Source organism: Acomys minous, assembly GCF_964271855.1.
Source record: "Acomys minous genome assembly, chromosome: 16".
Classification (NCBI taxonomy): Eukaryota; Metazoa; Chordata; class Mammalia; order Rodentia; family Muridae; genus Acomys; species Acomys minous.
In genome coordinates, this window is record NC_140498.1 from 12,339,820 (window position 1) to 12,409,284 (window position 69,465).

General features: G+C 48.5%; 3 protein-coding genes across 8 annotated transcripts; 2 read left to right on the forward strand and 1 right to left on the reverse strand.

Annotated features, from left to right (window-relative positions):
- Positions 1 to 305: 305 nt before the first annotated feature.
- On the forward strand, positions 306 to 10,881 carry LOC311586716 (uncharacterized protein). Of its 3 annotated transcripts, none has more exons than XM_084762841.1 (4): positions 306 to 1,455; positions 6,547 to 6,631; positions 6,927 to 6,987; positions 8,575 to 10,881. In XM_084762841.1, the coding sequence occupies exons 1-4, from the start codon at positions 1,453 to 1,455 to the stop codon at positions 9,773 to 9,775; spliced, it is 1,350 nt and encodes a 449-aa protein (XP_084618967.1). In that variant the 5' UTR covers positions 306 to 1,452; the 3' UTR covers positions 9,776 to 10,881. The 3 variants fall into 3 exon arrangements, with proteins under 3 accessions (XP_084618967.1, XP_084618968.1, XP_084618966.1); XM_084762842.1 differs by having other exon boundaries at positions 307 to 1,455; positions 6,442 to 6,631; XM_084762840.1 differs by having other exon boundaries at positions 307 to 1,455; positions 6,505 to 6,631.
- A 7,822-nt stretch (positions 10,882 to 18,703) lies between these two features.
- On the reverse strand, positions 18,704 to 23,567 carry LOC311586717 (2-oxoglutarate and iron-dependent oxygenase JMJD4-like). 3 transcript variants are annotated; one of them, XM_084762844.1, is made up of 6 exons: positions 23,135 to 23,563; positions 22,807 to 22,972; positions 20,935 to 21,069; positions 20,501 to 20,732; positions 19,632 to 19,778; positions 18,704 to 19,410 (listed from the first exon to the last, which is right to left on the reverse strand). In XM_084762844.1, the coding sequence occupies exons 1-6, from the start codon at positions 23,397 to 23,399 to the stop codon at positions 19,111 to 19,113; spliced, it is 1,245 nt and encodes a 414-aa protein (XP_084618970.1). In that variant the 5' UTR covers positions 23,400 to 23,563; the 3' UTR covers positions 18,704 to 19,110. The 3 variants fall into 3 exon arrangements, with proteins under 3 accessions (XP_084618970.1, XP_084618969.1, XP_084618971.1); XM_084762843.1 differs by having other exon boundaries at positions 20,501 to 20,768; XM_084762845.1 differs by lacking the exon at positions 19,632 to 19,778 and having other exon boundaries at positions 20,501 to 20,768; positions 23,135 to 23,567.
- Positions 23,568 to 23,623: 56 nt separating this feature from the next.
- LOC311586720 (synaptosomal-associated protein 47) lies at positions 23,624 to 60,528 on the forward strand. Of its 2 annotated transcripts, none has more exons than XM_084762851.1 (5): positions 23,624 to 23,725; positions 34,207 to 34,744; positions 39,332 to 39,822; positions 47,339 to 47,463; positions 60,005 to 60,528. In XM_084762851.1, exons 2-5 carry the CDS (start codon positions 34,248 to 34,250, stop codon positions 60,149 to 60,151), a joined length of 1,260 nt encoding a protein of 419 aa, XP_084618977.1. In that variant the 5' UTR covers positions 23,624 to 23,725; positions 34,207 to 34,247; the 3' UTR covers positions 60,152 to 60,528. The 2 variants fall into 2 exon arrangements, with proteins under 2 accessions (XP_084618977.1, XP_084618978.1); XM_084762852.1 differs by lacking the exon at positions 23,624 to 23,725 and adding an exon at positions 30,147 to 30,261.
- The last annotated feature ends 8,937 nt before the right edge of the window (positions 60,529 to 69,465 follow it).

Sequence of the window (69,465 nt, forward strand, 5' to 3'; positions counted from 1 at the left end):
CACCCAGGCAGGGTTGGGTGGTTTGGGGGAGTGTGGTGGGAAGGAACAGAGAGAGGGTGACACCCCCCAACCCTGAGGGTGAAAGTGAGGCCCTGAGGGGCGAGGGGCACTTGTGAAAGTGGGAAACAGGGTGTGCAGGGGAGGGGTGGGTAGAGTAGAGGCTTTGGCTCCTAGAAACAGAGAAAACCTGGGTAGGGGTGGGGAGATAAGAGCCCCCTGTGAGGAGGTAATCAGAGGGAGTGTGGGGGTGATTAGAGGTGATCCGGGCAGGGGTGAGGGGCAGGGTGGGGAGACCCAGGGAACAGGGCATCAAAGGGAAGGATGGTGGGAAGATGGGGCCCTGAGTACCAACAGACAAGGTAGGAAAAGTCCTATCTCAAAAAACCAAACGAATCAAACAAACAAACAAAAAAAAAAACCCAAACGAAAAAAGATTATGGTGGTGGTTCTTTTCATTCATTTCCTTCCTTCCTCCCTCCCTTTTTTCCTCTTTCCTTACTTCCTCCCTCCCTCCCTCCCTCCCTCCCTCCCTCCTTCCCTTCCTCCCTTCCTTTAGTGGTGTTTTGAAGACTTGAGAGTTCTGAGAGATGCCCTTGCCATGTGGCTGCCCAGGGAAGGAGGGGTTTACAACGCCTGGAATGTGTCTGGTACTGAGGAATTCAGAAATATTAAAATGCAGAGTAAATTTCAAAGAAATTAGCAACAAATAAGTAGATACTGTCTTAATCAGGGTTTCATTTGTGAAGAGACGTGACCAAGGCAGCTCTTATAAAGAAAAACATTTAACCGGGGCCGGCCTACACTTTCAGAGGTCTATCCACTATGGTCTTCTCAACCAAGGAAGATTATGATATCTAAAATTTAAAAATAAGGGCTGTGGCTCAGTTGGCAGAGTCCTCACCTAGCATGTAGGAAGGTCTTAGCTGGATCCCTAGTGCTGCATAACCTGCAAAGTGGCACAAGTGTCCTGGCATTCAAAAGGTGGAGGAAGGGCAGATCAGGGCTTCAAGGTTGGCCTGAACTGTATTTAAGGCAAGCTACATGAATCCCTGTCTCAAAGTATTCAAAATGAAACTTTTAAAATAATTATCATATTAGGAATTTTCAGTTGTGAATATATATATAAAACCCATGGATATGTCTTCTACAGGATAAATGCAAGTACTTCCTGGCAGGGCTATTGCTGGAGTGCAGACAAAACTTGTCCCTTAGGTCTCTCTCATTCAGTGATTGAATTACTTATCACTCAAGGGTGTGGGGGCGTGACTTAGCGCCTGTCTATCATAGTGAAATTGTCCAATCGGGCTGCAGCTGGAGCTGCTTTACTCTCGCGGTGTTTGGTTCTTTTCAGTGTTCTGTTCCATTGCTTCAGTTCACAGTTGATTATGGTGGCTCCGCTGTAGTTAGTGTCCCTGTGAGGTGCTGACGACGCAGGACAACAGAAATTCGGAAATGGTGAGCGTTCTGGCCGATGCTGGCCACATCCAACCAAGACCAGGCACGGGGAAGGCCTCCGTAGCTGGCGTCTGCAGCCCGATCCCAATGCTGTCCCTCTGTCCTGTGTGGCCTGCACGGCGGGTCCCCGCAGCGCCCTGTCGGCCCCCGCGGTGTCCTGGCCGACCCACCTCAGACTTGGGGCGCTGGCTGGCTTCTCGTTGTGTGTTCCCGCCGGTCAGCCCGGCTGAGCTTTCCTGAGGCATGCGAAGCGGGGTCTCAATCCAGTTTCTCTCAATCTGGCTGCACCCAGGGTTCACAGTGAATTCCCCAAATTCCAGGCTTTTCTAGAGTCTTTAGGGCAAACTCCCAGCTCCTCTGTGGCCACCCGTCTCAGTGTGCCAGTTAGAGAGATGAGATGGGTAGAGGGGGAAAGCCGAGTGGAGGTTTCGTCAATGTGGGCACAGTGGAAGAGGGACAGATAAAGAGTCCAGTGACACCTCCGACCATTGTTCATCTTAGGACAGACGTGTTAGGCTTAAATAGAGAGGCGGGACCAGAAACAAGCTTAAACAGCAGCCTCCTGCAAAGAGGGGCCCCGCCCATCATTGTGTCAGCTCTTTAAGACCTGGAGGGGACTAGGTGGCTCACTAGGTAACTTCTGCTTCTGTGAATGTCTGTTTTTCTGACTCCCGGGTGCCTGCAGGTTACAGACCATAACTCACGCCTGTGCCTTCAGGCTTGAAGACACTACTTGAATGATTACGCCATTTAGATGCGTGTCTGCGTTGTATGCACACGTGGAGGTGTCCGTGGAGGTCAGAAGAGGGTGTCGTATTCCCCGGAGCTAAAGGGATAGAGGCAGTTACGAGCCACCCCAAAGTGGCTACTGGAAACTGAACTCCAGTTCTCTCCAAGAGCAGCAAATTCTCTTACCCAGAGAGCACCCCACTCCCACACAAAGCCACTTCTCAGTGCCAGCTTCATTCCCAGGATTTTCAAATGCCAGTTTCTCGTCTGAAAGGTTTAAAAACTCAAACTCGTCGGTTTATTTTCCTTGCTAAATAAGGAGAAATGAACACAATATTTTTCATCTCCTCTGAGTATGGTCCCAGGTTTCAGAACTGCCAGGTGCTGACAAGTTTCTTATAGCAGTCGTATGCCCTAACACACGTTAACTTGTGGCTGCTGCTTAGACACCAGTGTGAGGTCTTGGGGGAAAGCTCTCCGGGGAGCAGCAGGAGGCCCTGGGATGGTGGAATCTGCTGCAACAGTCCCCTTCCCAAGAGTTAAATCCTAGGGCCATTATATCCCCCCAGCTTAGCTCCTGGGAATCTTGTTTAGTGAGATGCTGAGGGAGGGACTGAGGGGGAGGGGCTTCCTGCCCGCCTGAGTCTCTCGGTTGTTAGGGAGAAAACCAACACTCCACTACAGCACAGTGGGCCAGAAACCTGACAGGAAAAGTCGTGAGCTGGAGTCACAGCCCAGTGTCTCCTGAGGTGGTGATTGTTGAGTCTTTCAGCAGCACTAGGCTGAGAGAATAGCTTTGTTTGACTTGATCCCGACAGGTCAGTATTCTCTTCAGAACTGCCCCTTTCTATATTCATCACCTTGAAATGTTTGTTCATTTATTTGAACCTCAGCTTTTCATTAAGTATGAAATGTGCTCTGAGCTGAATAAAGTAAAATGTTCTTTTAAGACAGGGTTTCTGTGTAGCCCTGGCTGTCTTGGAACTCTCTTTGTAGATCAGGCTGGCCTCGAACTCAGAGATCAATCTGCCTCTGTCTCCAGAGTGCAGAGATTAAAAGCATGTGCCACCATTGCCTAGCAATGTAAAATATTCTTGAAGATAGAAAGAAATAGGTTTCAACAAAAAAGTAGAGTTTCATTTCCACTGATTGATTTTTTTTTAATTCTTTGCTTCCCTGAAGCATATATAAAAAAATTTGAGATGTCATCTTTTCTTTTTAGTGATTTCAAACGGGCCTAGACCCAAATGTTAAGAAAACCTTAGTTTTCCATTACTGCTATAGAAAATGAATACACTTCTACAAAGTATGATAGATGACCATGTGAATTAATGGATTAGCTTTGTTGTTGTTGAGACAGGGTCTTGCTTTGTAGCGTTGGCAGGCCTGGAATGCACTATGTAGACCAGGTTGGCCTCCAACTCAGAACCACCTATCTCTGCCTTGAGGATGCTGGGATTAGAAGCATTTGCCACGAGGTCCAGCTGAAACTAGAATTTCTGAAAACACAAGTTCCTCTCCTTTACAGAGCAGTTTGTGAGATGGATGCTACTTCTGTTTTGTTTCCTGTTAGCTACAGCTCTGTCGTCTGAAAAGGTCTGCTACCCATCTCTTCATAAGAATACTAATCCTGCTGGGTGCGGTGGTGCAAACCTATAATCCCAGCACTCTGGGAGGCAGAGGCAGGCAGAGCTCTGTGAGTTCAAGGCCAGCCTGGTCTAAAACCATGAGTCCAGGACAACCAAGGGTACACAGAGAAATCCTATCTCAAAAAACAAAAAAACTAGTCACATAATAATAGAAATAAATGGGTTGGATGGAGGAATGCTGGAGAGATGTCTCAGCAACAAAGAGCACTTGCAGCTCTTCCAAAGGATCTGAGTTTGATTACCAGCACCCACAATAGATATCTCACAACTGTGTACACACACACACACACACACACACACACACACACACACACACACAGAGTCCTATCCATAATTAAAAAATAATAATAAAAGAAAAAGGTCTAAAGAAGTGGCCCACTGGCTAGGATGGCTTGCTCATCTTACACATCCATATGTGACTTCAGTCCCAGAAGGCCTTCTTCTGACCTTCAAGGGCATTAGGCTTATATAGGTGACCATTGTACAATGGGCGAAACACATGCATAAAATATTATCTTTAGACAAGATCTTACTATGTAGCCCTGGCTGGCTTGGCACTCTTTGTGTAAAACAGTGCTGGCCTCAAATTCAGAGATCCTCCTCCTTCTGCCCACCCAAGCACTGGGATTAAAGATGTGTGTCACCACACCCAGCCCTAAAATTTTAGAAATAGTAATAATAGCAATATTGTTGTTGTTGTTATTGTTATAGAAACGAAATACTAACCGCAGGCCTGAGGGCAGCACAGCTGGTAGGTGGAGCCCTGGGTGGATTATCATCAGCACATGGAGTGGGTGCAGTGGCAGGTGCCTGCTGTCCCAGCAGGTGGCAGGATGAGGAAGGGGTTGAGCCTACACAGGACGTGTGAGAACCTAGTCAGAGTCCCTAGACCCCGTGGGAGACTTTGACTCTCCTCTGATCTCCACACACGTCTGCTTTCACATAATGTACACACACATAGACAAAAGTAAATAGTAGACAAAGTTCAAGGTCATCCTTGTCCACACAGGGGTTTTGGGTCTGACCTGGGCTGTGTGAAATCCTGCGCGCACAACAAAAAGAAGGAATCCTGTTCGTGAACATTCACTCATGATCTCAGCTAATTCCATTTGGTTCTCAGAGATTCCACCCCTTCATCCTGTGCCATTGGGATTTGGCATTTTAGCATGTGAATTGGGGGGCAATGCCTTTTGTATATGATGTCGCCTAACTTCTTTCTGTACAGCATGTTGCTGTTTTAAAACACTTGTCTACTATTTCCTCTTTTAGGAAAAAGTAGCCTTTTCTTCTTCTTCTTCTTCTTCTTCTTCTTCTTCTTCTTCTTCTAGTTTTTATTTTTCTTTTTTTTTAATTTTTAAATTTTTTTTTAGCTTTAAAGGCTAGGAGTATATGTAGGTTTGGTGGTAGAATGCATGTCTCTAGCATGTTATCCCTCCAGCCCCTCATTTGATTGACTGTGAATTCATTGTTGCTGCCTTAGTTTCCCTGAGCCAATACAGTGCTACCTTGCTCTTCATGAAGTTCCTGGAAGTAAATTTGATGCTTTAACCTTCCCCTATGTACTGCTTGTACTATATTCCACAAACTTCCATATGATGAACTTAAGTTTCTTTCTTTCTTTCTTTTTTCTTTTTTTTTTTTTTCCGAGACAAGGGTCCAGCCGTGGTTGGTCTGGACTCTCTTTGTAGACCAGGCTGGCCTCGAACTCATGAAGATCCTTTACCTCTGCCTCCTGAGTGCTGGGATTAAAGGCGTGTGCCACCACACCCCGCCGAACTTAAGTTTCTTTCCTTTGATTATTTAAGTTCCTTCAGATGACTGTCTTTGATCCACAAGTGGTTTTGCATGTTGTGATTTAATTTCCAGGTGTTTGGAGGTTTTCTAACTACATGTCTGTTCTGATTTGTACGTCATGCTTACATGGTTGTGGAGTGTACTTTGCAGACTTAATTGTTGTGGTCACTCAGAACATGGCTGTTGATTGAAGCGTTCTGGGAATATCACTGAAGTCTTCTGGTTGCCGTTGCTGATAACACTATTAGCATTACTGCATTTCTGGCTACTGGATCTGTCAGTTACTCATGAGGAGTATTTCAGTATTTCTAACTGTAATTATGAATTTCTCCATTTTTCATTTCTAGAAGTTTTTTCCTATGTAATTTGACCTTCTGTTTTATGTTACACATATTAAAGACAGTTGATCATTTAAAAAGACCTATTTAGTGCGTAGTCACTTCCAACAACATGAACAACAGTACAGGATTAACGTCATCTGTAGAGCAGACAGTAGGATCTGGCTGATGACATGGGCTGGAGATGTAACGCCATCTGTAGAGCAGACAGTAGGATCTGGTTAGTGACATGGGCTGGAGATGTACTCTGCAATGATGAATTACAGGTAACCAGGAAGGACATCTTACTCCCTGGATTTACTAGTGAGAAGGGTGTTTTTACTCTGCTCTTAGCTTTCTTGAGTGCCTCAGTTCAATTATTGTTAATACACTGCATGTGACAACAAACTGAATACATAAGAAAATAAACTCCTAGATGACCAAATCCTGGAATGAATATTTGGAAATCACTAAATCATGTGAACATCTACATGCAGAGTAGAGGTTCCTAGTGATGTAAGTCTTTCCCAGCCGCCAATACACATTGTGGGATATTTTAGAACTCAGTGGCCTTTGACGATGTGGCTATAAACTTCACCCAGGAAGAGTGGGCTTTGCTGGATCCTTCCCAGAAGAATCTCTACATGGATGTGATGCAGGAAGTCTTTAGGAACCTGACTTCTATAGGTAAGAATGATTACATTTTATTTACTTAATTAAAACAAAACAAAAACACCCTAGGTTGTTTTGTTTGTTTTTTGTCAATTTGAAATGTGGAAAGGGACTACTTTTATGAGTATATGGGTGGGGCTGGGGATTTAGCTCAGTGGTAGAGGCCCCGGGTTCGGTCCTCAGCTCTGGGGGAAAAAAAAATGACAAAATGAATGAATGGGCATGATTTTTAGTATACAGTGAATCTCAAAGCTGCTATTAAATTTTGAAGTTCATAATTAATAGTGCTTTTCCTTGATCTATATTTTAGAGAGCACGTGGGAAGACCAGAACACTGAGGATGAGGACAATACTCCTGAGACAAATCCAAGGTAATTTGTATTCATAAAAGGTATGATATGCCTTGAGGGAAGCCTAGCATGTCATGTGAACTTTGGCAAACAAACCAAACAGATAAGCACAACTTTAAACATTTGTTACTAATTTATTTGCTCTCTAATCTTTCTCTCTCTCTCTCTTGCCACAGTAACAGACTTTTGTGTTTTTAAGGTACCAGTAGTTGACTTCTACTAAGAAACTCTGAACATCACTGTTTTGATAATAGATTTGGGAAAGCCATGTTTCACAGAGATCATTCCATTTACTTTCTAATAATTAAGACATGCTAATGCCAGGCGTGGCGGCACATGCCTTTAATCCCAGTACTTGGGAGGCAGTGGCTGGTGGATCTTTGTGAGTTCCACGCTAGCCTGGTGTACAAAATGAATCTAAGACAGCCGAGGCTACACAGAGAAACCCTGTCTCAAACAACCTCCCACCCCCCCAAAAAGACATGCCAAGACACTTGGACTTCCTCTGATATTGGTGATAATGTAAGTCCAAGACATTAGAAAAGAAAATAAGCAATAAACCAACTGTTGGCCTTTCTGATTGGGTAGGAAGGTGTCTAGCAAACCGGTAACTCCAAGGCAGGAGGGAAGGTATCCCAGCTCTGAGGTAGGACAGTGTTCTGAGGGGAGCCCAGGAACCACACAGCTCTGAGAGGAGGTGGGAGGAGGCATCCTCAGTGGAGAAGTTGCAGCTCCCAGGGGAGCCTATTAACTCATGCCCTAAGGGGTTTACACATGCTTGACCTCTAAACTAAAGAAAACAACTTTCCTTAAGTAAACTAGGAACTTAGGGTAAGGGGTCAGACTTTTAGTTCTGGTCCCTGGCTGGCAGTGCCAGACCACATAAAGCTCCCTGCCTTGGAAGAATGTCTAGTGTATACATTGTTGCCACAGAGCTGGCAGGAGCTTACAGACTAGCTCCAGTTGAACACACCTCCCTCCCTCCAAGTTCCCTGTCAGCAGCAGCCATAACTGAGGCCTCAAGTGCCGCTGCTTTCTCTGTGGTGTCAGCATCTCAGTATCTCCAGGCTTCTGATCTCAGGTTCAGGGCTGTGGAGATGTAGCCTCAGCCGCTCTGGAGCCCTGAGGTGTTGCTGCCCAGAGGTGTAGAGAGGCCAGCAGCTCAGCCTGAAGATCCAAGCACCCTTTTGAGGGACCACAGGGGGTTGCACCCAGGGGAGCTGAAGGGGTGGGGTAACCAGGGAAAGATGTAGGGGGAGCCCAGAGGCGAAACGTGAAGCACCCAGCCTGGAGGCTGGAGCTCCTCGGCCTGGACGCTTGCTTCCCTGCAAAGTATACAAAGATTACAAAGTTTGCAAAGTAAACACAGGGAGTCTGGCAGGGAAGGCTTTCCCTGTGAACAGCCAACACTAACCATCCGGAATGTGCTTGCCTTTTTGTACAGAAGCCATGAGGTAGATTCTGTAGATGTAAAGATTATCAAGTCAATGGGGGCAAGCTTTCAGTGAGATTCCAGATCTTAACTTGAAAAAAAAAAGTTCTTAGTTGAGTAAAGCCATGTGAGTGTGACTTGCCTTGGAAAGTCTTCATCTGTTGTTCATTCCTTAGTAGGCACATCATAACCAGCTCTGGATACAACCTATACGAAAGTGAAGAATATTCTGAGAAGCCACAGAAACAATATGGGAACTCCTTCATCTCTCTTATGAGCATTCAAAGACACATGATAATGGAAACCGGAAGTAAACCTTATAAGTGTATGCTATGTGGGAAAGCCTTTCACTTCCCCAGTGAATTTAGAATACATTTAAGAACTCATACCGGAGAGAAGCCTTATGAGTGTAAAGAGTGTGGGAAAGCGTTCAGTCATTCCAGCTCCTTCCGCAAACATGAGAGGACTCATACCGGAGAGAGGCCCTATGTGTGTAAACAGTGCGGGAAGGCCTTTAACTGCTCTGGTTCCATCCGAAAACATGAAAGAACTCACACTGGAGAGAAGCCCTATGAATGTAAACAGTGTGGGAAGGCCTTCAATTGTCCCAGTTATGTTCAAATTCATGAAAGAAGTCACACTGGGGAGAAGCCCTATGAGTGTAAACAGTGTGATAAAACGTTCAGCTGTTCCAGCTCCCTTCGAAAGCATGAGAGAACTCACACCGGGGAGAAGCCCTATGAGTGTAAACAGTGCGGGAAGGCCTTTAGCTGTTCCAGTTCATTTCGAAAACATGAACGAACTCACACCGGGGAGAAGCCCTATGAGTGTAAACAGTGCGGGAAGGCCTTCTTTTCTCTCACAAGTGTTCGAACACACATGATAAAGCACACTGGAAAGGGGCCTTTTAAATGCAATGTGTGTGAGGAAGTGTTTGCTTTCTCCAGTGTGTTTAGAAGACATCAAACCTCGCACGCTGGCGAGAAGCCCTATGGGTGTAAACAGTGCAGCAAATGGTTTACTTCTCCCACTTCACTGCAAATACACGAAAGAACTCATAACGGGGAACCGCCCTACACATGTGCACAATGTGGGAAAGCATTCCGTTGTCTCAGTCACATTCGGAAACATGAACGAACTCACACCGGGGAGAACTCCTATCCATGTAAACAGTGTGGGAAGTGGTTCAGTGCTTCCAGTTCCCTTCAAAAACATGAGCGAATCCACACTGGAGAAAAGCCCTATAAGTGTAAACAATGTGGTAGAGCGTTCCGTCGGCCCGCTTCCATTCGAAAACACGAAGAAACTCACAGTGGGGAGAAACCCTGTGACTGCAGTGTGGGAAAGCCTTCACTCCAGGCTGATATTGACTGCTAGACAGTCTTATGAATGTAAGCTCTGGTAAATCCTTATTTTCTCTCACATATTTTTGAATAAAATGATGGAGCACACTGGAAGGGGACCTTCTAACGTGAGGTATGTTAGAAAGCCTTTCACAGTGCCAGGGGATTTAGCGCACATCCAATAACTCAGGCAGGAAGGAAACCATGTGAATGTAAACAGTGTAGAAAATAAATCCTTCACTTCTTCCAGGGATCCTCAGCACTGTAAGCAAATTCATGTTGGAGAGTACCCTTACTAATGAAAGGATGGAGAATCGTTATGATTGCCTTTGTAGGGCTGGAGCGATGGCTCAGAGCTTAAGAGCACTGACTGCTCTTCTAGAGGTCCAGAGTTCAATTCCCAGTAACCACATGGTGGCTCACAACCATCTATAATGTGATCTGATATCTTCTTCTGGCTTATAGGTGTACATGCAAATAGAGTGCTCATGTCCATAAAATAAGTCTTAATAAGAATTGCCTTTGTACACATGAATGAGCTTGTACTGGAGAAATGTCCTTGAGAACAAATAAATATAGTAAATATCACATTTTCCCATTTGCCTTCAAAGAAAGTAAATATTCCTGGGACAACAAATCATGGAATATGAAAAAAGTTTTCTTGATTCTTTTCATGGACACAGAAGGATTCACACTGGATAATAATTCTATGTATATGAGAAAAATGATAAAGGCCTCAGATACTGCAGTTCTCTTAGATTATATGAAAGAATACACACCAGGGAAAACACTGAATAGGAATGTGGGGAAAACATCTGATTTTCCACTTTTCTTAAGACTTAAAAAGGACTGAGAGGGGAAAAAATGCCTATAGTTGTAAGTAATGTGGTTAGGCTTACAAATTTTACGGTTCTTTTTGAAAAGCATAGAACAACTCTGGAGAAAAATCTAAGTGTAAGAAATGTCAGAAAAGCCAGGCGTGGTGGCATGCGCCTTTAATCCCAGCACTTGGGAGGCAGAGGCAGGCGGATCTCTGTGAGTTCGAGGCCAGCCTGGTCTACATAGTGAGTCCAGGACAGCCAAGGCTAACACAGAGAAATCCTGTCTCAAAACAAACAAACAAACAAACAAACAAACAAAAAGCAGAAAGAAATGTCAGAAGACCTTCAGTTTTTTTCATTTTCATTTCAAAGACATGAAATAACTCATTTAGAAAAAGACGGTTGGTTACACAGAAAGTCTACTGATTTCATTTCTCATTGAAAGGTACATGATAATGCACACTGGACATGGACATGCAGTACATTGACTTTACAATTTGAAAATACTGCTTTTCTGGGTTAAAGCATGAAATGTGTCTTTTTTATATTAGATACAGTTTTGTAGTATTTTGTTGAGACTTTTTACAACTGTATTCAGAGAGATTTGTGTATCTTGGTATAATATATAATATAGTATTATTTAGTACATACAGTGTATGCATGTGTATATGTGTATCTGTAGGATACAGCATAGTTTGTACATGAGTAGTATATATTATATAACTAGTTTATATGGTATGTAACTAAAATACATGTAACCACTATTTTACTACATAGTATACTACATTGCCTATGCTATAGAAGTCTTATCAATGTGTATGTAGAATAAAGTATTGCAGCTACCCAACCCACCCCTCATCTCCAGCTACTTCTTGCTTTAGGAGCATGCCTAACAGGATCCCACTATTCAGCAACAACTGTTTTCACCAGGTGGAACCCAGAGATGATTTCCTTTCCAACCCCAATTCCCAAGATTTGGGACTGCAGCTGATATCAAAATCCTCAGCAGCATCTGGGTATGGTGGTATACACTTTCAATCCCCCAAACAGGGAGGCAGAGACAGGAGGGTCTCAGTTAGTTTGAGGCCAGCCTGGTCCACATAGTTCCAGGACAGCCAGGGATATACAAGGAGGTCCTGTTTAAACAAAGAAACAACAAAAAAACCTACAAAATCTTCAGCATCACCCATTCTTGCCCCTGCGGACTAAGGTCCTATTTTGCCACTCTAGGAATGTGGCTATTCAAAGCTTTAGACCAGGTACCCGCAAAACTATCAAAATGTGATGTGCAGACACCCTTTCCCACATCCGGTAGGATTGCACATAACCAAAGTTACAAGGCTTAGCACCATCTTTATAGGTCAGTCTCATTTTACAACTGCAAGAGATTCGACACCAGAACTGTAAATCCAAATGTTACCTCTAAATATACGTACTTCTTAGGGAAGGTTTTTAGAGCAAATAAGCTTCAGAGGTTGCCGGAGTCCAGCTCCGGATGAGGGTTGGGCCCCGCAGAAGGGTGTATGTAAGAGCGACAAGGGAAGAAATAATAAGACACAGGACACCATTCAATTCTTTTGATGAGAGATGGGACAGAGAGGAAGCCTTAGTGGCTTTACCTACTCTGACAACTTGTACCTCTTATAAGCTTTATTTATACACAAAATCATTTCCTTAAAAACTTTAATCATTGATGACACAGCTTGAAATCTTTTTGGTTACATAAGTGTATAGGAACAAAGGGAACAAAGCAAGCAAACAGCAAATTTCCTGAGGACTCAAAATTAGCTTTAGGATAAAATCAGCTTTCTTTTAGCTTAAAACTTTCTTCCTTGTGATTGGTATCATAAAGCCTTGTGGTTACAAAAGGTATTAAACAAAGTGACTCTATTTGATTTTGTTTTAAGTTGGCATATCCTTAATAGATCAAAGATCAATCCCTCCACCTAGTACCCTAAACTTGTCTTCCTGACCCTTAATTAATCCTTTCTTTTCCTATTTCATATTTAAAATAAGTCTACCACTTAAAAATATTATATAGCCTTTTTACTTGGCAACAGCTTGTTCTTTTGTCTTTCCATGACATCAGGAAAGTCCTGGCCTGTGAAGTTTACTCAGAAGTTCACTGAGACAACATGCCTGGAGCTTGCTCTGTGGCCCAGGCTGGCCTCACATCCAGAGACTCCCCCTGCCTTTGCCTTCCACAAGTGCTGGGATGAAAGGTCTGTGCCTCCACCACCACCTGGCTAAAATGACTTTTAACTGTGTATGTGTGTGTCTACGTAAGCACGAGTACCCTTTGTGGCCTAAGGTCCCCTAGAACTGGATCTACAGTCAGTTGTGAGCCACCGTGTGAGTGCTAGGAATCCAACTTGGGCCTTCTAGAAAAGCAGAACGTGCTCTTAGTCACTAACTCACCTTTCTAGCCCCTTCCAAGTGTTTTTTAAATCTGTGCCTTTAAAACACAAACTATAGTGATTGATGTGTTAATAACACAAATGGATTTTACAGTGACATTTCCATCCACACATCATGAATTGATCTTGTCACCTCACCCTTCTAACCTCTCTTCCGGCACACATTCCAGTCCCTAAGACTCTTGCTTTCAGATCATTTTTTTGTTCTAATACCCATTTATGAGAGAAAGCATGAGATGCTATTTGGTTTAGTGTATGGCTTTTTTCTTTTCACTTAACTGTCTTCTGGGTTACATTTACTTTCCCCCAAATGAGAAGATCTTAGTCTTGTCTACACTGAACAGAACTCTGTGGCTTACCTGTACTTCTCCTGCAGAGGCCCGACTTTCTCCCTTTCTCTTGCCCATCTCCCTTCTGGCAGCTGCTGAGAGTTACACTTTGATCGTCCGTCCATCCATCCATCCATCCATCCATCCATCCATTCCTTCACTCATTCATTTATGCTTTTTCAAGTTGGAAATTGTCACTCCTGTCAGAAAAACCGGACAAACTAAAAACGAACAATTTCCCTGAGATTCTTCCTCTCACTCAGTGAACTGCAGTCTATACAATCATAGACACAGGTAAGAACACCACCTGCACGTCAAGAAGAAGCCCAAGAGAAGGGCCCCAAATACAAAGTAAGACGCCTAGCCTGACTCTGACTTGTGACAATTCATGCCAACAAACGGGAGATGCAGAAATTACAGCGCTCACCTCAAAGGAAGAGATCATTCAGCCTGCAGCTAAGTGAGTGATTATGGCCCGAACAAATGGACTCAGGTCACCCAGAATGCCATGTTCCAGTGTGGTGAGTGTCAGCAAGTTTTTATAGCAACAGCACAAAGGGAATCACACAACAAGATTCTTCATAAATAAGTCTGGGAGAATATAGAGTTCCACATAAATATAACTGATAATGAGAGCTATTCAGGAAAGGCTACGAGGACTACCGCCCTGCAGAGGCCATAGCAACCTTACACAAAATGCAGATGCCACAAAAGGGCTTGCTCCAACTTTTTAATCTTTGACTCACACTAATCATATTAGTCCTTGTAGCCATGAATTGTTTTTACAAACGGTCATACATTAATTCTTACCCTTTCGTCTTTAAAAATGCATTGTCTTGGGAAAGCAAGTCCTCAAGAGTTCCTGTTTCACAAATATGTCGGTCAGAGTGAGAAGGCCGAAGATGATGTGCAAAAACATTTTAGAGAGTTATGGGTGACTCTCCAAGCAGCAAACTGTCATTTTTTTTTTTTTTAATTTGGAAACTGTTAACCTGCACTTCCTGTTTACTCGGGTAATTAATTTTACTCCTTCTCAAGTCTCTGATGGGGTTGAAGACCAAATAGTTTAGTTTCACAATTAAACTTAGTTGTTTAGGGCTTATGATGTTTTTAGGTCTAGATAGATGTTTCAAGTTGATAGAGATGAGATATGATAGATACTGAGCTACATTCAGAATTTTAGACTCACCGAGATAGGAAAATGTTTTCTTCAAGGTTGCCAAATACAAACAGCCAAAACACTATGATTGTAACATGAATATAATTCCTGATTGTTCTGTGGTTCTTGCTGCGTGTAGTTTATTTTATATATGTGTAATGTATATGTAAAAAAAAACTAATAAAAAGTATTTTAAAAGTGCCTTGTCTCACATGCACGCCTAGCTTACATGGCAGGATCAGCCCTCTGGCAAGTCTCTGGTAGTCCTATGTACTTGTTATTCTTTGGAGAATGTCTGTTCTTTAGGTTGGCAGCTGTTTACTAGCCTAGCACTCCTGAAGCAGCCCGACTTTGATCATGGAGGATCTCCTTATTCTCTATTTGCACGGCTCTGCAGTCTCAGCAACTGGTAGAATGAGTTGGGCAGTGACTTTAGCTCTGGTTTCTTAAAGAGTTCAAGACGTCTCTGAAAGCTTGGCATATATGACTGGCATCCTCAGAAGCTTTATATAAATTACCAGTAGTTTCTAAATATGAGCTTCTGTGTGCAGATATTTTATTTTAAGCAGTTTTACTTGCAGGTCATTGTACACTATCTTCCTCTGGTCAGCTTCCATAACAGGTGTGACCCTGAGTGTGCTGACGTCATGCAGTTGTCTACAGCATTGCTCAACGCTGCTCACAGGACTGTCTTCTAAGCTGACAGCGATGACCGCTCTTCACTTTCTGATATGGTTTCTTTCATTTTTAAAAAATCTCAACCAGCCTAACTGTAGGTTTTCAATTTTGCTGCTCTTAGGAAACAGGCATTAGGACAGGAGTGCCTAAGATGGGCAGACTAAGCCTATTTTCTGCAAAAAGACAAAACCATAAAGACGGTGCTGTGGCTTGAGTGTGTTGGGCCTAACTGCTGATCTAAGGGAGTGCTGGCTACTAAGGGACAAAAACATTTCAATTGGAGTAAGAAGGGAGAAAGTAGCCCAGTGTGGCGGTACATGCCTGTAATCTCAACACTCAGGGAGATCTCTGCGAGTTTGAGGCCAGCCTGGTCTACAACATGAGTCCAGGACAGCCAAGGATACCATCTCAAAATGAAAAACCATCTCAAAAAAACAAATCAAGGACTGGGGGGGGGGGGGATGGGGGAGGAGGAAAGAGCCAAGTGACCCAGTTCTAAGCTGATTGTTACAGACACAGCCCATGGACTTTCACTACAATAACTAAGCACATTTTCCTTGATATAGGCTTACAGAGCCTAGCTTGTGCTAGTATTCTGCCCCTCCCCAAAGTGCCAGTGTTAACAGCATATTGAGTTTTTATGAACCAACCTTTGGCTTTACTGCTATTCTCTATTGTCTTTTATTTCAAAGATTCCTGCTGGCTACTTCTTTCTTACTGTGTAGATTCTATTTCTTGCTTACTGATTGAAGACCTGTTCTTTCTGAAGTACTGCCAGCTTATCATTTTTCTCCTAGGTACTGCTGCAGCCACCTTACTAACAGTTCCTATATTGTCTCTTCATTTTCAGTACTCTCAGGTGTATTTTTAAAAAAGATTTACTTACAGAGGCTGGAGAGTTGGCTCAGCAGTTAAGAGAACTTGTACTGGACCCAGTTTCAATCCCAACACCCACAGGAGGCTCACCACCTCCTCCAGCACCAGCATGTGTGGTGCACAGACACACATGTGCAAAACACACGTACACATAAAATAATAAAATCTAAAATAAGTTTTAAAAAGATGTATTTACTACGTATACAGTGCTCTGCCTACATGTATGCCTGCACACTAGATCTCATTATAGACGGTTGTGAGCGACCTTGTGTTTGCTGAGAATTGAACTCAGGACCTCTGGAAGAGCAGTCAGTGCTGTTAATCTCTGAGCCATCTCTCCAGCCCCGTAGGTAGGTATATATATATATATATATATATATATATATATATATATATATATATATATATATATATATATATATTTTGTTTGTTTGTTTGTTTGTTTTGTTTTTTGTGACTGGGTTTCTCTGTGTAGCCTTGGCTATCATAGACTTGCTATGTAGATCAGGCTGGCCTCCAATTCACAGTGATCGCCTGCCTCTGCCTCCCAAGTGAAGAGTATTTTATTTTTTATTTTTTACATACACATTTATATCATTACACATATATACCCTTAGGGGTATGTTCCAATGTCTGTCTTGATTTATTATTTTACCCTCACATAACTGGGGTGTTTATCTACACTTGAGTTCTACAAATATCTGTTATCTAGTTGCAGGCTTAGCTAAGCGTTGTGCCATGTGGCGATCATCCTGCCATGGGGGAGAATGAGGTGCAAGGATTCCTTCAACGCAGAGTTGAGGCCTTTCTTGGGCTCAGATTAGGATGCTTTCCTTTCATAAATGCTTTACAAGTGTTGGGATAACTAGGTGGAGGATATTTAACTGTCAATCCAAATCATCTTTCAAAAGATGCTACTTGATGCGAACAGAAGTGTCACAATGGGCACATATGTGTCAGTAAACTAAGGCTGTGCCCATGGCAGCTCAGGAAACAGGAAGTTGCAAAGAAAAATAAGGAGATGATATAAGATATCAAGAAACACTAATTTTTGGTTACAAGGATTAGCAACAAGAGCAGCACCAACCCAAGGCTGGAAAGCCAGCTGCCTCAAACTGTGGCAGCCCTGGTACAAGGTAGGGTTTTGGCAGTCTGTGAGGTACTCAAGCAGCCTGGAGAAGTTCCTCCACTTTGACATGGATTCCAGGGTTCAAGCTTGTGAACAGATTTGCACAGCAAGCACTTTTTCCTGCAAAGCCTGTTAGCATGGGCCCTCTGTTGTTTTGTTAATCTGACTGGGGACTCTTGTTTTTTTCTAATTATGATGGTCACAGGACTATTGCAGCTAATGTTTGTCACACACAGCCCAGGATGTTAATTTTTCTGAATCTTGTCTGGGGTAAGGGAGGTACATTGAGTTGCTCGGCCACTTGAGTGAAATGTCTCCACATAGATAAACCAGGGCCCCAGATACTGCACCCCTGGCCAGGAGCTCAGAGGAGCCTGGGCAAGCTTATCTGCTTGGCCATGTTTGAGGGCTCCTTGGGATGATGCTGGTATAGACTCTCAAATAGGAGGTGCTATCACTATGTAGCTGGCAAATGGCTTGAAGGTATTCATAAATAAATACTTTGCTTTCCATTGATTCTACGTCTAACACCACGAGCTTTCCTCCTGGCCACTGAGCTCCAACAACTCCCCAGGAGCCCCAACCAACAGCAGACCTGCTACTTGTGGCAGGCAGGGCAGAAAGATAGGTGTCTCTGCCCCAACCCAAGTTCTTACACTTACCTAGCCTGTGTAGAACCTGCAGCTCACAGGGTAAATTAGCATTAGTACCACTCTGCAGATCACCACCAGTTGTGTCTTGACAAGTGTCAGCGCTCTAAGCCTCAAGTGGCTCCTCTGGAAACATTTCCAGGCCTTACCCAGAGGGATTTCTTATGGGTGACAGGGTGTGTCACTGGCACCAGGCCCTGCATAAAAACCCTACGAAGGCTGTGGCCAATTCTGTTTATAATTTCTTTCTTCCTGAGTCCTCACCTCAGACCATGAAGGCTGCAGGTTTAGGCAAATCTTTCTGCAAGGATGTCTAAAAGTCCAGTGCTATTTACAGCTGTGCCTCATCGGGGTGGTCTATCCTGGGGCCCAGAGTAAGCAGCTGGCTCTCACACAGGCTGCACACCCGTATCCTTATCCCACCTAAAAACAGCACAGAGAACACGGTGACATGGTGGCCCCAGAAGTACAGGGGATCGTGTGGACTCACACAGGCCACTAGCAATGGCTTGTCTCCATCTCAGACTCAGAGCATATTCAGGGGCAGTGAGCGCAGCAGAGGAGGCACTGATTAGCCAGGGCCTGCAGGAGACTTGCCTACACCTGTCTTTTCTGCAGGGCTCCCTGCACTTCTGCTTTGCATCTGGCACTATGGCCTCTCAGGCCGCAGATGGGCTAGCATAGGAGGCCAGGCCTTGAAGGAAGGCTGTGGGGAAGAAGACGACTTGGCTCTCAACCTGCAGCAGCCATCTCCATCCTGGACCAGTGCCTGGTTTTTTAGGCACTGAGCACTGTGTTTCCAGCCACAGGGGAACAGCACGCAGCTTAGGAAGTCTCTGGTTCAGAGACAGTCTGGGAGTCTGGAGCTCCCAGGACAAAAGTAGAAGACAGAGAGGCTTGGAGTGCGACTGCAAATGTACATATATATTTATGTCCCAGGCCACACAGGGACACCTCCAAGGTAAGCAGATCAGATGTCCATCACTCAGGAGTCCTAGAAACACTAGGAGAGACAGGAACGGTCCAAGAAACCTGGTTTCATGCTCACCACTCAATTCAAGTTCTTGGCAGGCTTGCTATATGCCAGAAAGATGAACATCCCTCTAGCCATCATTTTGGCTGGACCATCCTCAGGATTCAGAGCCTAGATACTGGGAAACAGAACAGGATGGCCAAGACTATGTCTGCCCACCCTGCTGAGTTGTGCCTACAGGCTGGAGGCCCATCCTAGGCCTGAGGGGAGGGCACCCTGCATTTCCTGGGGCAAGAGGCTGCCCTCTGCTACCTTTCTTCATCTTGATCTGCAGCTACTAAAGGGCCTCGGCAGCAGCCACAGCATCCTCAAGTTGCTGTAGCAGCTCCTTGGGCTGTGGAGAGAATGAGCTGGTGTCTACCCTCTGAAAGTCAGGATGTGCAACCACAGAAGCCAGCACATCTGCAAGGCGGCCAACATCAAACGCGGCCTGCTGTAGGCCCAGTCCTAGGCTTGTGCTGTCCCTTGTCCCCTCCTTCACTCCTTGCCTCAGGACCAGGAACCTCTTCTCAGCGATGACCTTGAGGAAATGGTAAAACTCTTCAAAATTGATCCCGGTGCAGGACTTCATGATGACCTGGACCAAGAGGAAAGGGCAGGTAAGGCCTGCGGCACATCCACCCAGTCTGCTCTGTGTACACGCTCCCTCCCACACACCCGCAGGTCAGGGGCTGAGACTGACCCAGAGACAACGGTACCGAACCAGGACAGTGGCCAGGAGGGCGTGAGTCCTGAAGCCTGGCCCTGGCACCTGTACTGGACTTAAAGCTGACTCAGCGTGAGCCAGCTGCTTCCCACCTGGCAGTGCTGGTGCCAGTCAGGCATGGTGTCTTTCCACTGTCCAACCTCATGTTGCACTGCCTGGAGCTCTTGCTGCAGGAAGTGCCACATGTTTGCCAGGTTGTAGCCATTGACCCAGTTGTGGTTGATAGAGATGGTGTCATCCTGGAGGGCAGAAGACAAGCCGAGCTGAGGCAGTAGCAGGCCTCCCCTTGGGTGAGCAAATCAAATCCTATGCCATGCCCACGGGTGGGAGTGAGAGCTCTGGCAGCGGGACACCATCTAGAATGACCTGAGGAATTGTCTACACAGGATTGGCCTGTAATTGATGAGGGAAGAAGACCCAGCTCATGGCGTAGCACCATTCGCTAGGCAGAGGGAACTGAACTGTGTAAGAGTAGGGAAACTGAGTTGAGCAGTAAGAAAGTAAATGTGTACACATTCTTTCTCTATTCTTTACTGTGGGTGGGATATGGTTTGACATTCCAAGTGCCTGCCTTCACTTCCCCTGTGATAGGCTGTAAACTGGATGGAGTACACCCTTTTTCCCCTAAATCGCTCTTCACCAGAATATTTTATCACAGCAATGACATAGTGGGCAAAGGCAGAAAGCAGACACTCAGCCACTGTAGCCAGGAAATGTGGATCCCACGTTGTGATGGCCTAGCACATTGGATGAGAGCTAGAACCTCACAGGCCCATGGCAGGAAGCAGGTCAGAATAGGGCAAGGGGATAAGTTCTCAGTAGGCTCCTTTGCGGCTCTCCCACCCTATCCTAGCCTTTGCAGGAGAATTTTATTGCCTCTTTCTAGAGGCAGCTGGAATGGGAAGGGAGGCAACGGAGAGGGAGGGAGCCTGGCAGAGGAGGGTCCTGTGCACTGCCTTACCAGGTTGTACACTTGATGGTGCCACCCGCTGGGCACAAACACCATCTCACCAGCCTCCTGTATGACTTCAAGGGGTAGGCTGTCCTGTTGGATCCTGGGATACAGGCGGGTGTCCAGCAGCTCGGGGGAAGTCACGTCATAGGGCAGGCCACCATGGCAGTCCCGAAGGGCTTCCTCGTGCCCTGGCGGGAAGAACAACCATTTCTTCCTCCCACAGATGTTGACTGACCAGCTATAGGAGCGGAAGATGTCTGCATGGAACGGAGACCTACAGCGAAGGCTTTTGGTTTGTGTCCTGTGGAATGCTGCACGGTCCCTAGGTTTTTTGTTTTGCTTGCTTGTTTGTTTGTTTGAATATGACTTTAGGCAATGCCCCAGAGGGTCACACCTCCCACCTCCCCTTCACCAGGTGCCCAAGTCCCTTCGGTCATTACCAGGTGCCTCTGGGGCCCGCATAGACAAAGCGGTAGTCATCCACATTGAGGACGTCCCAGAACTCATTCAGCCAGTCTGATGAGAAGTACACTGGCAGCGTGAATATGTCTTCCAAGTCATCCCCCAAGGAGTCTCTGAGGAAAGCACAGGAACTACAGCACTAACCCACCCCGGGCCCCACCCCAGCGGACCCACCCACATTTAATGTGGCCGCCGAAGATCACCCAGACGTTGTGGGCTTCTTGACAGCTGCAGATCAGAGGACCTGAGCTGAACCTCAAATTGCTCAAACAGAATGCTGAAGGCAAGATGACTCGGGAGTACCCTGCATAACTACTCCCCTCAGGCAGTGGTACTGGGCCTCTGACATCTGGTTAACAGCATCCCAACTCATAAGCACGCGCCTCCTGCTTTTATTCACCGATACTAGAGAGTCCAATGGTACCGGCAACTCAAGGCTGCAGCCCCAGGTGTGAGAGCCCTAAAACCCATCAATGGGCCCCCCAAATACTGGATCATACTAATACCCCCCTCAGGGAAGGCAGAACTCAATCAACATCACACTGGAAAAACTTCTAGATTCATGTGTCCCAACAAGAGACAGAGATAGCAACAAATTATCTGCAGCTCCGAAAACATGAGGACCCCCTGCCATGGAGACTCTGCTCAGGCTTTGCTCCCCCTATGGCCTCCTGATTATGCCACTCCACACATTCTGCCCTTTTGGGTTCCAGGGTATTCCAGAGAAAAGTACAGTCAAACACTGGGTTTTGAATGAATAATTTCCTAGCATAAATGTGCCAGTGTAATATTTGGGGACTATTCATACCAGAATAAACAAAACAAAAAAAGGACCAAAGAAATGTTTATCTAAAATTCCAAACTACGACACACAACAGAGTGGGCCCGTCAGTCTGTTTCTGCCATGTCCAAAACCAGGACCACTGTCTGGTCACACTTCACCCAGCTTAAGTCCTGCTTAAGTCAGCTCCAGGCCCAAGGCAGGAGTAAGGCAGCGTGGCTGGAGGCTGGTGGAGCTCTTGCACCTGTTCAGTTGTGGGAACCACAGGGGCCCGAATCCCATCCCACTCTACTGGGCCTTATTTTGCACCCAAGCGATACAGGAATTCAGCTGTCCACGGCTCATGCAGTGTTACACTGTGTCTTCTGCTGGGAGTGTAAATACAACCGTCTGTGTTGGTAAAACAGACCAGGCAGAGGAAACTCACACACCTAGGGTGAGCATCATGTGAGCCAGGTGGTATGTGCAGCCAAAACCCCTAAGATGTAGGAGGTTGCCTGCTTATGATGGGCTTATGTACGGACATGTCCAAGGGGAAAACACACATTTAAAAAAGTATGAACAGCACGTGTTTGGATGTTCAAGGCCTTAGCACTCCCAGTTCCAAAAAGAAAAGAGCAGCAGTGTGCCCAAGTGCATGACCACCCTATCTTAGCACACCAGCAGAGCACACTGTACAGGTGTGATCATGTCAGTAGATCCATGGGTTGGATGGGGGTTAATGGCTTCATGACGCTGTTCATCACTGAGACAGAAGACAGATCACATATAGCTACCCTGGGAAAACAAAATTCAAATTTACAAGTATTTTCTGATAAATTATGTGTGCTAACTACATGAACCAATTCAAGCCGAACTAGAGAATGAATTCAGGTTTATTGGGGGCAGCTCTTAGGTGGGTTCACCCACCTCACAGGAGAGGGGTCAGTGAAGTGGCCATGCAGTGGGAGACAGAAAAGCTGGGGGCGGGATGAGCAGAGAGATAGGAGAGAAAACGCTGAGACGGGGGGGGGGGGGGGGGGGGAGGATCACCAAAGCTCAATGGCCATACACCTGCCTGCCCCATTACCTGCACAGGTGCCAGTCCTTGAGGTAGAGGCAGCCCCGCGGAGAAGAGCAGCCTCCACTGTTGTACTCTCTCCAGTAACTGACATAGTCACGGAAGGGCATGTGCTCCTTGGGGTTTGAATTGTATTCCCGCACTCCACAGTTAGCAACCGGTACAACGACATCGCCTGCACCGAGAAGTTAAACACAGAAGTGGCAGGGTCTTACGAATAGTTGCCCCTCTTGGGCTCCGACCACCCTCTCGACGAATTATCCAGATGCCACCCGTCTGTCCGGCCATGGCCGCCCTCCCAGCCCGGGGTTTAAGCCTCCTGTCTGCGCCCTCCTACCATACTTCCGCAGCAGGTAGTCGAAGTCAGGCTTTCCCTCCGACGTCACCCAGCGCCGCCGGCTGCCCCAGTCCTCGGTGAAGGAGCGGGAAAACACGCAGGGCAGGTTCGGCAGCAGGAAGCCCTTCACGAAGTCGGCGTAGGAGAAGGCAGCCGGCGCCTGAATGAAGGGCACACTGCAGGGAGCGGGCCCACCAACGCCAGGAACTCGGCCTCCGAGGTCCCGGTAATGCTGCTCCGCAAAGGTGCGCGTCTTCCGATCCATGCACCGGGGAACCTGACCCCGGACGTCAAGTCCCGCTTCTCACTCCACCCCATGTGGAGTGGAGGACGAGAAATCTCCTAAAACCAGTTCGGAGCAGAAACCACGGTGAGGGAGCCCGGAACCAGAATCCCAAAGGAGCGACATCCCAGCAGGAACGCAAGCCTTGGAGCTCCCAGGATATGCGCATGCGCCCTGTGTGCCCGCCCTTCTGCGCAGGCGCAGAGGCGCTCTCTCAGAGTCGGATAGGCTTTCCGGCTTCTGGCGTCAGTGTTTGGTGGTCCGGTGGCGCGTGCCAGTGGGTCTTCTGCGCGCTCCTCTTGCCTCAGGTGAGCGGAAGTGCTAACGCGCTCTTAGACAGTACTCCACACCGACCCGGAATGAGGAGGTGGACATGAGTCCGAAACCTCAAAGGATGGCAGGGTTCTGAGGGATGGTGGGGGATAAGGGTCCGCGGGGCGTGGTGAGATTCCGGAGTCTCCGGGATAAATTGAGGAGCAACTTTTCCAAGGATTATGGTGTTTACCTAGATATGTTACAGGGCAAAATAAAAGGGAGCAAAGTGAGTTTTGGGAAATTCTGAGGTTTATATAGAGAGTATGCATTGGGAAAAGGGGCGAGGTAGAGACAGGAGACGGAAGGTTGTTCTAACTCGCCCATTGTGGACCACACTGTGACCCTCGTGGTCAAAGTATGGAACTCTGTTGAGGCTAGGTCACAGTAGAGGTGACAGCTCATGGAGAAGTTTTAGTGGAGACAAACCCTTACTCACAGCTGGACTCATGGTGCACACACCTGTAATTTCAGCGTTGGGGATGTTGAGGCAGAAAGAGCGGAGGTTATAGGCAAACATGAACTACAAAGCATGACATGTGACAAAAAGAAAAAAAACCAGGTTACAATAGCAGCAACAATAAAACCTCAACTCATCCAAAATTCCATGGTGAGTTAATCACTAAATCTGGTATTGGGCCTGTTTGTCCAGGTATACTTGGGGATATACATTTTATTCCTGTTGTCTCCTCCTTCTCCCTAGGATTCTTTTCCTACCTTGACAGTATGCTATATTTGGGACAAGTTTTTAAATCTTTAATCTTCCTGGCATGTAATTCTTAAAATTGTTTTGCTGTTTGAGCTAGTAAATGTCATTTTCCATTTTAATGAGCCTAGCACCATCCAACAACTTCTAGGGTAAATTCCAAGTGGAGCTGGTCACTGAAAGACCCGATCAGGACCAGAGGGTGGAGATTGTCAGCCTAGCCCTCAGCTTCTACACTGAAGGTTGAGTGGGTCATCAATGGCCAGTGTCTAATCAGTCACGCCCACAGAATGGAATGTCCACAATATCCCTAGAAGACTCATTCAGGGGATCCTGAAAGTTGTGCCTAGGGAGAGCGTTGGCTGAGTCTTTCTATACCCCATGCAATGTCATTTATAATAATATAGTAAACATAAGTTGGTGCTTCTCTGAGTACTATGAGCTTCTAGGAGAAACCCAAGTTCAGGAAGATGGCTGGGACCCTGATTTATAGTTGCTGGTCATCAGAAAGGGGTGACACAACCTGGGCTTGCATCTGCACTGAAGTAGGGACATCTTGGGAGATTGAACCCCAACCTTGGGATGAGAGGTGATCCTAAGGCTGACATTATCATACTGATGGATTAAAAGATGTTCTTCTTCTGTCCACTGCTGAGGACTTTTTAGGGTCCCAGAATTCTGTGCTTTGATGTGAGAATAGAGGTAGTTTGCCATTCCATAAAAGTATGAAACCCAAATGGCGATTGCTTCTCTTACTATTTATTTATTGATTTTTATTTTATATCTTAAGCATACCTTCCACTTCTCCCAGTCCCACCCTCCCTCACAGCAATTGCTTCTTTACTTGCTGTCCCTGAGAAACGAGTCAGGGTCAGCAGGGACATATGCTGTCAAGATCGCTGGGACAGCCCTGCCCCTGATACAGTCACCGGAACATGACCTCCAGTGCCCTGTTTGAATTAGTGCTTAACTCTGTCATCTTCACAGGATGGCTGGCCTCTGGGTGTTAGTAAGAGTGTCAGATATATGAGGCCTGGGGAGAGGCCCGAAACAAGGTGCGTGTCCATGGAGTTCCCCAACTGGGAAGTGAGGTGATGCAGATCTTCAGCCACACACAGACCTATGGAAACTGCGCATCCTGGGCAGAGCCACCCCAGAAGCAAACAGGAAAGGCTGGAGTTGGCACTGTGGAGGCGATGAGGTGGAAACAGAGGACGGTCTCACTTCTCTCTAGAGCCTGCCCTGCAGCTAGCTGTGGTGTTTGGTTGAAACCCCCTCAGACAGCATGGCTGCGCCTCCCAGGGAGGGGATGGGAACTTGTGAGGGAGTGGAAAGAGGGTCAGCTCCAGAGCAGGGCAGGTGCTGGAAAAAGCCAGTCCTGCCGCCCCCGCTTGCACACACTGCCCCACTGTTCCCCTCTCAGCCCTGTAGTGGAAGGTGTGCAGCGTCACGTGTTGTGTTACCTTGGAAATTAACTAAAAGGAGGCTGTTTACTTGCTGTTGAGTTGTTCTCAAGGGCACATGCGTGATGGAAATGCTGAAAGAGAGCCATTATGTCAACCCCAGTGTGTTAGGAGTCACAGTCAGTGACATGGGTCTATTCCCTGAGAACGTCATTTATGTGAATGAGCTTGACACCCAAGGGTGTCTGCCATGCCTTCCCAAAGCAATTGTGCCTGTCACTTGCAGGGTCCCCTCAGGGCTACTACTCTATTACCTGTCCTGGTGGAGGCCAGTTACAGCCTGACAGAGGCAGACACTGCACAGAGAACTCAGAAGCTGAGCATCAGTAAGGCTCATTTTCTGTGTGAGCACAGTGTGTCCCTGGGGGCCACAAGGCTCGCTTCTGGGAAGGCCACCTTGGTGCATAGGTTGAGTTGGCTTCGAGTAGCTCTCCAGAGAGCTGTGGTGGCCAGCATTTGGGAAGGGTAAAGGAGCTTGTAAGTAGACGGTTTAAGGTGGAGAAGCAGTTCAGGTCAGGACAGGGAGGAGCCTTGCGAGAGGGATGGGAAGGCAGGAGCCACAGAATGAGGCATTGGAGTGGGCGTGGCTGGGATCTGCACTGATTATGTGGAAGGGTCTGCTGCTTATGATTTGTTTTGCAGTGTTCTTTCCCACTCTCCCAGAACCCGAGCCTCCCATGTACTTGTTGACAAAGTTAATGGGATTGGCTACAAACTGTAACCTTTGCCCAGTTGACAGAATTTTGTAGATGAAGTTCACTCACCCTAGTTGAATTATCTGTGGTTGTTAGTGACAGTGACAAAGACCCACAGCCCTAGGCCTGAAGCATCACCACATGGCCCTGACACCACGTGCGAGGGCCTGGTGCAAAGAAGAGTGAAGTCAGTGATGCTGAGGATGGGGTGGGTGGAGTCCCTGTGAAGGACCTGGCTTCAAGGAGCATGAGCCCCTCCTTAGGACTCAGTGGGAACAGTGTCCGTCTGGGCAAGTGGGCAGGCCATGGGGTCTAACCCTGCACGGGCAGCTGCTGCTGCATGGGCGGGAGCGGTTTTCTCCTTTCTGCCCTTCCGCTTAATATCTGTTTATTTTGGCTTTCTGTAAAAGACATCCTGGAAATCTGTGTGGGATCAGATGTGGCCACATGTTTCTCTTTGAATTTGTCAGACACGGGCACACTTCTTGTACTTACCGTCTGTGGTGTCATGGTGACAGTGCTTGCTGTTCCTGCCCTCAGCTTTTGGTTTTCTGTCCTGTTCTCTTTGTATCGTAGAGTGAGTTAGAGCTGGTTTTGATCTGAGGCCTGTTAGTTATTTCACCAGCGGGTAAACAGAGGTCCAGGAGGTGAGGTAACTTTTCCCAAGTCGTAAAGCTGTGGTGGAGCTGGAGGAGCAGCTGCCGGAACCATGGCAGCTTCTCCCGCTGCTGCTGGGCTGCTAGGCGTGGGGACTTCGTGGGGAACGTGGGGACACTCGCTGCCCACTCATGGAGTACCTGCCAGGGCCCTGCTCAGAGAACAACCTTGTCGAGCAGGTGACTGATGACACAAAGTTTTTGTGGAGTCTCACAGTGCAGTCGTGTTTTACCATGTTTCCTCATATATGATGTCTGAAATCCTGTGTCTTCTGTTGGTCAGCAGCCCCTGGGTAGCTTCAGGGTGGAGTTGGCCATTGAAAAACTAGGGCAAGATGAGAGGATGGGGGTTCAGTTCTTTCTTTCTTTCTTTCTATCTATCTATCTATCTATAGTTTTTTTATTCAGTATTATGCCTGCATGAGTGCCTCCACACCAGAAGAGGGCACCAGATCTCATGTATAGATGATTATGAGCCACTATGTGGTTGCTGGGAATTGAAGTACTCTTAACTTCTGAGCCATCACACCAGCCTGGGGAAGTTCAGTCTTATTCCCAGGCTCCAAGCAAGGACAGGGCAGAAGGCTGAACGGATTCCAATGGTGCAGTTATTGGGTCAGTCACATACATGTAATGAAGCCTCCATGGGGAGATGTCACCTAGCCAGCCAGGCATCCTCGTTCCAGGGAGGCCGAGAAAGCCTCATCCTTCTTCATCCCTGGCCATGGGCGTTTCTTCAATTTCATTATTTAAAAAAAAAATTTTTTTTTATTGTGTATACCGTGTTCTGCCTGCATGTACACCTGCACACCAGAAGAGGGCACCAGATCTCATTATAGATGGTTGTGAACCACAATGTGCTTTCTGGGAATTGAACTCAGGACCTCTGGAAGAACAACCAATGCTCTTAATCTCTGAGCCATCCCTCTAGCCCTGAAAGACCCTTTATAATCAAATTGTACACATAAGTGTTTCCCTGACTTCTGTAAGCTTGATAAGAAAATGAATCCAGTCTGAGAATATGGCGAACCCTGACCTCTGGGCAGTGGGTCATGTGTAGCCTGGGCTTGAGGTTGGCATCTGAATTCTAGGCGTCTGAGGAACTGACTGTCTTCAAGTAAATAAAGTTGCAGTGTAAGTGGACCAGAGTGTTTGCATGTGACAGTACTATTGGAGAAACTGAGGTTGGATTTTTTTTACATGGACCCAGGCATTGAACAAACTATTGTCCCTTAAGCAAGTCAGGTTGTAGCTGAGTCATGGGAAGCCCCTTCTGCCCAGGAGGACAAGACATGGCTGTCCTCAGAGTTGAGTAGTGGTGTTGAGGTGTGTCTCCCTGCCTGTAACCCTCACTTTAGAAACCATGGCTGGGCTGAAGGGGTTTCTCTAATTCTGAGAGGTACAAGACAAGACCTTTTAAAGATATTGCTTTGTGTATGTGTGTTTTCCTGCATGTTTGTGCAATTCATGAATGCAGCACCCTAGGAGGCCTCTAGAGGGCATCACATCCCCAGGCACAGGAGTTCTAGACAGTTGTGAGCCATGATATGGGTGCTGAGAACACAACCTGAGTCCCCTGGGTCCAGTGTTCTTAGACAGCTGAGCCCATGCTCCAGCCCCACCTGTGACTTTCAGAGGTCACATGCGTGGCTTGGAGCTGCTCTAGCCTGTGACATTAGTCTTACTGGGGTATAGGTGGGTCTTTTGAGTCATGGAGGGATCAGTACCTGCTCCCTGTGTCTCCTGGCGTTATGGTGGAAGGCTCATCACTGGCTAGAGTTCAGGAACTTGTTGCTTATGACCCACTGTGGTTTATCCAAGTAGAAGACACTGCCCCTGGTGTGGCCCTGGTGTGCCAGGGAGGGGCTCCTAACGCACACTGTCCTGCTGAAGCTCTCCCTCAGAAAGACAAAGCAGCCTTCTGTATGGAAGGAAGTGTCTCCTGCAGCTGAGAAAATCCCCCTCACTTTTCCAGTGACATCAGGCTGTAAACTTCCTGGCTGTTTCTCATGGAGCTTTCCTGAGGTAAAAGCATGAGGTGTTTTATTTTTAATGTGGGGGTTCCCCTTGGTGTGGGCAAGGACAGGTTGGTTGCTAGGAGGCCTGGCTCGGGCTCTGCAGAGGACCTGGCTGTCCTCCGCAACTTGAAGTTATCTGTGATCCTTTCTAAAGAATAACTTTTCCGTATCTTCTTTTACCTGTGATGATGACAGAGTTCTCATAGCTAGTCAGGCAGCTGTCTTTAAGAATGCCCGCCCTTCAGGTCCTGGAGCTGCTGGAGCTGAGATTTGCTGGTGTGGGAGCTGGTGTCTGACTTGTGAGAGCCATAGACATGTACTGGGAGATGTGGGTCTGCTCTTGAGGCTGTGGTGGATTAAAGCTCTGAGGTGTGTTTGTGAGGAACCTCAGCTAGGTTATTAGAGAATTCAGTCCCCATTTTGTTTTTACCTGACACTTCCATTTTGTGTAAATTAAGTGTGGCACAAATAACTTCCCTTGTGCATATTAAGTGTGACATAGCTAAATTTCCTTGTGTATATTAAGTGTGACACAAATAAGCTTCCTTCTGTATATTAAGTGTGACACAAATATTTTTCCTTGTGTATATTTAGTGTGACACACATAAGTTTTCTTTCTTCCTTGGCTTCTCCTCCCTGTTATGTCTGCTGGTTTCTACCTCTGCTTCTAACCAGGTGCTAAAAGCTAAAGCCAGAGAACACATTTTAGGTGTGGATTCCCTTGAGCAGTGTCCTCAACCTTCCCCATGCTCTGACCCTTTAATACAGTTCCTCTGTTGCGATGCCCCCCATCACAATTGTGTCTGCTATTTCTCTTGCTGTTCCATAACTGTGATTTTGCTACTGCTGTGAATCCTAATATAAATATCTGATATACAGGATATTGGTTATGTGACCAAGGGCATGTTTACCCACAGGCTGAGAACCAGTGACCTAGAACCCCTAGGAAAGGTGGATTCGAGTCACAGTAGCAGACAGCTCACATCCTTGACAGGTGAGCTTCCATGTCACTTGGTCTACTAAGCGTGTTTCATAAGTGTTTGATGAAGGCTGCCATCAATAGGACTCCATGTGGGATGGGCCTCCGCCATGTCCACTGTGTCCCAGCTGAACAAAAACCTAGGAGTGTTTCTTACAAGGAAGCTGCTGTGTCAGAACCTTGAATGGAATGTAGTTTCTTGTCCTCCAAGAGCCTCAGTCAAACAAACAAGATGTGTCATACTGTGTCCTTGTCATCAGCTAGCCAGAAATTGTGACGAGGGAGAAGAAGTCCTTCTAGTCCTGAGCCTGGAGAGCCCAGGATCGAGAGGGCTGCACTACAGGGCACATCAGAGAGGTTTAGTTCCAAGCTCTGGGAAGAGGGGCCTGTTGCCCTATTAGAAGGCAGGCTTGTGGCTCTGCATATTCAAGTTGAAGGCTTGCTGCTCTGAGCTTTACCAGTGGGCCCTGTACTTGGCAGCTCTTGTAGCCTGTGGCCTCTGCTGCTCATGGTCAGGTCTTGAATAGGCCTCAGGTCCTGGGATGCTCTGCTCCAACAGCAGTTTGTCATCTCGGTCTAAGACATAGAGTGTTGGAGCCCTTGCTTGGCTTTGAGAGATCAGCATCACAACTTTCCATCCTGCAACTTGGGATCCCTGGCTGCTAAGGCTTGGCAGCTCCTGCACCTCTTCCAGCGACCAAAGCCTTCAGCTGCTCACAGTCTTTGTCATTTTTGCCACCTCTGCTCCCCAGCACAGTCCTTTGATGGTACTCCCTACTTCCCTTCCTGCTGCTGCTGCCTTTGCCATTGTTACCACTTTTCTCTTTATGCTTAGCCCACCTTCACAATAGAGACCAAAAATAAGCTAAAATGGGCCAGTGAGATGGCTCAACAGATAAACATGCTTAGTGCTAAGTCTGACGACCTGAGTTAATTCCCCGAGGATGAACATGTTGGAAGGACAGAACCAACACTTACATCTCTCTTTTATCCACAATTCAAACTAAGGACACTTGCTTACTTCATTTGCCTTAGTGGCTACAGAGGGAACTCTTTTGGTCTTGGGCTGCCACCTCCTAAGTGCTTGGATTACAGGTGTGGTTGCCGCCAACCTCGCTTGATTTGCATTTACTTGGTAGCTAAAGATGGTGGACACTATTATACATTTATTGGCCATGCATACTTTTTTTAAAAGTAGTCTTATGTGTTTTATTTTTTGTTAGTGTTTGAAACACGCTCTTTCTACGTATACTAGGCTGAAAACCCTCCTCCCTCAACTTCCATGTCCTGGGATTGCAGGTGTGTGTCTGTGTACCAGCCTGTTGTTCACTATATTTAGGGTGCCAGTGTACTTAGAGGTGAACTTGGAAGCATGGTCTATGTAGTGTCTCCAGCTATAGTCAATGTCACCAGTGCTGCGCGGTCCTTTATAGCCCAGTCTGCAGCAGTGTGGGCATAGGTGTACAACTTTACAGTGGACACGGGACTCTAAATGTGTGTTTCCTTATGCCCTGCAGACTTGAGTGGCTCTTACTCTGGGGCTATGGTGATGGCAGTTAAAGTCTTAATGCTGTCACTGTGTCTGTGGCAAAAGTGTGGCACTGGTCGCTGAAGTCTTGGAGTTACATGACATGGATGGAATCTTCCCCAGGTCCCACTGGTCTATCTCTGTGGACCACAGATAGAATCTTCTCCAGGCTTTGGGGGGACCTGCACAGGTGATGTAGCACTTTTGGTACCAGTAACTGTGAGACTTCTAACCCCTATGAGGTGAATGCATGTGACACCAGGGCTGTGGTGTTGGAGCAACAGGATACCAAGAGGTCTGTTCACTGCCCAGTGAGACTCACACAGGCTCAGGCCTTCCTCAGGTAGTGTCTGGAGTTGGCCCCCGGCCCTACGGCAGAATGATATCTAGCAGTGGCTTTTGTAGCAGCTTGTGTTCTGAGGGATGAGGAGGGACAATCAATGTGAGGCCATTCTTTGGAGCAGAGCAGTCAGAGCTCCAACTTGATTTGAAGCCATTGAGTGCTGTGGAATCCTGCAGTTAGGGCTGCAGGTCTGGTACTTGCCAGCGGCCCCAGGGAAGGGGCTGGATGGACTTTGCAATAGGGCTTGTCCCTGCCTGAGGGCTCTGCTCTGCTGTGACTGTCCATTTCCGTGAGCTTTTAGTTTCCCCTCAGTCACTTTCCTCTGCTTTTCTGGTAGACCCACCTCTGTCTCTTCCCTGCCTCAGTGGACATTCTGAGGGACTAAGCTGTTACCAGAGTTCCTGACCTGGTGGTCTGTGTAGACAGGTCTTCTGATCAGGGGAGCTGGTGGCCAAGTGCAGCAGGAGTGAAGGTAATTGGCAGGCCAGAGCCTCTTAGCTTTCCTGCACCCACTGCTGTTCACTGACTCCACAGCACTCCTTACAGACTTAAGAGGGACTGACCCTTTGCCCTTCAGCATCCATGCCTGTACACCCCTAGACACCATGTGAAACATAACTGAGGGCAAAGTAGCAGTCCAGCCCAAACCTCTCAGGGAGACATCACGCTTAGTGGAGGGGATCCCATCACCAGGCTGCAGTCTGCTCATGAGCCGAGTTTTGACAGAGTCAGCTTTTGTGCATCTGTTCCAGATCATGCCATGTTTAGTACAGTGCTTATCTCTAAGACTGGCTCCTCAGAGGGGGGCTCAGTGAGCGAGTGAAGGAAATTCCCAATGACTCCACATTACAGGGCCGGGGGTTCCTGCCCCTGCCACCTTAGTATGCCTCCTGCCTATCATGGTATTTACATATCAGGGACTTATAGACCTGGACACTGATAGCCTACAGTTCAGTTCAGTATTTCAGGGATCATGCTAAGATATTTCCCAAGAAGTCAACTTATATCATAAGAAAACTGTATTTGAGAGAGACAGACAGGTGTGGGGGAGAGAAAGACACACATAGAAAGACAGAGTCAGAGACTCAGCCACAGGGAAATACAAGGGCAGGGAAGGTGTTTTGTTCTTCACAGTGCAAAACACTTTCCTTGGCACTGTCAGGCCTAACTTTTGCCCAGTCAGTACCATATAGTGTGGAGCCTCCCTTCCTGACTAATACTTGGTATCTGTACAAAGAAGATTGTGTAGCATATCTGATAAGAGTTAATTCAACCTTGCCATCTATGACTTATGACTGCCCTGATGAATATAATTATAAATATGAAATTTCCAACAATAGCCAGGTATAATGGCACATGCCAGTACTCCTAATACTGGCTAAGAACAACATGAGAACTTGAGGCCTCCCTGGGCTACATAGCAAGTTCAGAGCTGGTCTGAAGTACAAGTGGACCCTATTACAAAAACAAAACAAATAAAAAATCCAAGTGCCAGGGATATAGCTCAGCAGTAGACAACTTTCCTAGATGCACCTGGGTCTGATCCTCATCCCTCAGGGAAAACAGAAGTAGAACAAAATGAAACTACAACACTTCACTGTTCACGGCCACGCAACACCATCTGTGTATAAATGCCTCCAGGTACATGTGACTCTAGGTAGCTCTGAGGTGACTGTCCAGGAGGGGAACATGTGTCTCTAAGACTTTGCTGTAAGCAGTTGGACACACACAGAGTGAATTCCAAGACAACTCTTAGGAGGTCTGTAGGAGGACCTTGTATAGCTAGACAGCGAGAGGGACATCCCAGCCACGTGCATGTGCATGGGAAGAGGCCGTGGCCTTGTCTACAGCACTGCTCCTCATGGTTTGCGCAGTGGGCATAGGACTGGAGGATCCCATGTTGGGGGTGATGGCACAAGCACAGTGTTTGGTTCTGATCTCAGCCTTCTCTACCCTTTAATTGCTGGGCAGGGCCCGGAACTCCCTTGAGGCTCTACCTCTGTCTCGGCCACCCTCCTACTGTCTGTAATCTAAAAGAAACTGATCCATCAGCATCCTCTGCCCACTCACTGTTTCCTTTTGCTCACAGACGGATACTACGGCCTCTGTAGCCCAGCTCCCTAGGGGCAGATGAGCAGTGATGTGCGTGTCCACTCCTGGCCTTGCTCCTACTACCTGGATGTTGAGAAGCGATGGGTTCCCGGGAAACTGACATTGACATCTCACTCACTGAAGTTCAGTGCAGACAGAACTGAAGAGGTCCTTGTCGGCCTGCCCCTCTCCAGCATCACTGAGATCAGGAAAGAGGCTTCTCTCTTTCTCTTCAGTGCCATCACCATCCTGGAGAAGGGCCAGGCCAAGCACTGGTTCAGCTCACTGCGGCCCAGTCGCAATGTGGTCTTCAACATCATCGAGCACTTCTGGAGGGAGCTGCTGCTGTCCCAGCCAGGCACTGCTGCCAACACAACCTCCCCCATGAGCAGGGGGCAGGAGCTGGTGGGACTGATGGCTACTTCCCAGAGACGCATGGAAGACACAGCGAAGGTCCTTCACCACCAGGGCGAGCAGCTGGACAGCGTGATGAGGGGCCTGGAGAAGATGGAGTCAGATCTAGATGTGGCCGACAGGTGGGCAAACGCCAGGGTCTGCTCAGCCTCTGCTGGGAAGGCAGAGCGTCCTCTGGACAACCTCATGGTTAGCTCATTCCCAGCACCTAGTGAAAAGGCTGTGTACCTGCCATGTGCACTGTACTGTAAAGAAAGAACATCCCAGTTGTTTGATTTTGCCATAAAGACTCAGGAGCCAGATGCTGAGGTGAAAACTTGCCAGCTCTGAGAGGCAGAGAAAGCACCCAGCTGACCGTCCTATTCAGCTCACATCCTGAAAGCAAAAGCCAGAAACCAAAAGCTCAAAGCCCAAAAAGCCAAAAGGCAAAAGCCCAAGGCCAAAAGCTTGCTAGCTGAGCTGGCAGCCCAGGAGGAAAAGGCCAAAAGCTCTGTCTTAAATACCCTTCAACTCAGAGTCCCTCCTTTCTGTTTAATCCACGTCAAACAAGACCCAGGGTTTTACAGTTTACAATCTCTGGGTTCACAGTGGCATCAAAAATCCTGCAGCAGTGAGCGTGAGACTCATCCTAAAGAGCCGCTGCTGTCATTACCTGGATCCTGTTGGTTCACAAAGAGGAGGGAGGCGAGTGTCCATACTGTGATGGGCTGCATGAGGGACCGTCTTGCTCTATTAGTGCCTGTGCTTCCTGTGTGCTGATTAGTCCTGTCCCCAACTCTCAGGTCATGAGTGTGACCCGTGTTCCCTCCTGGTGGTGATCTACATTGATGGAGACAAATAGGCTTTTTGCTTTTGCTTGCTTTTGTGTGTCTTTGAAGTATGTTTGTGGTCCCTTCATTGCCCTCACTGAGTTTCTCCTTCAGAATCAGCTTTTTTCTCACATCACACTTAAAAAATGTGACCCTTTTGGAGCTCCCGCTTTATGTGTACCTGTGTCCTTTACGGGTGGCCTTGTGTTCGGTCTTCCTTTTGCTTTCATTCTGATCTGTACTTCTTGAGCTTTTATTTGTTAGATTTTAATTGACTCTTACTTCAATTCTGCTTCCTGTCTGTTGTGCTCATCTCAGCATTTCACGTGCCTTGTTGTTTTATTTTTTTTATTTACCTATTTATTGGTTGTTCAGAACAAGGTTTTATGGTGTCCTGGATGTCCGGGAACTCAGTTTGTAGACCAGGCTGGCCTTGAGCTCATAGAGATCCATCTGTCCCTGCCTCCCTGGTTGCTGGGATTATAGGTGTGCATCACTACTGCCTAGCCTGTTTGTTTGTTTGTTTGTGTGTTTTTATATTGACGGGTCTCTTCTAAGTTTTCCCTTTTTCTGCATTTCTTTATTTTCTGTGTTTAGTCAGACACATTTGTCCCAGGGTGTCTGTGCAGGAGGACTCCAGGACCCATTGTCAATAAAACTTCATATCGGGTCCCTGCCTCCCTCCTGTAATGTGAGCGCTGTAGGCCTTGCTTGCCTTGGAATGAAGGATCCAGCTCCTTCTCCCCACTCTGCCCCTGCTAAACAGTGTCTCCTCTCACGTGCCGAGCCTGGGTGCAAGGTCGCAGTGTCTTCCTCCAAGCCAGCATGCCCTGTCACTGACCCATTCCACCCCTGTCCTTAGCGGTTGCTGGTACCGCCTTTGTGACTGCACCTAGATTTTCAGCTTCTCCCACCATTAGTGTATAGGAAAGTTTCCAGGCTCTATGGCTGTCTCTCCCTGTCCTAAGGGAAGCGATTTCAGCTTGCCGTCCATGTACATTACTCCCTGGCCACTCTTCCCAAGGCCCATCTTTAGGAGTGCCCCTTTTCAGCATACCATGTTCAGAGTTGTTTTAAATTTTGGTGCTTATTTCTCAGAAATTAAGTTGGAAATGTACTCTTTGTAGGTTTTGCAATTATAGCCCTATTATCCACAGTTGTACTTTCTTGTTTCAGTTACCCGACAGAGTTCCTCTGCAAATATTAGGTAGAAAAGTGGATGTCTTTGATAACCTGTAACGTCAGTGCCACTCGGGGTAGCCAGATTGCCCAAGCCTCTTAGGATGGGAGCAGCTCTTTGGCTTATCTGCACTGTTCACTCCGCATGTCAGTCGCTAGCAGCCACTTTGACTGTCAGATGTGTTAGGGGTCTCAGTGCTGTGGTCGGCAGTGTTAACAGTGACCACAGTTAACACGCAGCAATAGTGGTGCCCACAGTTACATATGCCAAGGAGAGGCTATGGAGCAAAGCACCGGAAGATGTTCTGTAAGGAGACTCACAGAATTCCTAGTGCAATGTAGTAATATAACGTGGTCTGTAAATAAGTTCATCCTAAGTGTGTGTTTTAGAAAGGCAGCTAATAGAGGGTTTTAAATTATCCTTTGTTTCTGGTGTTCCTCAGGGCCTGGGACCTGTGTTCCCTGTGGGTGATGGGCTGAGACTGTGTAGAGCACACAGCGTCCCCTAGCCACTGTGTGGTGGCATGTGCAGGCTCTCTCAGTGCTTCTTAGGCACGATGGCCTTTGCCATAGGCCACAGTTGGTTAGGGACATGCTCAGAGAGGCACGTGGACACATCCTCCTCTCTCATCAAGAGTGAGTGTGAGGCAGGCGTGGTCCAGGAGCAGAGACAGCAGAATCCACAGTGTTCAGTGCTGGTGTCCTGTTCTCTCTGGCCCCTGCTTAATTTTGTCCTCAGGATAACTGGTATAAAATGGATGTGGAGAGTAAACTCTCTCTGTTCCGGGAATGGGGTTTTTCATAACGTCTCCTCTTCTGGTTGACCATGCCATCGCCTGTATCTGCTCTATGCACATGGATGCATACTTTACGGGAACTCGGGGATTGTTCAGCATATTTCATAGTCTGCCAAGTTAAGAGTTCTGTTGTTTACTTTTGGTTCCTGTGGGGAAATGAGGCTTAATCTGGACACACTGGATACAGCCAAGCTCCTGTCTTCTCCAGGAAAGGTCAGCAGACGACTCAAGGGGAGTGAGGTTCTGATGGTGCAGGGCCAGTCCCAGTGGAGGCTGGCTCGGGGCTTGGCTCTTCTCTGAGGTCCATTCAGTGGCCCTCCTGACAGTGCGCACCCTGACAGAGCCATCAACATCACTATCTCCACCCAGCTCCTGCTGGAGGGGCCCTGCCCCTCCCACTGCTCTCTCCTGCACTGTTGCCAGCAGCCCCTGGCTCAGCTCTCAAGGACACCTCAGCAGAACCAGAGCTTTTGTACTTTCAATGTTAAAACAGATGTCATCTTGGTGTAAAGCCCCAAGGTGCCAGCCTCTTGTGTTTTCAGTGTATGCTTGGTGTCACAGAGCCTGTTTCCATGGTAGCCTAGACAGAGGGTGTCTGCCCTGTCTGAGAGCAGTGCTCTGTGGTCTGAGGATGTCTGATTCTTTTCCCACCATGGTACCAGTAATGCTCCTCACAGAGAGGGGCCTCCAGCTTCAGAACTGACAGGGAGGGACTTGTGCCTAAAGGAAGTACATGATCTGCTAATGTGCAGGTTTGTTTCCACTTGTTTGCTATGGTATCATTCATAGTAACCAAATAGGAAGTGGCCCAAGTGTCCATTAATAGATGGACAAATGAAGGAAATGTGAGATATATATAAAACACACAGTGGAACATTACTCAGCAATAAAGAAGGATGAATTTTATCATTGGTAGAGAAATAGAGGGCCTGGGGATCAGTGTGCTGTGCTAAGTACCAGAGTCAGAAATACAGAAATGCACTGCATGTTCTTTCATGTGCGGAAGACGGATGTGGCCATGAAAGGCGGCAATAGGATGGTTTGGAAGAGGAAGGAGACCCAGGGGCAGAGAGTGGAGGGACAAAGGAGTGTAATAGTGATGGAGCTGTTGCCTTTCTAGTCATGTGACCAGACACCTAACTAGAAGTAACTCCTGAGAGCATTATGGCTGACAACTTAAGAGGGCACATCCCTTAGTCAGGGAGAGGGCATAGCAGAAGGAGCATCGGGCTCTTTGCATTTCCGTTCCCGGACTCGAGCATGAGCACAGGGGCTCAGGGGCTCTTTCTATGTCTGGGCCGTTGTGAGTAGAGCTGTGGTGAACACTCGGAATCACCAAGACACAGTGATAATGGTCTCTGAATAAAGAATGATCTAGTCAGAGCAGTCAGTGTCCCTCACAGATAAGTGGATAATGAAAACATGGTATATCTATGCAATGAAATGCTGTTCAGCCATGAATCAAATGCAGCTATTTGTAGCCATACAGATGAACCTGGAGGTCGTGATACTCACTAAAGTAACTGAGACACGAAAAGACAAATGCTCTCTGTTTTCATTTGCGGGAAGCTTAAGAAGTGGGGCTGTGCATGTGTGCAGCTTATGCCTAGAGGTTTGATGAGTTCATGGGTGGATTCAGAGTCAGAACTCTCCGGTCAAGGCACAGTGTGGGAAGAACACCGTGAGTCATGTGCACATGTTTGCTGTGGCTTCGCTTAGCTGGATCCCCTCTAGACAGGTGTGCTTCCCACCCGAAGCCTCAGGTGTCCACCCTTTGCTCCTTGTGTTCATGAGTGCTTATTGGGAAAGATCGACTATCAAGTGGTAATATGTCTACAAAGAGCACAGCAGTCTTCTGAAAAACAAAGGCAGTATTCCTTAAAACTAACTGTGTCTGGTTTCTGTGTTTTCTCTGCTCTTTTAGATTGCTGACAGAATTGGAGACTCCTTCCTGGTGGCCATTTAGCTATAAGCTTTGGAAGACGCCGGCAGAAGCAAAGCCCAAGGAAGTTGTGTCTGAGGCCGCGTGTGAGCCTTTTGGAAAGGATGGGGTTGTGATCAGAGTCCCGGCTGTTGTTTCTCAGAGAACAGAGTCTCATTCCCAGCCAGGAAAGCTCACCGTCCTGGTTTCCGGTCTGGAAATCCATGACTCCAGTTTATTGCTCCTGCACAGGTTTGAGAGGGAGGACGTGGATGACATCAAGGTTCACTCTCCCTATGAGGTCAGCATACGCCAGCGCTTCATCGGGAAGCCAGACGTGGCTTATCGGGTGATATCTGCCAAGATGCCGGAGGTCATTCCCATTTTAGAAGTGCAGTTCAGCAAGAAGATTGAGCTCCTGGGAGACGCCCTAGTGCTCAGGAGCAGAGGCGGGGCTTCTCCTGCAGAGAGTAGCTGCTCCCTTGGGCATGCAGGTGAGCGGCCAGCAGGGCAGAGCGTGTACAGACTTCCAAAATTAGAGCCTCACTCAGCACGCTGTGCTCTGTGTTCAACATGCCCGTCAGTCAGCAGCTGCTGGCTCCAGCACGCAGGCAGTCACGGGCTTGTTCAGCCCTTCCAGACTGCCAACTTACACCTGCCCTTGACAGGTAATTGAGTTTCAGAGTAGGGCAGTGCCAGTGCTCGCTTCTTGAATGTCTCCCAAAGGCTTTCCTCTCAGTGTGGCACTGTTGGGGGACAATGTGGCCTTCAGAAGGAAAAGCCTTCTTGGAAGGGCCTTGGGTCATTGGAGGCTTGTCCGTTCTTCCTGTATGCTAGTGATACAGTGAGCAGTTTTGTTTCTGTGGTGTCCAAAACATGAGGGACTACTTGACCTTGGACTGGAACCCTCTAGAACCATGACTTAGGGTAAATCTTTCCTCTTGATAAGTTGATGGCTGAGGTAGTTCCTTGTGGTATAGAAAACTGACTAGGAGAGCCAGAAAGTATTATGAGCCCACTTGGTGTTGCTTTAATAAAATATGAGACGCTGGGTGTTATATAAAGAAGATATTAGGGAGCTCACCCTTCTGAAAGCTTAAAGTCCAAACAGAGAGCTCCATTTGTTTGGCCTCTGGCGAGGGCCACAGGGCAGATAGCACAATGGTGAGAGCACTTGATGAGACAGGATGCTGAAGAGATTCATGGTCCAGGCTTGCTCCTTTACAACACCTAGCTCTCTCAGAAACTTACTAGGATCCCATAAGCTCTCCCTAAGAAAGTCTCTTGTGAGCTGATGACCTCTGCCTAGGCTCTACCCCTCAAAGACAGCACCCCTTCTCACTGTCAGCACCCACACCCACGAGCCCTTGGGAGACACAGAGCATATCTGAACAGCAGCAAAGGGTTTTGGGTAAGTCAGCCAAAGGAAGCCTCAAGTCCTCAGCCTTTTTGCCTCTTCTCAGCCTAATTTAGGGAGTGGCACTGTGAGATAGATTCTGGTGTGACCCACATCTACCCTGACCTGTTCCCCACCAGCCTAGCACTGTCGTTTGGCATGGATTTGGGTCTTTCCAGGCACTAGCCCTGTATGCACTGTAGGGGTCTGCATCCTTGAATTCTTGGACACAGAGCTGAGTTTTCAGGTTCAGGTACTGTGCTCTGGGTCCAGCATAGGGTGCTACATTTCAGCGTGATGGACGTGCATTCTTCAGTTGTGTTCAACTTCCCTGGACTAGGGTTCGCAAAGGAAGGACCAAGGCGTAAAGGATGAGATGCTGTGATGTGAAGCAGGAGATCGGTCAGTGTGAGAAGAAGCTGCCATGCTCAGCCCTTTCAAGGGAGCCTCTCAAGACTAGAGCGTCCAGTGGGCACAGGCAGAGGGGAAGCAAGAGTGGGATCTCTCCTAGTGCAGGCAGAGTAAGGAGATGACGCATGTGGCAGCACACGAGGTTGAGGAGGAGGCTTGTGATATGGTGGCCACGTGCTAGGTGTCCCAGTGGGAGGATCAGTGAGGGGGAAATGATGTGTGTACACACGTGCCCGCTGGTTTTGGAGGGGCTGGCTTTGGTTAGAGGAGATTATAATATCATGGAATATGGCAGCTATCCAGTGGAGGAAGGAAATGTTGTATGTGTAAATATGTCCATGTATGTGTATGTATGGGGGCATTAGGTAGGAGACATTATAATGTCTTTTTTTTGTTATTGTTTTTGTTTTGTTTTTTTGAGACACGGTTTGTCTGTGTGGTCCTGGCTGTCCTGGACTCACTTTGTAGACCAGGCTGTAGACCGCGATCCGCCTGCCTCTCTCCCAAGTTCTGGGATTAAAGGTGTCCACCACCACAGGTGGCAGCTATCCAAGTAGAGGGAGGACTGAGGATGTGGCACAGGCCTACAAGTAAGGTAAGTTTCTAAAGAGATTCCTGGGGGTTTTCATGACTTCACTGGGTAGGTGTTTTCCATAACTCCTAAAGTCATAGGCTCACTGAGAGATAGACACGCATCCAGTGGGTCTTGTATGATAGGAGTTCTGCTGAGCACCCCGGGCCAAAAGGCCTAAGCTGGGGCACAAGCTGCCCGTGTTTCGCTGTCCAGATACCATCATCTTTAGGAAGGCAATGATGTGCTTCCTGTTTCTGTTGGAGGGCCCTGCTGCTGAAGGTTGCAGGCTCCATGACCAGACAGCTCTCTGAGTTCAGTGTAAGATGGAGGACCCCTGTCTCCCAGCGGGGCTTCCTACTCTCTGCTGGTCCTTATTTGGAGGGTGTCCCTGCGCTAGATCCCTGGCCTATCATACAAGTAGCCCCTGACACAGCTTCCTGCAGCATGCCCCCATTATGATACTTAGGTGGTGTGCCCCTGCACAGGCCATAGGACCCTGCTGTTTAATGCGAATGAAGTACACTGTGTGCACCTATTAAAGCACCTCCTGGCTGCTTCCTTTTTCTACACATTCCCCTCACACTTGGAATAAAGTTGATCTGCCGCCCTGCAGCTGGTCCAGGATGTCATTGCATCCTGCAAGGCCTTGCAAGCCCTGTGCTCCGCCTCTGCTGGTCCTGCCCTTCTGGGCTGGTGGCTAAAGGCCCCAGAGTAAAGAGGAGACCCACAGGTTCCCTCTCCTGATCAGTACCCCATCCCAGCAGGCCAGCCCCCCTTATTATATACGCTGGCATCGGGGATGACTTTGTATCCACAGTCTTAGCAAAAGCGTACTGAGATTTGATTGCGTTACTGGGGACTGTCGTTTGTGAGGGGCACAGGAAAGTGGCATCACAGGACACTATGTGGCATGAATGGAGCCTGTGCTGTTGAATGTCTCCTGGGACTCCCAGAAGTGTCTGAGTGTGCTTGGTGCAAAGCACTACCTCATTTCTAGTCCATGGGTGTGCCTTCCAGCTGGCTGGTCTGGGCAGGAAGCTCACAAGTTCTGAGATTTAGTGGGGAAGATGGCTTCCAAGTAGGTGGGAACTCAGTGGTTTTCTTTGCCACAGCTTGGTGGGTGGGTGGGCACCTTGCCCACACCTTCATGTGCTGCAGCACTCAGCTAGCTTCTATCTTACCACTGGGAGGGGGAAACTGTGTAGGTGGAAGGCAGCCTTGGCTGAGGCCCCTGGCCCCAGCTTCTCTGAAGGTGTGCTGTGTGCGTGCGGCCACACGGGGGCAGTGTTGGTGCATGACAATCTCTTGCTGCTCGGAGATAAACTTTACATAGGGCAGCTCCCCAGAGACTCTATAGTGAATGCTTCCTGCAGACCCCAGAGGCTGCCTGTATCAAGGGCCCAGGCCAGGAGAGCAGGAAGATTGGCCATTTGTCTCAGGGAGACACAGCTTGATTACTGCATCTAAAGACGTGTGAGCTTAGAGTCGCTTCAGATTTGCGGTGATGAAGGTCTGAGGATGGTGCAGGTCAGGGTCTCTTGTTTGTAGTCATGTGGTAACAGGCGCCTCACACTCTGAGTTTCAGATCATGGAATATTTGTAAATAGTAATGAAGTCATGGAGCACAAGTCTACCCATGAGAATCACTGCTCTTCGTGCCTGTCTGATGCACAAAGGCCAAGGGTGATTTTATACATTTTCTTCAATGATTTTGTCTCAGGCAGTGTCAGAGTGTCTGGAGTGTGCAGCATATGAACTCTGGATTTTAGCGTTAGAGTGCTATGCTGCCCCAACCCCACATCTGCTCAGTCATCACCTTCTAATGTTACTGTGCCTCCCTGTAATGTGCAGGAAACACCCATGCCAGGTGCCTAGTCTCCTGCCTCACCTTACCTCTGCTGGCCTCCTCTGTCCCCTGAGCCCCAGGGTCCTGTGATTGTGGCTTCCTGGGCTCCATGGCTCTGACAGTGCCCTGAGAAGGCTGGAGGAGCACTCCCTGCTAGAGGACACGCCATGTGTTTTCATGCTTTGTCTGTGTGAGGTCAGCAATGAGGCTCCTCACATTCTGTGACCAAAGCATGCACAGCGTTGTCTCAGCCATATCTTTGCTCACTCTGTCCTTGCTGCTTGCTGTTGTCACGTGCCCAGCAGCGCTGTCCACCTCAGGCACTGGGAGGCACCCCCAGAGCCCTGCTTCTGACCCGCTCTCAGCACTTGTGCCTGAAGCCACTCACTACATTCCCAGGCTAGAGCACAAGGCACGGTGGAGGACAGATGATGGCGTCTGACCAACCTGATCCAAACAGTCTTTTAAGACAGAGCTTGGAAGCCCTTGAGGGTCCTAGGATACAGGCACCCATCCTAGTCAGGGTTTCTCTTGCTGTGATGTAACCCTGTGAGCAAAGGTGAGTTGAGTAGGACAGGGCTTTTGTGTCCACTCTCATAGAAGAGTTTATCATGAAAGGCGGCCAGGACAGGAACTCAAACGGGGCAGGGTCCTGGAGGCAGGAGCCGTGCAGAGGCCATGGAGGGTGCCGCTTCCTGGTTCTTCCTGTGTTTGCTTAGACTTCTTTCTTTCTTCTATAACCCTGAACCACCAGCCCAGGGTGGCTCCACCCACAATGGGCTGGGCCCTCCTTCATCTGTCACTAATTAAGAAAATGTCCTAGAGCTGCCTCCAGACCAATCTTCCGGAGGTGTTTTCTCAATTGAGGTTTTCTCCTCTCCAATGACTCTGACTTATGGCAAGTTAACATAAAAACTAGCCAGGATGGCACCTCAAGGATGCAGTCACTGTGCTGTTTGACTGAGCTCTCACAAGGGGTCGCTGGTCACACAGAACCTGCGTTCTTCCTGATGGTGGTGTCTGGGCCCAAGGGCAGCATTTGTGGGGATACAGATGTGGGTGGCACAGTAAAGGATGATGCTCCTGGGGTGCAAAGACTGGTCCTTGAGGTTGCACTGTGCTGGTCTGGGTTGGCCAGGAAGCTGGTTAGGGAGAGTGGCTTGGCCCTCAGGCACCTGTGGTCTTCATTCCTGAGTGTGCCATGTCCTACAACGTCACTGTGGAAATATAGGTGTCTGTGGGAGCACAGTATGGCCTCCTGTTTCCCCTTCCTCCCCCTGTCCTGCCCTTGTGGACGAGTGTGCATTTTGTTTTCTGACAGTGGACCAGCTTCTCAGGCCTCATAGAGCCCTCACAGAAGAGACCTGCCTGGGTCGGGCTTGATACTGTTACTCTGAGCTGTGTGCCCAAGGGTTGTCTGTGGAGCCAGTGTCTGTCCCCTCTGCCAGGTGACAGCCCTTGAGACCATCTAATGCCTCCTGGTGCGTACAGTCTCACATCCTTTCAGCGGGAGCCATTCTTGCTGCTGTTAATAAACAGATCCTTAGACTAAAGAGATAGAAACCATGCTGCCCAGAGCCACAGAAATTCCTCTCAGATGTTTCAAAACACGAATCCACAGCGAGTCAGCAACCAGCCTGGAGTGGCAGAGCTCTGTGCCTTAGAGGGGTCCCAGCTGACCCCACAGTCATGGAGAACATCCCAGACCGCGTGTGTCTGTGGGGGCTTCAGTAACATCCATGAGGAGAGGCCTGCTTCAGCTTTCTATTTGGTGAAGCAAAGTCCCAGGTACTGAAGCTCTTGAGTCCTGTCAGGCAGGGTCTTTGCAGCATCAGGCAGCATCTGTCTTGAGGTTTCAGTCACTGGGAATACTTCAGTCAGTCTGGGTGTCTCCTATAGCTTCAAAGTCCAAGTCCCTGGAACTTAAAAGTGTGGTAGCCAAATTCACCTGCTCTAGAGTTCTGTTTCCTCTGTCCATGCTGCAGCTGAGGATCCCAGAACGCTGTGTGGAGGACCTCAGCAGCACAGGGTCACTGTGGCTGTGCAGTGTGACCATCACAGATGGTGTGCACAGCTAACAGGCTGAGAGGAGCACTGTGCCGCACATAATGGAGCCAGACGGCCTAGGGCACAAGAACCCCAAATGCACACAAGTGGGGTTCTTTGGGCCCTTGGGTGTATATGCTCTTCCCTCTCACCCACCTGGAAGAGCCCTCTTTGTACTTGGCTTAGGACTCACCCCAAGCCTGCCTACCATAAGCTCCTGAGGCTGAGGACGGATGAGCTGCCTTTTCTGCCATTTGTATCGTCCAGCCCAGCTAGCTGTGTGCACTTGCTATAAGGAAGTGCTATAGCAGCGGGATCTCCCTGGAAGAGGAGCTCAGCAGTGAGCCCTGGGGGCTGGGGCTGGGGAGGCTGAGACCCAGCAGCACCATGTCAGCACCTGGCAAGTGCAGGTTTATAATCCTGTAAGTTTGGCTGTTGCAGCCAGTTTTGTTTAGAATGATATGAAAACCACTGTCCTACTGATGGGTCCTAATGCTGCTAATTGGTAGACTTGGTTTACACACTCAAGTATGGGGTGTGAGTGTGTGTGTGTGTGTAGAAGGGTATTTAGCTGAGTTCATCCACCAAGCCTGTGGGCCTGACCTCACCCCGCCTGCTCTCCTCCTCAGAGAGTAGTCAGTTCTCAGCTATCCCCGCTCTCTCAGGAGGCTCCTTTAAGGCTGTTGGAAGAGATTCGGAGAGAAGGGAGCAGTGCTGTGCTGGAAGCACCTGTGTCCTTCCTGGGCCACAGGCATGTCCTAGTCACTGCTCCTTTGTCCTAGTCACTGCTTCTTTTGGTTCCTCCCCTCAGGCCCAGTGAGAGCTCCCCTAGGTGTGCCTCCTTTCCTCTCCTCTTCTGTCCTGCTGCAGCGACCCCCAGGCTGCTCTACCTTGTCTAGCTAAGAGAGGTGTGAAAGCCACAGGAGGGGCTGCTTGTCACACTCTGTGCTCTTCCTGGGTCCTCCCAGCCTCCCAAAGGCACTTGGCCGCTGCTCTATCTCCAGGTGCCCCAAATTGTAGGGAGGAGCAAAGCTCAGACTTCAGTTGCAGACCTTACCTGGGCTATGAAGTTCGAGGTTTGTGGCTGGAGTTGCTCCGTGCATAAAGAACAGGGGACACCTGGCAGCCTCCAGGAGCCACTCCAGTGGGCCAGTTGCACCATTGCTGCTGGCTGTCCTACCATGGGCACAGGGCGTCCCTAGCAAGCAGGTGTGTGTGATCTGGGAGAGGTGCAGAGCTGCCCCACTGAGCTGCCTGACCACAGGGTGGGTGGTTCTGACTCACGAAGACTGGGGCAGGCTTGTCCATGTAGCGCCACATGGCTCCAGGAACTGGCCATTTCCTGTGCTCTCTGGAACCACAGTGTTCTGTGGACAAGCTCCACTGTCCCTATATTTCCTGGTGCTGTGCGTTTCACCAGGGTTCACCTGTTCTTGGGTTTTGTCTGCCACATCTTTAAGAAATTGATCACTTAAGGATTAAAGGCCCTTCTCTCAAAAGATCCTTAGAGAATTAGCCTGGAGTGTTTGCAGCATTGCAAACTCACCTTGATGTGGGCTATTCAGCTCAATAGGGTCCCAGGCACCAAGGCCCATTCATACCCGTATGGTCACTGGGACGTGCACCTCAGGCCAAAGCCTGTGGCCTTCTTCAATTGCTCCTCTGATGCTCTGAAAGTTTGTATGTGGTTTGCGCCTTCTGAAAGCTTTCACCACTGACCTCAGCTTTCCGTTCCAGCTTCCAGACTGATGGGCTTCATGTCACCCCAAGAGCTGCCCACGGGAGGCCAGGAAGGCGAGCAGCTGCAGCTGCAGAGGAGCTGGCCACTACTGTCTGAGGGAGAAGCCCAGGAGCTGACACAGGTAGAGGGTCCTCACTGCGTCAGGAGGCCGGCTCAGCATCTCTGTCTTCTCCACCTGAGTCTCATTCCTTTCCTGCCTGAAGACAGGTCCCATTGGATTGCAGTGCCTTTCAGTAAATAGTGGTTCTCAACCTGTGGGTCACGACCCATTTGGGTCTTGTCTATCAGATAGTCTGCATATTTACATTATGACTTATAATAGTATCAGAATTATAGTTAGGAAGTAGCAGAGAGAATAATTTTATGGTTGGGATCATCATAACCTGAGGAACCACATTAAAGGTGGTACCTTTAGCAAGGTTAAGAACCACTGTGCTAAAAGGAGCCTCTTGGTCCTGGGGTTTGCTGTGCACATGCCAGCTCCCTAATTTCATAGCATACAGACTCATAGTGTGTGCACCCTCTGCATATGCAATGCCTTGTTAGCCACCTCCACCCATTGAATATGCATGTGTATATGTGTGTGTGCACTCTGTGTGTGTGTGTGTGTGTGTGTGTGTGTGTGTGTATGTGTGTGTGTGTGTGCACTGCATGGGCTATGTCTGTTCTGCCCAGTAGGTATATATTCTATCCAGTATGCATGTTGTCTGTGTCCATGCGATGTGTGTTATACAGCTACTGTATGTTGTGGGACTGTACATGAACACATGTTCTGCTCTGCAAATACATATGTACAGTATACAGTTAAGGGTAAACTATTGTGCTCAGATCTCTCCTGTTCAACATTAGATTCTGAAAGAAGTTTTCTACTTTTCCTGAGAAAATTGAATTATTCCACACACATTTTCCACTCACTTCTTTATAGTATTGCAGGACAGTGCCCGTGCCTTTTCTTCTAGTTGGTGAAGAAGCACCTCAGCAGAGTGTCATTTTCCTTGTGGATATTTCCGTCTGCTCTCTTGGAAGATAAGCGTACCTGTAGGATGTGATGGCTTGTCTCTGTCATCACCGCACTCTGGAAGCTGAGGCAAAACTGCTTGCCACAGGTTCAAGGCCAGCCTGGGTTGAAGAGAGAGAGACTCTAAAAACAAAACAACAACAACAAAAGTAACCTCCAGATAAGAATAGTTAATAGTTCAGGAAATGAGGAGTGGGCAGTGGGGAGACAGCGTGACAGTTAGAGCCCTTGCTCTCCTAGTGGCTTGGGCTGGTTTCCAGGAACCACATGGTGATTACAGTCATCTGCAGCGCCTTCTTCTGGTCTCTGGGGTTACTGCATGCACACATGCACATGCACTCATATAGACAAAGAACTCATACACATAATATAAAACTAAGTAATTCTCTTAAAAAGTAAAACAAGAAAATGTTGAGTCAGTTTCACGTTGCCCTAGAACTCCCATAATGCCTGTCTGTTCTAACCAGGACATGTATCCACATTCAGAAATGGGACCTCTCTGCCCCTCATCTGTGAGGTTCTATTTGTGGGGGACAGGCCCCAAGCAGAGCACTATCTGTTTGCACTGGGAGGTAGTTATGAACGGCCAACCATCCTTTCTATGAGATACCTTAAACATAGACCCCTGTCCCTTTTTCTTCATGGTCCAACATTTTTGGTGAGCATGACCCAAGCACACTGCCAGCTGTGAGCAACGTCTTCTGCAGGTCATTGGTCACAGTGTTCCCAAGACGGTCCAGCTGTGGTCTTATTCCTGTACGATTTTGAGAAAGCCTAGTTTGTCAAGGCTTACATCCCTGAGTTTCCTCTTAGTACCTTCCGGAGCACTGGGACATGAGTGCATTGGCCTTGGGAGGCTGGGTCTGTGGGCTATCCATGCCTACCTTTATCACAGTGTCTGAGCCCCCCACTTGTACTTAGGTGAATTTCTATTGTTAGTTGCCAAGATGCTCATGTAGTCTGAGAGGCACCTCCTCTTTGTGAACCTCTGTTGTCTCTCAGCTAAAGGCCAGAGCATCGATGTCAGGCTGAACACAGTTCAAGCCAAGAACGTGGTAGGGCTCCACAGTGCCTGTCTGTGACAGTCCCTAGAAGTCCTGGAGTGGTCCATGGTGGCCACACTGAGACCCTTGTGTAGAGGTCTTAGCATTGGGACACTGAGGGCAGAGGTGCTGGAACAGAGTCTATGAAGCCAGCTGGGCCTGAGGGCAGGTGGGGACTCAGCTCTGGTCAGGAGGTGCAGCCTAGATTACATGCAACGGTGGTTTGAAGGGAAAACACATGCTTCCTATTTAGAGAAGAGGCCCTGGCTGTGCAGAAGAAGCTCTAGCCCAAGTAGGAATGAGTTAAAGTCTGAGGAAAACAAAAATGCAAGAAACCCTCCATCCCGCTGTGGTTTTGGTTGCAGACGCTATTAAAGCCATTATGTTGAGCTGTGTCCTGGTGATGTGAATTGCAGTTGGGGGTTCTAATGGGAAGTGGCCAGGATTCCACAGGGGTGGGAGTGAGCTGAGTGGGTGCTCGGTCTGTGGCCACCAGCTGCCGCGTCACTGCGGCTAGGGGAGCAAAGCCCAGGAGGCTGAAGGGAACCAGTCCCCTGGCAGATGGGCAAAGCTCTCAACTGACAACTGGGATGGTGTCTGCTCCCTCAGAACCGTGGCTGCACTTGGCTCCTGGGATCTTCAGAGCACACATTGTTGGTGGTAAAGGTTTGACAGGATAAAGCAGGAAGTGCAGATTGCTGTCCCAAAGCAAGGCATGCTGGGTCCATACAGGGTTTCTTCCTGTCTGTGTTCTGTGTCCTGACCTGAGGTGGGAGGCTCTTCATCCCATGTTGCCTTTTACTGGGATGCTAGCGGTGGAAATCCAGGCGATCGGGTCTGGCGGACTGTGTGCAGGAAGGCACAGCTGCCCTAACACACACTGTGGTGGAGAATGGAGTCCGCTGTGTGTAAGATGTGATGTCCTGCTCTGAAGGCTGGTGCAGCGCCTCACACTGCGCAGCTGCGGCTTGCAGGCATGTTGGTCTTGCAGCTTCGTGTTTGTATCTGTAGAGTCTCTCACAGGTGTCTTGTACCCAGCTCCACATATACCTGTACCTGCAAGATAGGTGACTGCAGCTTTCTGAAAATAATTTTGTGATTCTCCAGAAGTTTGTGTGCACCAGTGAAGTGGCGCAGTGTGTAATGTCACTTGCCACCAAGTGATGACCTGAGTTTGGTCCTCGCTACGACGACATGGTAGATAGAGAGAACTAAGTCTCACGCTGTCCTAGGCCAGCAATGGTGGTTTGTGGTTTTAATTTCCAGAGATCAGGAGGCAGAGGCAGGAGAATCTCTACAAGACTGAGAACAACTTGACATAAATAGCGAGTCCCAGGCCAGCCAGGGCTACACAGAGAAACCCTCTCTTGAAGAAAAAAGACAACAAAAAAGCAAAAGAACAACAACAACAAAAATCACCCAACACAGGGCCTGAAGATTTAGCTCTGCTTTTCTTATACGTCTACCTTTTACATCTTAAGTAGTTAGTGCGTTTTGAGTACAGTTTGCATGTGAAATGAGGTGGGTTCCACATTACGAGTGAACTGACTATTTTCCCCCTTTGAGTCTTCTTGAAGCCCTGCCAAACATCCATTAGCCATGGAGGTCTCGGTTTCTCTCTTTTTTCTTGTTTATTCTTGTCTATTGGTCAGTGTTTTCATTACTGTAGCTCCATAGTAAGCTGTGAAATTGGTAAGTGTGACATACTGCAGTTGTTCAGTTTTTAAGTTTCTGAGGCAGGTAGCCCAGGCTGCCAGCAAGCTCATCACGTAGCCAATATGGGCTCCTGAGCATCGTGTTCTTAGGTGCTGGCATCACACGTGTAGGCCACCATCCCCTGCTCCCAGTGTGTGGGACAACCGCCTTGCTTATTCAGGGTCCCTTCCATAAGGACCTAAAGATTGGGTGTTCCCTTTCATTTACAAACCACAGCTTGCATTTGACCGTGCCTACACTGGCGCTGTGTCCCTTTGGGAGGTTCTGTGGCCAGGACAGCTGGAAGCCTTCTGACCTGGCACCTAGGGAATCTGTCTGTGTGTTTCAGTCTCTAATTCATTCAGGCAAACTTTGCATTTTCCATGTCACCTCTTTTGGTAGGCTGCTGTTTCCTTGTCTCGGGTGCGCTCATAAATGGGATGATTTTTCTCAGCTTCCTCGTCCAGTCCTTTGCTGCTGCTATAGAGAGCTACAGGGTTTTGTCATGTTGGTCCAGCAGCTGTGGTACATTTAGGGCTCAGACCTGACCACTTGATTAGCCCAGTCTCAGGTTTCTACTGCCAGGTAACATCCTTGGCATGCAGGAGTCATTTCAGAATATCCTTTCCAAGATGGTTGCAGTTCTTTCCTTTCCTGCTCCAATATTTATGTTTATGAGTGTTTAGCCACTTGTACGTCTGTGGAGCCGTGTGCATGCCCTATTCCCTCAAGGACAGAAGAGAGCATCTGCTACCCTGAAGCTGGAGTTAGAGACAGTTGTGAGCCAACCTGTGTGTTCTGAGAATCCATCCTACATCTTCTGGAAGAGCAGTGAGTGCTCTTAACCACTGCACCATCTCTGCAGCCCCTTCCTTCACTACTATCGCCTCTGGGATATGGGTGCCCTGTTGGTGGGTGCTGTGTGCATCTCATAAACCGGGTTGCCCTCTTAAAGAAGATTCTCTCTTATTTCTGAGCATTTGATCATGAGGTCATGATGGACTCAGCCTATGCCCTTGCTGTGTCAGGGGGCGATCGAGTCCCTGATCTCCTCATGTACACACCTGGACTCTGGGATCTGTCCCATGTGGATTCAGTTTGTTTCCTGTGTAGTGTTTTCATTCTTTTTGTCTCTAAGAATTTACTAATCCCCTTTCATTGGTTGTTTCAGAGCATGCTGATAAATTTGTATGCATCTGTGAATGTTGTGGATTTCCACATTTCTACTCTGACTCCACTGTGGTCAGAGAGAAACTGTTATTTCAGTCACTGTGCATTTAATGAGCTTCGTTCCCTGGCTTACGATGTATGCTGGGGAAAGTCACTGAGGCACAGGGCATTCACTTCAGTCCTCCAACCCTGGGAATCCCAAAGTGAAGCGATTCCCCAAGTGCCTCTGTGGCCAGTAGCCACAGCCACTAACATAGCTTCAGGGTGGTGCTGGTCACTGAAGAGCCAGGGCAAATATAGAATGTGAGGACCATCAGCCTCACTGTCAGAGGAAGGGTGGAGGGTGAGTGGATCACCCATGGCCAGTGGTTTAATCACTGCTCCACATCAATCAAGAACCCATAAAGCCCTAAGGACATTTTCAGGTAGCTTGCTGAGAGGTGAAGAGTTGGAGGCTCCCAGGGATGGGTGCCCCCAGATGCCATAGACACCCCTGTACCCATCCCTGACCTCTTCTTGTGTCTCTGTGTCTGTGTCCTTGGGAATTATCCTCAGGATGAACCAGTCACCACCACTTAGTGTTCCCTTAGTTCCTGGAAGTACTTGAGCAAACCATACAACCCCCGGGGGAGGTGTAGGAACCTGACATAACTGCTGTCACCGGGAAGGTGGCACAGCTGGTCACCAGGAGGGGCCTTATGTCTGGCACTGAAGTGGACACACCTGGAGACTGAGCCCCCATCCTTGGGATCTGACAGTCTCAGGACAGTAGACATCAGAGCTGAGGTGAATCAGAGGACTCCCTGCAGAGGAACTGATTGCTTGCTGGTGGGGAGAGGCCCCCAGACTCCTGGTGTGACGAGGGTGTTGTTGGTACAGTGAGGCTGCGCTCTTCTTCCCGTGTTCTCAATCCAGGTATAATCCACTGCAGCCTTGCACTTCCTTAAATGATCTCTACAGACAGTGTCTTCTACAGTGCACCTTTAATTACCTTGTCATAGTGGGGAGCAAGTATGAAGTAGCTTTGGTCTTGGCTGTGAAGCTGGTGCCCTGGATCACGTCAGAGGAATAACAGGGTTAGCCTAGGGGCTGCCTGGCCTTCTGTCTGTCTGTTTGCAGCATAAAGGTGGCACATGCCTTACCATGTAAGTCATAGTGTCTAGTATTGCGTTTGTTACTGTCCCCCGTCACACAGCAGGTTGTCCTTAAGGTTGCATAGGAACAGATGGTGGCTTGAGCAGCAGCATGTGACACTCACATGGCAGCTGAGACTGGGAGCCACACCTCAGCACATCTTCCCTCTGTCTCCTCTGTGTGTTGTGAAGATCCATCTGTCTCCAACATTTGCCTCACTTTGAGGTCACCTATGACTAAATTGTGCAGCAGTGGCCTGTGCCAGCCTTGGACCTGTGTAGTCAAGCACTAGTGTTAGCCTTCATTAAGAACAGCCATCAGATGTAGTTCAAGGCCCATAGATACCTGAGGACCTGGCTCAGTTATCCTTAATTTGCCTCAGAAGTAACACAAGCAAGCCCATGCACACCACAGTGTGTGTGGACCATGAGACCAGAGTCTCACACACACCCTCCCTGCCAGCCCTAGACCACTGGGAGCCCCTAGGAATGCAGCAACTGGGCCCTGAGACTAGGGTGGTCTGTGAGCTCTGTGTGTGATGGATTGCAGCCGAGCATGCTCCCGCGGCCCCCAGAGCATCGCTGTTGTGAAAGCCAACTTTCCCCTTTACCTTCTCCACAGCATGTTAATAGCTCAGCCTGAGGAACTGTTCAAAGTCGCAGACAGCTTGATTTATCCCAGCTCTGCTCTTAAGTGGTTGCTAATTTCTCACTGTAGGAAAATTCAGTTTCTGGGTGAGTCAGTGTAAGATGAGTTCAGAGCACACAGCCTTGCTCACACTAACTAGGTGATCGTACTCATGTGTCACACCCCAGATTCCAGGGTCGTATGACCGCGTGCCCCGCAGCAGCATCTTTTCTCAGATCTGTATGAAGACAGCAGCCAGTGTGGTGCAACACGAGTGGGCACACAGAGTGTGTCCCAAGCTAGGTGTCGTGACAGCACAGCTCTCCATCACCATCCCGAGGCCAAGAGCCCTTGGGTGTGTGTGGAGACTCAGCTGCGTGGTCAGCGCATCTAAACTGCTGTAGTCAGTGCTGGTTCCATAATGCGCTGACATTAAGGACAGTGTAGAAATGGTGAGGAGGCGGGGGTCTCTGTATTTGCTCTTCTGGTGTGCCTGGTGTGACATGGCTGCAGCCAGGACTGTGTTGGTGTCTCCAGTCCAGGCAGCTTTGTGCAGATAGACCACAGGTCACCTACCACCTAGCTGTGAGTTCTTGTCCAGAGCAGCCTTGGGGCCAAGGATTCCCAGGGTATGGCCTCTTGCAAAGTTGTGTTAGTGCTGTCCTGAGGACACAGATGTGTGGCCCCCTTGTCTGCTTCCTTCCCTGAACTTCCCTGCTCCCAGCCACTTCCTGCTGAGCCACCTAAACTGTTCCCTCCTCCTACCTCAGGCACTGCGAGGAGCTGCTGTGACTCAGGGACAGTGTGGCACTTGCTGCCATGTTGTGGTGCATCCATCCTTTCCCTAGGAGGAGAGCCCTCGGTTTCCCAGACCTCCCGGGACACATGGCCGCATGTGTTCATGTGTCGTGCCGTCCAACACGGGCTGAGCATTTCCGGTTAGGGAGTCCCCACAGGTGAAGCTGCCTGGCTACTCTGTTGCTTGTTGCCTATGAGGGACTTGTGGGAACATCCACTGGAGCCAGGTCTCTGACTCACAGCCAGAGAGGGCTCATCTAGGGGCCCCGTGTATGTCAGAGGCTGGCAGCATTATGTGCTGATGACTAGACAGCTTGTCATCCCGGGCCACAGAGGGAACAACTGTTTTTAAGGTCTGGCCAGACTTCACGAGCTCCATTCTTTCCATCCCGTAGTATGGAATGTGCGCGGTGCTGTTTAATTACTTCAATCCTTCTCTTAAAGAAAAAGGGCTACCAATATTCTCGAGGTATTAGTGCTTGGAGGGTTAGCTCTGTGATTTCTTTGTCTGTGGGCCTGGTAACTGTTGGATGTCTTTTCAGTGTGGGCCGTATTAATTAATTCCAAGTGCATTTTGGCAGACAGGCCAAGGGGTCTTAGCAGGCTCTTTGGAATGAGCTCTGTGTTTAAGACTTAAAAGGTAGTGAGACTTTTTCCAAATCAAAGGCTGAATAGCAACCGGCCTTCATTTTGAGTATGTCTATAATGAAATGCTGACCCTTGGATAGGCAAGCAGCTCCTTGAGCCATGGGTCATTATGTGTGAATATTCTTTGACTACTTGGTGAAGGTCACAGATTACACAGTCTTGCTTTCTTGTTTGTGTGTTTGTTTGTTGTTTGAGCAGGTCTCATGTAGTTTAGGCTGGCCTGCCCAAAATGACCTTAAGTCTCTGATCTTCTGACCTCCACCTCCCATTGCTGAGAGTACAGGCAGACAGCACCACACCTGGTTTATGTAGTTCTGGGATCTGAGCTCCAATGAGCTACCTCCTCAGCCCCCACAAAGTCTTTTGCTACGCATTCACTGTGTACAAGGAAGAGGCAATTGATTTGTCTTTTCAAGAAGATAGCAATGGAAAATGTAAGTTTCACAGAGTCTGCCACGGAGGCTGTCTTTGTAATCAGAAAGTCTGTGGCCCCTTGATCCTGTTTTCATGGCTAATATTCATGTTTGTACTGGCTGAGGTGTTTGTTAAGGCTAAAGTTCGCACTGACATGTTAGCACTTCTGAATTGTGTACTTAACCAACCATGACTTTTGTTCATGTAGTTTTTTAAGTGTATTTTCAATATATTCACATTTCACTTCTCAGTATTGGTTGCTTAAAAATTCTTTGTTTCTTCCTGACCTGCAGCTTTATGGCCACTCCAGGCAGTGAGAGCTAGTGTGGGTCCTGCAGCCCAGCATCCAGGATGTGATGGTACCTCCTCCAGGCCCGGAGGACATGTTTTCAGGGACATGCGATTTCTCACAGTGCCCTGGTGCTGTGACTGAGTCATCCCCCTGTAGTTGTTAGTGTCAGGGTAGTGGTTGTGTCTCTAGTCAGCTGACTCAGTCTGGATCCAGTGAGGCCCAGAACTCATAGCCAGCGCTCAGCTTTCTGGATCTTATTTTAAAAAGAGTTTGCGGTAAAAAGTGACAAATTCCTAAACTTAAGTTCCGTGTGTTGCATGAAGTGTGTGTGTAGGCGGAGGGGGGGTGGGGATTGTCCTATAACTCAAGGTTTTGTTTAGGATAACCAGGGAATGAAAAAGTAAACAACAGGAAACAAAACTGGAAGTGTCCTTTAATCATGTATTTTTAGTTTTTATGCAAGCATGTGGATGTAGTAATAAAATCCAGCTCACATGAGGGAAATGTGAATATATCAAAAACACACTTCAAAAGGTACAGCAACAAAAGCCATGATTGGTTATGTACACAATCCAGAAGTCCTAATATGTCAATGTGAATACATCTCTTTTATGAATTCCTCAGTACCATACTGGTTTTGAATTGTTTAGGGTTTAGAAATATTTCTCAGACAGCTCCGAGTCTAAACATGAAATTCCCCTTTTACATGTGCACCTTTGACACATGCCTGAAGATGATCTCAGACAGTAGTTACAGCGTACCTGCATTGTGGAGATGATTGTTTTCATTTTTGTTGTTTTGAGATAGGGTTTTGTCTAATCCAGGCTGGACTCAAACTCTTTATGTTGCTTAACCTGGCCTTGAACTGCTGGTCTTCTGGCCTCTACCTTGTAAGTGCTGGGGTTGCAGTTGTTCCTCTGAACGCCTGATTAGTGTGCCTGCAGTTTGATATGGCCTGTCCTGTGGGCTCAGATGGGCTGTTCTGCTCTATTGTCACATCAGTTCAGAAAGTCTTTGGTTTGGGATTTGGGGGTATAAATGCCACCTTCCTTAATGTGATGCATAATGGTTTGAGTCATGGACAGCTCTCGTGTTCTTTTTTAATTCTCTTCTTTATTGTGAGCATGGGTCTTCTTAAACATGAACAAGACAAACAGTTGTATCTACTAAGTGGGCAAGTGGCCAAGTGGCTACAGGACCCACGTGTGGCTTGGCTGGAAACTGGTGCCCAAGTTCTGGCATGACCTGGCCCCCAGCTTCCAAAGAGATCACAGAAAAAGGCATGTGTATTTCAGACAGTCACGTATAGCTTAGAGATGAGGGTGCTGGCTGAGTGCAGCACAGTATACTTACACTCCTAGAGAGACATGTGCTTTTACAGGACCCATGTGTACACACATCAAGAGACTGTAGAGAGGGCCTGTGTGTGGCCTGACTATGGGAGGCTAGGGGGCCTTGTCAGATGTGACAGGCAAGTTGGTGGCACAGGCCGATAACCTTCCTACCACACCAGGCAGGTGAGAGAGGATACTGACCAGAGAAAGGGGTGGGACTGGGTATCATGGGGCTTAGTTCCTTGTTTGACTCTGCTGTCTGCTGTCTACTATGTGAGGTCAGAAGTATAGGACATGGGAAAGACCTACTGTGTGATGTCATCACCCAGCTCCAGGGCCCACTACACACAGTATGCTTTCCAGAGCTCCAGCCAGATTCGGGGGAACAGATCTAGAAGTGCAGGCAGTGTGCTGTCTTGTGATGTCAGTGTTCATGGGGAGACTCAGGCTATGTCTGAAGAGGAACCCCTGAGCCCCATTGGTGGCCCTGGCACAGGCCTTCAGTTTGCAGTTTATCATGTGATGGTTCATGTGACTCTGGCTGTTGGGAAATAATTTAGTCCCTACAGTCCTGGCTTCTCCTGCTTATGTTGTCTCTTGTCAGTCAGACGCAGAGCTCTTGGCCAGGTGTCCACGCTGGTGGAACTGCCAGCCTGTGAGCACAGGTACCTCTGTGAATTAGAGCTGAGCACTTAATGTGTGCCCGGGGGCACCAGCTGGGCCACCAGGCCCTCACAGGACACTTCTGTGTGTGTCTGTGTGTAGGGGTCAGGGATCATCTTGGGATGGAATGCAGTCACCAGACAGGCTTTGGGGGCCTCCGAAGTCTCCACTCAGCCCATCCCTGCCATAAGCAGCCGTGGGAAGGCAGTGGTCATGGCCAACACATCCTCATGACTGAGATCCCGCAACTCCTCTTCCTTGGCCCCACTGGGATGTGAGGCTCTCCCTGAAAGAAGGTGTCCTCGCAAGTGGTTCCTGGTTTCTTTTAGTTTGCTTTCCTTCTTGCTGTCTGCTGGAAAATATAAAAATATTAGCTGCTTAAACCAGCTTCCTGAAAATATAGTTAGATCCACCACAGTGTGAAGAGCTCAGAACTTCACTAAAATAAAACTTCCTTAAATACAGCATGCGTCACAGATCTGAGTAGAAGGGAAGCTAAAAGAGATGGGGCTCCCCAACCTGTCTGTCTGCAGTGACCTGTTGCTCTCTCCCCTGGCCCTGCACACACGTACCTGTCACCCAGCCCTCAGTACTCTGCACCACCCACCCTAAGCAAGTATGGCCAGCCATAGCTGGGCATGGAGGTGCACGCCTTTAATCCCAGCACTCTGGGAGGCAGAGGCAGATGTATCTCTGTGAGTTCAAGGCCAGCTTGGTCTACAGATAGAGTCCAGGACAGCCAAGGCAACACAGAGAAATCCTTTCTCTAAAGAGAGAGAGAGAAAGAAATTACAAAACTTGTCACTTAATAATGAGGAGACATTTCAAGAGGAGCTCCTTGTGAGGTGACAGGTCTGAATCTTTGGATCCCTTGCTGGTATGAGAGTCGTGAGCACAGACACACACAGCTGCTGCAGCTGTTCTAAGCATGAGGTTCACTCCAGTATTTGTCTAACAGTGTGAACCATGTAGCCTAGTGCCTGTCAGCCCAGCCCCACTGTCATCTAGAACTTAGTGCATGTGTGATTATATGTACTATGGTTTGTGTAAGTGGCCACATAGTGAGTGTGTTCAGACAGTGTCACTGTACAGAACATGTGAGGCTGTGCACTGCAGTCTGTTCATGCAGTGTCATTGTACAGAACATGTGAGACTGTGTCAGTGGGGTCTGTTCATGCAGTGTCAGTATACAGAATATGTGAGGCTGTGTCCCTGGGGTCTGTTCATACCTGTGTCACCGTACAGATCATGTGAGGCTGTGTCAGTGGGGTCTGTTCACATCTGGTTCACCGTACAGAACATGTGAGGCAGTGATACTGTGACGTGATATCACTAGGCAGGTGGCATTTTCAGCTCATGGAAGTCAGAGGAACCTGCTTGGCAGAGCTTTGCTCTATAGCAAGTACTAGTGTTTTGCTATATGTTTGTGGTTGAGGGTGATGCCTTCTGCATGTGTAAAAGAGAAATGGGTCTGTTCTTTTCAGTCTTATGCTTGTGTCTGGATGGCATAGTGGGGGTGAGATACAGATGACTGGCCAGGAAGTGGTACCCCCTTCACAACGAATCCACCGTCCGTGGGTGTGTTCCTGGCCAGGTCCACATGAGTTTCACCTTGCCACCTTCCAGGGGATGGTCATGCACACTTACTGCTGGAGGCAGCTTCATCCTGGAACCTCAGCATCAACCCTAGTAGTGAGGCCAAGGCCAGGCAGCAGCAATAGGTGTGTCCTCCTCACTCAGAAAATCATCTCCCTTAGGCTACTCAGCCTTGTGATACTGTGATAAGGATGCACACAGCGCGTGCTTGTCATTTGTGCTTCTCCCAGATCCTGAGCAAACTGAAGGGACTGGCCCTGGACACCGAGGCAGAGCTTGAACGTCAGGATGAGGCTCTGGATGGCATCACGGGAGCTGTGGACCGGGCAACCCTGACTGTGGACAAGCAGAACCGGCGTATGAGAAAGCTGATGTAGTGGGGCAAGCTGTGGAGCAACCACCCCGGCCTGGCTCTCCTGATTCTGCTGTTGCTACCTTTGTGTCCTGTGTACGGGAACCTGGACCGCTATCTGTGGTGCTGCGATGCCCTATTGGGAACTACACCTTCCTAGGATGGGCCAAAGGAGCCTCGACATGCATGAGCATGATGTGTTTTCCAGGTAGCCTTAGCATGTGGGCCAAGTCCTGTTCAGGCGAGGGTGGCCACGTCGTCACCACCCTCCTGTCCACATAGACACCCGAGCTGCTGCTGCCACTGCAGGGCCAGAGCTCCATTTACCTTACACAAGTCACATTATATGGTCATCCTTTCACCATTTTTGCCAAACAGTAAACAAAATGTCAGTCATTCTGAGGAAGATGTGAGTACTCGGTCTAGCTCCACCATTCACTTGCCACAGCCTCTGGTTTCCCCTCAGAAGCTGCTGTAGCCTCTGCTGTCCTATCCTTGTCATCAGTTAGAGTTCTAAGAGGAGCAGGACCAGGAGCCCCTATGTGTGTATAATACAGGAATGTTTATTAGGTCGCTTACATCACAGGGCCTGGGTCCACCAACAGCCACTGCACACTGGAGAGACAGAGAACACTGCAGCTGCCCAGTCCAAGAATCTGAACCCTCAGCAGCCCCAGTGCTGAAGGCCTCGAAGCTCCTGGAATCGCTGCTTCTGGTGTCAGCGGAGGATGTTGGCAGCCATGGCTCTCACTCAAAGAGAGGAGGGCCTACCCTCTTAGCACACACAGCCTTCCTCCACCTCCCATTCAGCCTGCCCCAACAGGACAGCCCTTAGTCACTGTCCCTCTGGAAGCGCCCCGTAGACACACAGCATGTCTCACCACTCTTCATCATCTCTTCATGTAGTAGATTGATAGCCAAGACCAGTCATTCCTAGCGGCCTGGCCGTGGCAGACAGCCCTTTGTCTCCACATGCTTGGTGACTGCCTGAAGTCAGGATGCAGCCCACTCCAGCGCAAGTGCCTCAGCAGCAGACGGCTCCGCTCTCACCTGAATAGAAAGTGGTACCCATTTCCTAGTTTCCTGACCCAGGCTGTTCAGAATGTGACTAGGTGCTTGCTCAGAAGGGCCCCAAGCCATGCCTTGGCTTAGTCTTGTGTGTTTTCAGTGAGGACTCTCGGTGTTCTGCTCAGAGTTACTTCCACAACCTCCTGTACACTGGGCCACTAGGACTCACTCATGGGCTTGCTTAGTTGGGGCGAGGAGGGTCCTGTGGGTTGTTTTGTTTTGTTTCTTGAGACAGTTTCTCATTCTAGTCCAAGCTGGCCTCAGACTTGCAATAATCCTCCTGCCTCAGCCTTCCAAGTGCTAGGATTATAGGTGTTTGTCACCTCACATAGGCTACTCCTGTATTTATATAGTGGCTACAGGATCCCTGCTGTGTGGAGATGGCTGCCTGAAGTGTGTAACGATGTCCATGCCCTGGCGCTTCAGTATTGGCGGTGCTGCACTGTGTGTGTGGCTCCAGCAGTTACTTCTATCTTGGAGCCTTTACTTCTGTGTTTATAATGTGGAATTGTCTCTATTCTATATGAACAGTGACGGAGTCCAGCATCCCAGCCAGGTAAAACCCTTGACCTAGGCCCAGTGCATGCAGCCTTGAGCTCCCTGCAGTCCCTCCCTGTCCTCATCTATGAAGCACCTGATGTCGCCTCCTATTGCTGCTCCTGTTCAGGGTCTCCAGTTCCATGTGATACCTAACTGAGACAGAAAGGACACCGTGATGCTATGGAGAGAGAGACGGCTCTCTCCTTATCTTCAGTCCTTCCCACAAGATAGCCAGCACCTGTCATCCCCGTGGGCTCCTTTTAACATAAACATCTCAGCAGGGTAATGGCAGCTTGGCAGCCAGCTTCTAAACCCAGGGAAGGGCCTGGGTGAAACAGCCACAGCAGCTGCCACACCCAGGGGGATGGAAGGCGTTTTGTTCTTGCTTTGTTGACTGACAGTGTAAAGGCTGGGTGTAGGCATAGCCCATTCACAGAGCTGTTGGGATTTGTTCCACATGTGAGACGTGTTTTTAATTTAATGGTTTATATCGTGGTGGATGGTGTTTACAGCAGTGAAGTCAGTGAGAGATGGAAGCAGTGTGGGCCCTGAAATCAGGCTAGTCTGAGAGAGCATATCGTGTCTGGCTTGATGGTCATGGGTACAGGTCACCTGGGGGGCATAGACCTGTACTAAGTGAGGAAAAAGCCAAGAGACAGAAGGGCTGGGCCTCTTTGCTCTCACTGGTCTCCACCTTAGAATCCCTCAGCCTTCGCCATGTGCAGGAATCAAGACAGTTGGTCTGTAGCTAGCCCCAGTTCTACACCCTGTGCTGTGCAACTGGTCACCATGAGGACAGAGAGATTCCAAGAGTCAAGAGGAACTCAAGCAGATTGCCTCCACCCTGTGGGGAGATGAGCAGGATGTCCTGGATCCTTTGTAACACTGCAGTCCAACATCCCGTCTTCCTAGTCCCATGTACCATTGGCCCCGCCCTCCAAGAAGGCAGCAGAAGAATCTGGTTCTCCTGGCTGTGGCATCATTCAACAACCCCTGGTCCCAAGGAAGAAGGAGAGGGCTTCCTGGAGGCTGGAACCAAAGAGGGAAGGAACAAATCAGAGCAGCAGAAAAAGACATGGTTGTTTGTGGGCAGAGCCTCAGTTTTTTCTGGGAGAGGGAAGGATGGCTGGGAAAGGGAATGTTACACTGTAGTTATATGCAGTTGAACATGTGTGTGGGTGGGTGTGTGTTGGGGTGATTTTATAGAGATCTGTACCCTCATATCTACAGGGAATGCCTTATAAGGGGCCAGTGATTGCCTGAAGCCTCACACAGTATCCAGCTTGACTTCTTTTGTTTGTGGTGTTATAAGCTAAACTTCAGCTGTGGTCAGAAACTAAAAACACCTAGCTGGGAATGGCAGCACACATTTGTAATCCCAGCACTTACGGGGCTGAAGCAGGAGGGATTGCTAAATTTGCCACCTCCAGCCCCAAACATCCGTACCCACATCTTAGCAGGCACTACAAGCTTTTTAAATTGTTTATCAGATGGTGAAGTTTACCTTTTCACCTGAAGGAAGTACTTTCATGACTGGTCTTCAGTGTGATAGTTGATCTGATCATGGAAATGGCTACCAGGTCACTACTGAGTGGATAAAGTAAAAAGCTAGACAGAGGGGTGATGGTGACAGTACTGAGCACAGGGCCATGAAATTTTACCACATTGCCCAGAGTGTAGGTCACTTCAGATTAAAGAACTTTGGTAGGGGGTGGAGGGGCTATCAATGTCTTTAGATTGTGCTTGCCTAAAGTCAGGTGTCACCCGGGGAGACTGCAGCTCTGCATCCATGTCTGTCGGTGGGTACCCACCCAGGCATCTGGCCTGCTAGGTGGATTGACTGACTGCACTCTGGACCAGGGCTCCATCTCTCACCAAAAGCAGATGTTCATCTCTGGATCCCTGTCCCAGCTCGCAGCCTGAACAAATACAGGAATGACCACAGGTTCAGAAGAAAGAGGGGCGGCATCGCCTTTCCCAGCTTTTCAGAGGAGCGGCTTCCAAAACAAGACTCTTTAGATTTGGAGTCGTACCTCCTAAGAAGCTAATTCTTTCCTTATGTCTGGAGCTTGATAAAAACAAGCTCCTTTGAACACAGTCCCGTGGTGCTACGTGTATGACGGGAAACGGTTCCCAGAAAAAGTTCCCAGGGTCGTTTGTGGGCAGTGCCTGTTGTGAACGCACTGGTGCAGCTCTCGCTCATGACACCCAGGCAGGGTTGGGTGGTTTGGGGGAGTGTGGTGGGAAGGAACAGAGAGAGGGTGACACCCCCCAACCCTGAGGGTGAAAGTGAGGCCCTGAGGGGCGAGGGGCACTTGTGAAAGTGGGAAACAGGGTGTGCAGGGGAGGGGTGGGTAGAGTAGAGGCTTTGGCTCCTAGAAACAGAAAAGCTGGGTAGGGGTGGGGAGATAAGGGCCCCCTGTGAGGAGGTAATCAGAGGGAGTGTGGGGGTGATTAGAGGTGATCCGGGCAGGGGTGAGGGGCAGGGTGGGGAGACCCAGGGAACAGGGCATCAGAGGGAAGGATGGTAGGAAGATGGGGCTCTGAGTACCAACAGACAAGGTAGGAGCAATGGGACGATAGGGGACCTGAGAGAGCCGCATGTCCATGACAGGGACAAGGTGAAGCTGCAGGCTAGTCCAGCAGTGAAGGTCAAAGCAGCTGTTCCCAGCTGTGGAGAGGAGGGAGTTGGCAGGGTGTAGAAGCAGAGGGCAGCACTGGTGCTGGTGGTATGGAGTGAGGTAAAGAAGGCACCACACCTCTTTACAAAGCCCACACTGGGATCTGGAGATGGCTTCTTGGGGCCTTTGCTGCCTGTCTTACAGAGCCTGAGATGGAGTGCAGGTGTGTCCCCATCCTTTTTGCCACTAGAGCCAGGCCAATCCAGGATAGCCAGCCATACAGCAGCTGTCCTGGGGTTACTACAGAAAGGTCATTAGTCAAACCCAGCATCAAAGGCAGGTCTGTGCCTGGCAAATGTGAGTCATCACCAGGTTCCTCTCTCCAGTAAGTCAGTACTCCAAGGTGTGCACTAGACTGTATATGTTTGCCGTCTCAGATGTGTGTTTCTGGGTGTGATATCATGTGTGTCTTGGGCATGTATGCTGGGGTGTGTTACCTTGGGTGTTCTCAGGGATTTGTGCTAGGGTGCATTTATCTGTGTCTCAGGTGTGTGTTGGGTTTATTATCCTCTGTATGTCTCTGGTATGTACAGTTGCATGTGCTTATCTGTTTATGCTCTTAGGTATGTGCCAGGGTGTGGGTGTTCTGACATTTGCACTGTGTGGCTTTCGAGTGGGAGATGTGCACACGTATTAAATGTGGGGCCCTGCCTAACAGTGTGGGGATCTGTATGCACTGGACGCTGCCTTGTTCCACCTCTGTTGAAGGGATCCCGTGCATGGCTATATGCTTTCACATAGTTTCCTAAACACGGGACTATCACTTCCTATGGACTTTGACACTAAAATAATGACAGTTCTCAGACACCTAGGACCGTGTTTCCCAAACCTTACCTTCAGCTGCGAGCAGTAGCAGAGGCAGTGAGGGTGCCTTCCTACACCGACCACAGGGCACTGCCAGCCATCTCAGTCCCCAGAGCCACCCATCCACTCCATCTCCTGGAAGGTTCTAGATAGCAGGAGTGGCTGTCTCTCTGAAGCCTAGCCTTGGTCCTCCTCTTGAGCCCCCCATTGGTCGAGCTCAGAACCACAGAAGACTTTGACCAAGGCCTGCTGCTCCTATCAGTACAAGGTGGTCTTCACACTCACTTCTCATACCAGTTCCTGCTCCTGGGCACAGCTGGGCTTTGGACAGTCCGGGTATTTACAATATGCTGCCTGTACCAGTAGGAGAGGAACTCTCTCATTCAGCACTCTCCTGGGTGGATACCCTGGAAAGAGGCTAGGAACTTCCTTGGGATATTCAGTGCAGGCTCAGCCAGCCAGCCATTCTCTGGTACCCAGAGGTTGTATGTGACAAGGGCATCATTGCTGTCAGCATCAGCACTCGCCTCTCAAGAATGGGGTCTGCCCTTGTTGGAAATGGTCTGAATGTCCCCCAAGATTTCAAGGGTTGAAATGTGAGCCTCACCAGGAGGGGTGAAGAAGGAGGGGAGCTGTGGGAAGTCATTGGGACTAGCTGTAGTCCACTGTAGAGTCCAGTGGCATTATAAGAAGACAGAGGCCTGAGGAGACACAGTACTTGGCCTTCTTGCCATGCTGGTGCCTATGGCACCTTGGCCCTTGTCAGTAAGCCTCTCTTGGGGCAAAACCTTAACCTTGGTCCTGGGACCTGGGAGGCATGCGCTGAAATCACTCCACAGATGACTCCTCTAGGCTGGGGTACCTTGTGACTGGCAACAGAAAGTGACTGAAGAGCCGAGCATGGTAGTGCACGCCTCCAATACAAGTGTGAAAGAAGAAGAGCTCTGTGAATTTGAGGCAAGCCTGTCTCCCTCCCCCTTTTTTTAAGACAGGGTTTCTCTGTGTAGCCTTGGCTGCCCTAGAACTCACTCTGTAGATCTGGCAGGCCTTGAACTCAGAGATCCACCTACCCTGCCTCCCAGATGCTTAAAGGCCCAAGTCACCATGCTTAGGTGGGTTTTAGGGGTGTTTGTTTGTTTGTTTTGTTTTTCAGCTTGGTGGATATAAGCAAGCTCCAGGCCACCATAGGCTACCTAGTGAGTCTCTGTCTCAAATAATCGAATAACAACAAAATAGACGGTACACACACACACACACACACACACACACACACACTTTACATCACAATGACTTGAAGAGCATAGAGGGATAAGAAGACCAAGGATATTGGGTCAGATGTAGGACACCATCCAGACCCCAAAATGTGCCCATTACAGCATTGAAAAGAGTTCTGTAAGGAGGGCACTAGATGACAAGATGACAGAAATTCTCCAACGTGTGTGTGTGTGTGTGTGTGTGTGTGTGTGTGTGTGTGTGTGTGTGTGTACAGTCCACCCAGGGACATGACCTGACTCAGTCACATTTCTCTCTGTCTGTCTGTCTGTCTGTCTGTCTGTCTGTCTGTCTGTCTCTCTCTCTCTCTCTCTCTCTCTCTCTCTCTCTCTCTCCCCCTCTCCCTCCCCTCCTCCTCCTCCTCTTCTTCTTTCTCTCTCTCTCTCTCTCTCTCTCTCTCTCTCTCTCTCTCTCTCTTTTCTGTTGCTCACTTATTTGAGACAGGGATTCACTATGTAGCCTATGGTGACCTAAAGCTTGCTTATGCAGAAGACAAAGCTTAAAAACAAAACAAACAAACAATAAGATACCTGCCACCTGTTGTTAACGAAAATATTAACACCGTCATGTTGACTATATGTAAAAGACATAAAAGTGAACTAAAAATTAGACAATATCAGCCAGGTGTGGTGGCACACGCCCATAATCCCAGCACTCTGGGAGACAGAGGCAGATGGATCTCTTTGAGTTCAAGGGTAGCCTTGTCTACAAAGTGAGTCGAGGACATCCAAGGCTACATAGAAAAAGCCTGTCTCGAAAAACCAGAAGAAAAAAAAAAAAGAAAGAAAGAAAAGAATGTTGTCCGTTTGGCAGAACAGAGCACATAGTGGATTGGCTGTTGTTTTTTATATTTATTTTATGTCTGTAAGAATGATTTGCCTGCATATTTCTGTGTACACCAATCTCATGCCTGGAACTTCAGGAAGTCAGAGGGTGTTGGATCTCCTGAAACCTGGCCTCCGAACTTATAGATGGTTGTGAGCCGCCATGTGGATACTGGGAACCTAACTCAGGACCTCCGTAAGCAACAAATGCTCTAAACCACCGAGCCATCCCTCCAGGCTCTGAGCCGGCCGTTGTTGGGCCAAGCGTCAGACAGTTTGCTGGGGCCCAGACAAGGGGAAGCTGCTTGCACATTTCCCTCCAAAACACGGGCAAAGTGAAGCGTGAAAGGACCTGTCCTGGCAGTCCCTGCAAGGGGCTGACCCTGGGGGCCTCCTTCCAGACAGGCTACGGGGTCCTGCTGTCCTGGCAGTCCCTGCAAGGGGCTGACCCTGGGGGCCTCCTTCCAGACAGGCTGTGGGGTCCTGCTGCCTCAGTGCCCATGTCTGACCCAGTCCTGGTTCTGGCCCTCTGCTTGTACCCCAAGACTGCATAGATTACACTAGCTTCAAGAGCCTTTTAAGTGCAGCCTGGCCTTGAACCCTGGTCTCCAGCAATCCTGCTTCATCTTCCTACATAGCAGGCTGCCTGTCTTGTTGCCCTTGTTGATTTTCAGTAAACACAGAAACTGTTGTGGTTTTGGTTTTATGCCACATTTTCCTTCTCTTGAGCTTGTGAGTCATTTTAATTAAATCTATCTTGCCTTTTTTTTTTTTAAGGGCTTGTTATGTAGTTCAAGGTAATGTTGAACTCTGAGCAATTTTCCTGCCTTTGCCTCTTGAATGCTGAGATTACAGATATGCACCACTGTGCTCAGACCAGCTTTCTTGAGAACACTGCATTTGCTGTGTAAACAGGCATGGTAGTGTACACCCATAACTGAATGCTTCTGTACTTGGGAGGCAGAGGCCAGAGAGTCACTGGCCTTCAAGGTCAATCTGAGCTACATAATGAGTTTGAGGACAACCTGAACTACATGAAATCCTATTTCTTTTTTTTTTTTAATTTTACCTTTATTTTATGTGCATTGGTGTTTTGCCTGCATGTATGTCTATGTGGGGGTGTTAGATCTTACAAACAGTTGTGAGCTGCCATGTGGGTGTTGGGATTTGAACCCAGGTCCTCTGGAAGAGCAGTCAGTGCTCTTAACCACTGAGCCATCGCTCAAAAACATTTGTTTAATTTATAGTACACTTATTTATTTATCTATTTATGTTGGACACAAAAGAGAGACAGACACACACACAGGGGGGCAATATATGTACTATATGGAGACAGGAGTCCTGGGAATGGAACTCATGTCATCAGCTGAGTTTCACCTTTACCCACTGAGCCATATCATGGGTCTGGAAAGACGTTAAAAACAAAAGAAGAGAAGGAGGAGGAAGAAGAATTTACTATGTAGCCAATAGAATGCACTGAAGCTGAGACTCCTAATCTCAGATTTCACGTTTTTGTGGGGGTTGAAGCCGATTCGCCCCCCCCCTCTGGCCGCCACCTTTATAAACGGTGTGCAGTGAGGCTTACAAGAACACACGCATATGGATGTCATTTGTTTCCTTGCTGTAAGTCTGAAATCCCTGACCCCTGCTGGAGTTGTTCTCCCATCGCTGGCCTTATTTTCCCTGATGGGCTTCACATACAAACCTCAGCTTACTGTCACTTGTTTTAAGAACCAGTTTCCAGTATTGTCACCTGTCAGTCCCCTCTAGAGCCCATCTTGTGTGGTGCAGTGGGCATTCCCACAGAGGAACCCACAACTCCAGTGACTGTTCCCCAGGTGTCTTCACCTCTGCCAACATTCACCCTCTTCTAAAAAGCCAGCTGATATGAACAGAATACATTGTATAAATATATGTAATTTTCAGGCCAGGCTTGGTGGCACACACCTTTAATCCCAGCACTTGGGAGGGAGAGGCAGGTGGATCGCTGTGAGTTCGAGTCCAGCCTGGTCTACAAAGCGAGTCTAGGACAGCCAAAGGTTACACAGAGAGACCCTGTATTGAAAAACCAGAAGAAAAAAAGAAGGAAAGAAAGAAAGATTGTAAAAGAGCCAGCTAGAAGGGGATGTATAGCAGAATGGCAGACAGGC

What these genes read in the sequence shown, in the direction of transcription:
- LOC311586720 (XM_084762851.1), top strand. Translation starts at nt 34,248, where the DNA reads ATGAGCAGTGATGTGCGTGTCCACTCCTGGCCTTGCTCCTACTACCTG. An exon ending in GATCTAGATGTGGCCGACAG is followed by an intron (nt 34,745 to 39,331) that starts GTGGGCAAACGC and finishes CTGCTCTTTTAG; the next exon opens with ATTGCTGACAGAATTGGAGA. An exon ending in CTGCTCCCTTGGGCATGCAG is followed by an intron (nt 39,823 to 47,338) that starts GTGAGCGGCCAG and finishes TTTCCGTTCCAG; the next exon opens with CTTCCAGACTGATGGGCTTC.
- LOC311586717 (XM_084762843.1), bottom strand. Translation starts at nt 23,399, where the DNA reads ATGGATCGGAAGACGCGCACCTTTGCGGAGCAGCATTACCGGGACCTC. An exon ending in GCGGGCCCCAGAGGCACCTG is followed by an intron (nt 20,769 to 20,934) that starts GTAATGACCGAA and finishes CCTTCGCTGTAG; the next exon opens with GTCTCCGTTCCATGCAGACA. An exon ending in ACTGGCACCAGCACTGCCAG is followed by an intron (nt 19,411 to 19,631) that starts GTGGGAAGCAGC and finishes CTCTTGGTCCAG; the next exon opens with GTCATCATGAAGTCCTGCAC.
- LOC311586716 (XM_084762840.1), top strand. An exon ending in TAGGAACCTGACTTCTATAG is followed by an intron (nt 6,632 to 6,926) that starts GTAAGAATGATT and finishes TCTATATTTTAG; the next exon opens with AGAGCACGTGGGAAGACCAG. An exon ending in ACTCCTGAGACAAATCCAAG is followed by an intron (nt 6,988 to 8,574) that starts GTAATTTGTATT and finishes TTCATTCCTTAG; the next exon opens with TAGGCACATCATAACCAGCT.